Source organism: Artemia sp. Qi Xiang Cuo, chromosome 19, assembly GCF_049724085.1.
Source record: "Artemia sp. Qi Xiang Cuo chromosome 19, ASM4972408v1, whole genome shotgun sequence".
Classification (NCBI taxonomy): domain Eukaryota; kingdom Metazoa; phylum Arthropoda; class Branchiopoda; order Anostraca; family Artemiidae; genus Artemia; species Artemia sp. Qi Xiang Cuo.
Genome location: NC_142812.1, coordinates 39,532,473 through 39,604,561, shown reverse-complemented (window position 1 = coordinate 39,604,561; position 72,089 = coordinate 39,532,473).

The following is a 72,089-nucleotide window of genomic DNA, read 5'->3' as shown; positions in this document are numbered from 1 at the left end:
ATTGTCTTTAATAATAGAACGAGTCACTCATTTTCTAATTTAAAAATATGAGGGGTAAATCCATAAGACAAAAGGAGCTAAAATTTAATTTAAAATTAGAATAGAACTTTAAATTTTTCATCTCTTTGAGAAAAAACCAGAACTGAAGTGGAACCTTTTTTATTTTCTTGGAAAAATTAGAAGAGAACTTTGAATTTTTTATGTCTTTGAGAAATTAAGAACTGAAGTGGAAGCTTTTTTCATTTTAATTGGTAAAATTAAGAATTTATATAACTTTTTTATATTATTTAAAAAAATTCATAAGATAACTTGAACATTTTGCACTTCTTAGAGAAAACTCAGAATTAAAGTGATGCACCTAATCTTCATGTCGAAGATTCAAAATCAATGTATAACTTTTTCTATCTTCTATGAAAAATTTGGAACAGAACTTTAAATTTTTCATCTCTTTGCAAAAAATCGGAACTGAATTTAAGAAAATTAGAATTAAAGTGAAACTTTTTATCTTCACTGGAAAATAATCAAAATCATAGTATAACTTTTCCTATCTTCTACAGAAAATTTTAGAACTGAAATTTAAATTTTTTATGTCTTTGAGAAATTTTGAACTGAAGTGGAAGGTTTTTTCATTTTCATGGGTAAAATTCAGAATTGAGCTAACTTTTTTCTCTTCTTTGAGAAAATTCAGAAGAGAACTTGAACATTTTGCACTTCTTTGAGAAAGCTCTGAATTAAAGTGGAGTTCCTTATCTTCATGTTGAATATTTACAATCAATGTATAACTTTTTCTATCTTTTATGCAAAATTTTGAACAGAACTTTAATTTTTCCTTTCTTTGAGAAAAATCAGAACTGAATTTAAGAAAAATTATAAATATCGTGAAACTTTTGATCTTCATGGAAAATAATCACAATCAGAGTATTACTTTTTCTTTCTTTCATCTAAAAATTTTGAACAGAACTTTAAATTTCTTTATTTCATTGTGGAACTTAAAACTGAATTGGAAGATTTTTATTTTCTCTGGTGAAATTAGAATTGAAGTGTGATCTTTAGTAAAATTCAGAATAGAACTTGAACTTTTCTTCACTTCGTCGAGAAAATTGTAAATTGAACTAGAACTTTTTATCTTCCGGGAAAATATTCACAAGTATAGTATTACTTTCTCTATCTTCCACCGAAAAATTTAGAATTAAACTTTAAATTTCTTTATGTCTTTATGAAATAAAGAACTTAAGTGGAAGATTTTTATTTTCTCTGGATAAATTAGAATTGAATTGTGTTCTTTGGTAAAATTCCGAAGAGAACTAGAACTTTTTTATCTTCTGTGAAAAATTTGGAACAGTATTTTAAATTTTTCATCTCTTCAAGAAAATATTCACAGGTATGGTATTACTTTTTCTATCTTCCACCGAAAAATTTAGAATTGAACTTTAAATTTCTTTGTGTCATTGTGAAATATAGAACTGAAGTGGAAGATTTTTATTTTCTCTGGTGAAATTAGAATTGAATTGTTTTCTCTGGTAAAATTCAGAAGAGAACTTGAATTTTTCTTCACTTCGTTGAGAAAATTTTAAATTGAACTAGAACTTTTTATCTTGCGGGAAAATATTCACAAGTATGGTATTACTTTTTCTTGTTTCCACCGAAAAATTTAGAATTGAAATTTAAATTTCTTTATATCTTTGTGAAATAAAGAACTTAAGCGGTAGATTTTGATTTTCTCTGGTGAAATTAAAATTTAATTGTGTTCTTTGGTAAAATTTAGAAGAGAAATTGAATTTTTCTTCACTTCGTTGAGAAAATTTACAATAGACCTAGAACTTTTTATCTTCCGAGAAAATAATCACAAGTATGGTATTACTTTTTCTATCTTCCACCGAAAAATTTAGAATTGAACTATAAATTTCTTTATGTCTTTGTGAAATAAAGAACTGAAGTGTAAGATTTTTGTTTTCTCTGGAGAAATTAGAATTGAATTATGTTCTTTGGTAAAATTCCGAAGAGAACTTGAACTTTTTTATCTTCTGTGAAAAATTTGGAACAGTATTTTAAATTTTTCATCTCTTCGAGAAAATATTCACAAGTATGGTATTACTTTTTCTATCTTCCACCGAAAAATTTAGAATTGAACTTTAAATTTCTTTATGTCTTTGTGAAACAAAGAACTTAAGTGGAAGATTTTTATTTTCTCTGGTGAAATTAGAATTGAATTGTGTTCTTTTGTAAAATTCAGAAGAGAACTTGAATTCTTCTTCACTTCATTGAGAAAATTTTAAATTGAACTAGAACTTTTTATCTTCCGGTAAAATATTCACAAGTATGGTATTACTTTTTCTATCTTCCATCGAAAAATTTTGAATTGAACTCTAAATTTCTTTATGTCTTTGTAAAATAAATAACTTAAGTGGAAGATTTTTGTTTTCTCTGGAGAAATTAAAATTGAATTGTGTTCTTTGGTAAAATTCAGTAGAGAACTTGAACTTTTCTTCACTTCGTTGAGAAAATTTTAAATTGAACTAGAACTTTTTATCTTCCGTGAAAATATTCACAAGTATGGTATTACTTTTTCTATCTTCCACCGAAAAATTTAGAACTGAACTTTAAATTTTTTATGTCTTTGAGAAATTATGAACTGAAGAGGAAGGTTTTTTCATTTTCATTGGTAAAATTCAGAATTGAGCTAACTTTTTTCTTTTCTTTAAGAAAATTCAGAAGAGAACTTGAACATTTTGCACTTCTTCGAGAAAGCTCTGAATTATAGTGGAGTTCCTTATCTTCATGTTGAATATTCACAATCAATGTATAACTTTTTCTATCTTCTATAAAAAATTTGGAACAGAACTTTAAATTTTTCATCTCTTTGAGAAAAATCAGAACTGAATTTAAGAAAAATTATAAATAAAGTGAAACTTTTGATCTTCATGGAAAATAATCACAATCATAGTATCACTTTTTCTATCTTTCATCTAAAAATTTAGAATAGAACTTTAAATTTCTTTATTTCATTGTGGAACTTAAAACTGAAGTGGAAGATTTTTATTTTCTCTGGAGAAATTAGAATTCAAGTGTGTTCTTTGGTAAAGTTCAGAAGAGAACTTGAACTTTTCTTCACTTCGTTGAGAAAATTTTAAATTGAACTAGAACTTTTTATCTTCCGTAAAAATATTCACAAGTATGGTATTACTTTTTCTATCTTACACCGAAAAATTTAGAATTGAACTTTAAATTTCTTTATGTCCTTGTGAAATAAAGAACTGAAGTGGAAGATTTTTATTTTCTCTGGTGAAATTAGAATTGAATTGTGGTCTTTAGTAAAATTCAGAAGAGAACTTGAACTTTTATTCACTTCGTTGAGAAAATTGTAAATTGAACTAGAACTTTTTATCTTCCGGGAAAATATTCACAAGTATGGTATTACTCTTTCTATCTTCCACCGAAAAATTTAGAATTGAACTTTAAATGTCTCTATGTCTTTGTGAAATAAAGAACTTAAGTGGAAGATTTTTATTTTCTCTGGAGAAATTAGAATTGAATTGTGTTCTTTGATAAAATTCCGGAGAGAAATTGAACTTTTTTATATTCTGTGAAAAATTTGGAACAATATTTTAAATTTTTTCATCTCTTCGAGAGAATATTCACAAGTATGGTATTACTTTTTCTATCTTCTACCGAAAAATTTAGAATTGAACTTTAAATTTCTTTATGTTTTTGTGAAATATAGAACTGAAGTGGAAGATTTTTATTTTCTCTGGTGAAATTAGAATTGAATTGTGTTCTCTGCTAAAATTCAGAAGATAACTTGAATTTTTCTTCACTTCGTTGAGAAAATTTTAAATTGAACTAGAACTTTTTATCTTCCGGGAAAATATTCACAAGTATGGTATTACTTTTTCTTGTTTCCACCGAAAAATTTAGAATTGAACTTTAAATTTCTTTATGTCTTTGTGACATAAATAACTTAAGTGGAAGATTTTGATTTTCTCTGGTGAAATTAGAATTGAATTGTGTTCTTTGGTAAAATTCAGAAGAGAACTTGAATTTTTTTTCACTTCGTTGAGAAAATTTTGAATTGAACTAGAACTTTTTATCTTCCGAGAAAATATTCACAAGTATGGTATTACTTTTTCTATCTTACACCGAAAAATTTAGAATTGAACTTTAAATTTCTTTATGTCCTTGTGAAATAAAGAACTGAAGTGGAAGATTTTTATTTTCTCTGGTGAAATTAGAATTGAATTGTGTTCTTTAGTAAAATTCAGAAGAGAACTTAAACTTTTCTTCACTTCGTTGAGAAAATTGTAAATTGAACTAGAACTTTTTATCTTCCGGGAAAATATTCAAAAGTATGGTATTACTTTTTCTATCTTCCACCGAAAAATTTAGAATTTAACTTTAAATTTCTTTATGTCTTTGTGAAATAAAGAACTTAAGTGGAAGATTTTTATTTCCTCTGGAGAAAATAGAATTGAAATGTGTTCTTTGGTAAAATTCCGAAGAGAACTTGAACTTTTTTATCTTCTGTGAAAAATTTGGAACAGTATTTTAAATTTTTCATCTCTTCGAGAAAATATTCACAGGTATGGTCTTACTTTTTCTATCTTCCACCGAAAAATTTTGAATTGAACTTTAAATTTCTTTATGTCATTGTGAAATATAGAACTGAAGTGGAAGATTTTTATTGTCTCTGGTGAAATTAGAATTGAATTGTGTTCTCTGGTAAAATTCAGAAGAGAACTTGAATTTTTCTTCACTTTGTTGAGAAAATTTTAAATTGAACTAGAACTTTTTATCTTCCGGGAAAATATTCACAAGTATGGTACTACTATTTCTAGATTCCATCGAAAAATTTAGAATTGAACTTTAAATTTCTTTATGACTTTGTGAAATAAAGAACTTAAGTGGAAGATTTTGATTTTCTCTGGTGAAATTAGAATTGAATTGTGTTCTTTGGTAAAATTCAGAAGAGAACTTGAATTTTTTTTCACTTCGTTGAGAAAATTTTGAATTGAACTAGAACTTTTTATCTTCCGGGAAAATATTCACAAGTATGGTATTACTTTTTCTATCTTCCACCGACAAATTTAGAATTGAACTCTAAATTTCTTTATGTCTTTGTGAAATAAAGAACTGAAGCGTAAGATTTTTGTTTTCTCTGGAGAAATTAGAATTGAATTATGTTCTTTGGTAAAATTCCCAAGAGAACTTGAACTTTTTTATCTTCTGTGAAAAATTTGGAACAGTATTTTAAATTTTTCATCTCTTCGAGAGAATATTCACAAGTATGGTATTACTTTTTCTATCTTCCACCGAAAAATTTAGAATTGAACTTTAAATTTCTTTATGTCTTTGTTAAATAAAGAACTTAATTGGAAGATTTTTATTTTCTCTTGTTAAATTATAATTGAATTGTTTTATTTGTTAAAATTCAGAAGATAACTTGAATTCTTCTTCACTTCGTTGAGAAAATTTTAAATTGAACTAGAACTTTTTATCTTCCGGGAAAATATTCACAAGTATGGTATTACTTTTTCTATCTTCCAACGAAAAAATTAGAATTGAACTCTAAATTTCTTTATGTCTTTGTGAAATAAAGAACTTAAGTGGAAGATTTTGGTTTTCTCAAGAGAAATTAGAATTGAAGTGTGTTCTTTGGTAAAATTCAGTAGAGAACTTGAACTTTTCTTCACTTCGTTGAGAAAATTTTAAATTGAACTAGAACTTTTTATCTTCCTGGAAAATATTCACAAGTATGGTATTACTTTTTCTATCTTCCACCGAAAAATTTAGAATTGAACTTTAAATTTCTTTATGTCTTTGTGAAATAAAGAACTGAAGTGGAAGATTTTTATTTTCTCCGGTGAAATTAGAATTGAATTGTGTTCTTTGGTAAAATTCAGAAGAGAACTTGAATTTTCCTTCACTTCGTTGAGAAAATTTTTAATTGAACTAGAACTTTTTATCTTCCGGGAAAATATTCACAAGTATGGTATTACTTTTTCTATCTTCCACTGAAAAATTTCGAATTGAACTTTAAATTTCTTTATGTCTGTGTAAAATAAAGAACTTAAGTGGAAGATTTTTATTTTCTCTGGATAAATTAGAATTGAATTGTGTTCTTTGGTAAAATTCAGTGGGGAACTTGAACTTTTCTTCACTTCGTTGAGAAAATTTAAAATTGAACTATAACTTTTTATCTTCCATGAAAATATTCACAAGTATGGTATTACTTTTTCTATCTTCCACTTAAAAATTTCGAATTGAACTCTAAATTTCTTTATGTCTTTGTGAAATACTGAACTGAAGTGGATTATTTTTGTTTTATCTGGAGAAATTAGAATTGAATTTTGTTCTTTTGTAAAATTCAGAAGAGAACTTGAACTTTCTTATCTTCTGTGAAAAATTTGGAATAGTATTTTAAATTTTTCATCTCTTTGAGACAGATTTGAACTAAAGTGGAAAATTTTTATATTATTTGGAAAAATAGAAATTATCAATGACTAATTTCTTTTTCATTGAGAAAATTCAGAAGAGAACTTGAACTTTCCTTGACTTTGTTGAGAAAATTTTAAATTGAACTTTAAATTTTTTCATCTCTTTGAGAAAAGTCGGAACTGAATTTAAGAAAATTTAGAATTTAAGTGAAACTTTCTATCTTCATAGAAAATAAAAACAATCATAGTATAACTTTTCCTATCTTCTATGGAAAAATTAGAACTGAACTTTAAATTTTTTATGTCTTGGTGAACTTAAGACTGACGTCGAAGCTTCACCTACGAAATACTAAGAAACCTTAGCTCAGAAAAGCCTGAAATAGCCAACTACTCATCCCAAACTAGAAGTTTCAGACAATAAACACCTATGAGGGAGTAAGAATCCTAGCTCTGATAAGTCCAAAAAGCAAACTACACCTCCCAAATCATAATTTTCTGAAAGCACACACCTATGAAATGCTAAGAAATCTAGCTCAGAAAAGTCAAAAATAGCAAATTACACACCTCAAATCATAAGTTTCAGACAACACACACCTAAGAAATACTAGGAAACCTTATCTCAGAAAAGACTGAAATAGCAAATTACACACCTCAAATCATAAGTTTCAGACAACACACACCTATGAAATACTAGGAAACCTTAGCTCAGTAAAGCCTGAAATAGCAAACTACACATCTCAAACTATAGGTTTCAGACAACAAACATCTATGAGGGACTATGAATCCTAGCTCTGAAAAGTCCAAAAGGCAAGCTAAAAATCCCAAATCATAGGTTTCAGTCAACACACTCCAACGAAAGACTAAGAACCTTATATCACAAATCATAGGTTTCAGTCAACACAAACCAACAAGGGACTAAGAAATCTAACTGAGAAAAGCCCGAAATAGTAATTTACATATCCCAAATCATAAGTTTAAGACAATATTCACCTAAGAAATACTATGAAACCTTAGCTCAGAAAGGCTTGAAATAGCAAATTAGACACCTCAAGTCATAAGTTTCAGACAACACACACCTATGAATTACTAAGAAACCTTAGCTCAGAAAAGCCTGAAATAGCAAACTACTCATCCCAAACTATAGGTTTCAGACAACAAACACCTATGAGGGACTAAGAATCCTAGCTCTGAAAAGTCCAAAAAGCAAAACTACAAATCCCAAATCATAGGTTTCAGACAACACACACCAACGAAAGACTGAGAAATCTAGCTAAGAAAAGCCCGAAATAGCAATTTACATATCCCAAATCATAAGTTTCAGTTAACACACACCCACGAAAGGCTAAGAAATCCAGCTCTGAAAAGTCCAAAAGCAAACTACTCATCCCAAACTATAGGTTTCAGACAACAAACACCTATGAAAGGCTAAGAAATCTAGCTCAGAAAAGTCAAAAATAGTAATTTACATATCCCAAATCATAAGTTTCTTACAACACACACCTGTGAAAGGCTAAGAAACCTAGCTCAGAAAAGTCAAAAATAGCAAACTACTCATCCCAAACTATAGGTTTCAGACAACAAACACCTATGAGGGACTAAGAATCCTAGCTCTGAAAAGTCTAAAAAGCAAGCTACAAATCCCAAATCATAATTTTCTGACAGCACACACCTATGAAAGGCTAAGAAACCTAGCTCAGAAAAGTCAAATATAGCAAATTAACCATCCCAAATCATAGGTTTCAGACAACACATACCTATGAAAGGCTAAGAAATCCAGCTCAGAAAAGTGAAAAATAGCAACCCACCCATCCCAAATCATTGGTTTCAGACAACACACATCAACAAAAGGCTAAGAAATCTAGCTTAGAAAAGCCCGAAATAGTAATTTACATATCCCAAATCATAAGTTTCAGACAACATTCACCTACGAAATACTATGAAACCTTAGCTCAGAAAAGCCTGAAATAGCAAATTACACACCTCAAATCATAAGTTTCAGACAACACACGCCTACGAAATACTAGGAAACCTTAGCTCAGAAAAGCCTGAAATAGCAAACTACTCATCCCAAACTATAGGTTTCAGACAACAAACACCTATGAGGGACTATGAATCCTAGCTCTGAAAAGTCCAAAAAGCAAACTACAAATCCCAAATCATAGGTTTCAGACAACACACACCAACGAAAGACTAAGAACCTTATATCCCAAATAATAGGTTTCAGTCAACACACACCAACAAAAGACTAAGAAATCTAACTTAGAAAAGCCCGAAATAGTAATTTACATATCCCAAATCATAAGTTTCAGACAACATTCACCTACGAAATACTATGAAACCATAGCTCAGAAAGGCCTGAAATAGCAAATTAGACACCTCAAGTCATAAGTTTCAGACAACACACACCTATGAAATACTAAGAAACCTTAGCTCAGAAAAGCCTGAAATAGCAAACTACTCATCCCAAACTATAAGTTTCAGACAACAAACACCTAAGAGGGACTAAGAATCCTAGCTCTGAAAAGTACAAAAAGCAAAACTACAAATACCAAATCATAGGTTTCAGACAACACACACCAACGAAAGACTAAGAAATCTAGCTGAGAAAAGAACGAAATAGTAATTTAAATATCCCAAATCATAAGTTTCAGTCAACACACACCCACGAAAGGCTAAGAAATCCAGCTCTGAAAAGTCCAAAAGCAAACTACTCATCCCAAACTATAGGTTTCAGACACAAACACCTATGAAAGGCTAAGAAATCTAGCTCAGAAAAGTCAAAAATAGTAATTTACATATCCCAAATCATAAGTTTCTGACAACACACACCTATGAAAGGCTAAGAAACCTAGCTCAGAAAAGTCAAAAAAAGCAAACTAATCATCACAAACTATAGGTTTCAGACAACAAACACCTATGAGGGACTAAGAAATCTAGCTCAGAAAAGCCCGAAATAGTAATTTACATATCCCAAATCATAATTTTCTGACAACATTCACCTACGATATACTAGGAAAGCCTAGCTCATAGAAGTCCGAAATAGCAAACTACTCATCCCAAACTAGAAGTTTCAGACAACAAACACCTATGAGAGACTAAGAATTCTAGCTCTGAAAAGTCCAAATAGCAAACTACACATCCCAAATCATAATTTTCTGACAACACACACTTATGAAAGGCTAAGAAATCCAGCTCAGAAGAGTCAAAATAGGAAACCACCCATCCCAAATCATAGGTTTCAGACAACACATACCTATGAAAGACTAAGAAATCCAACTCAGAAAAGTCAAAGATAGCAACCCATACACCCGAAATCATAGGTTTTAGACAACATACATCAATGAAAGACGGGGCCCGTGGAGGGCCTTTGGGGGTCTGGGGGCCGAGTGGGAGCCCGGGGAACCTTTGGGGACCAGGGGGTTCCTTCGGGATTGGGGTATGGGGATCGGAGTCCTTTTGATCGGGGTAGGGCGATCGGGGCCCTTTGGGGTTGGGGTAGAGGACCTCACGACACTGTTCAAATAGAACTTGTTTACTATAACGACCACACTCAAAACCTCTTCTAAAACCCTTTCTAAAATCATCTTTTAAAATGTCTCTAACTGTTTCGCCGAAATAATTCCCTAAAATGTCTAAGACCGTTTCACCCAAATAATCCCCTAAAAGTAATCTCAGCGTGTTCCTTTTGTTTTTGGCATCTCTGTGCTTTCACATTTCAAATTTCTAGGAAACCCCTTCCTACGTTAATCCCTTCATCTCATAAATGTTCCTAGCTACACTATTAAAGTTTCGTTAGAATATCAATTTATCTCTCCGACTTAAAGCTCAGTGAAGCCGTATTTAAAAATAGAATTTCTATCTCTTTAGCCTCCCGCATAATTCCAAGATAACAAGTGATCTCATTTCTAACTCCTGACAGTAAAGATCAATGAAGCCCTATTTAAAAATAGAATATTAATTTTTCTCTCTGACCTAAAGAAAGTTTATCCCTCAGACCTAACAATAAAGAAAGCCATAATGTTTCTTAAGTCCCCCTTCGTGAATGAATATATTCCCCTAACGATTGTGTAAATCAAGTTCTCAGGTTAGGTTAGCCTAAAGATCAAAGAAGCCATGTTTGTTTCTTAATTCCCCTTTGTGAATCAATAATTCCCCCGCCGATTAGGTAAATCAATTTCTCAGGTTAGGTTCGTCTAAAGACATAAAACAGACATAAATTGCTGTTGACATCCATAAATGTGAGAAAGTTCCTGTTTTTCATTCTCATTGACAACGAACAGACATAAAACGGACATGAATTGCTGTTGACATCCATGAAAAATATCAAATAAATTGACCAGCACACATAATCGTCCAAGAAAACATCCATCAATGTGAGAAAATTCATGTTTTTTCAAGAAAGAAAAATTCTGTTTTTCCATTCTCACTGACAACGAACAGACATAAAAACATGCATAAATTATTTAAAAAAGTTAAGCTGCCAAGGCTTCAAGTTCATCAATAACATTCATTGTTGTTTCAATTGTGTCACAATACTTTCTGATAATTTAATCACAATGCAAGCCCGTTATATACGAAATCTCAATGGGCGAATTGTTATGTAACGGGGAAAACCATATGTAACCAGCTCTCCGATTGGCTGAGAAGGAGGATATATATGACTCGCTGATTGGCTGAGAAGGATGCATGTACTTCCGGTTTCCTATTCCAGGACACCTTGACATTCATCCCTAGCATGCACTTGTCCAAAACAACAATAATAAATAAATTCCTCAGGCCTCAAGATTAAAGAAACCATACTGTTTCTTAATTTCCCCTTCATGAATCAATAATTCCCTCGCCGAGTATGTAAATAAAGTTCTCAGGTTAAGGTAGCCTAAAGGTCAAGTAAACCATGTTTGTTTCTTCATTCCCCCTTCGTGAATCAATATTTTTCTCCGCCGATTATGTAAATCAAGTTCTCAGGTTAGGTTAGCCTAAAGATCAAAGAAGCCATGATTGTTTCTTAATTCCCCTTTCGTGAACCAGTAATTCCCCCATCGATTATGTAAACCAATTTCTCAGGTTAGGTTAGCCAAACAATCTCATAACATTCTCGTCGAGCATGTACATTCTCACTGACAAAAACCATAAAACAGACATGAATTGCTGTTAACATCCATCAAAGTGAGAAAATTCCTGTTTTTTCTATCTCACTGACAACGAACCATAAAACGGACATGAATTGCTGTTGACATCCATAAATGTGAGAAAGTTCCTGTTTTTTCATTTTCACTGACAAAAACCATAAAACAGACATGAATTGCTGTTGACATCCATGAAAAACATCAAATAAATTGACCAACACACATAACCATCCAAGAAAACAACCATAAAAGTGAGAAAATTCATGTTTTTTTAAGTTAGAAAATTCCTGTTTTTTCATTCTCACTGAGGAAACCATAAACCTCGTGGTGGGCGTGAGACTGGCACCCCCCTTTCTACTTATGAAGTTTATACAAGCATCTCTTTCATAAAAACCAATACATGCCTTTATGGCATAACTTAGAACGCCTTCCCCCAGGCCCTGGGGGGTTGTATTGACAGCGGTTTTTCATATCCGACATTTGAAATATTTTAAACTAAATTTTTATCGCAAAATTTTCATTTGATGGGTTTGGAAAAAGAAGGCGTTTGGGGGGCTAGTGGCGCTCGGATCTCTTTTGACTATTAAAAAGTGAGCTCGAACTTTCAATTTCTAATCTAATGAGCCCTCTCTGAAATTTATACGAGCATCCCTTTTATAAGAACCATATGCTCCAGGGCATAACTTAAAATGCCTGCCCCCTGGCCCTGAGGGGTTGCGACGACACCTGAGTTTTTATTATCGGACTTTTGAGCAATTTTTAACTTAATGGCTATGTCAAAATTTTTATTGGATGCATTTGGAGAAAAAAGAGCGTGGGAGGGGGCTAGTTGCCCTCCAATCTCTTTTTAGTCCTAAAAAGTGAACTAGAACTTTCAATTTCTAATCAAATGAGCCCTCTATGAAGTTTATACGGGCATCCCTTTCAAAAGAACCATACATGCTCTTAGGGCATAACTTCGAACGCCTTCCCCCGGGCCATGGGGGTTGTGACGACACCTGAGTTTTTGCTATCTGACTTTTGAGCCATTTTTAACTGAATGGCTATCTCAAAATTTTTATTGGATGCATTTTGAGAATAAGGGGCGTGGGGGGGGGGGGCTAGATGCCCACCAATGTCTTTTGACTCTTAAAAAATGAACTAGAACTTTCAGTTTCTAATCAAATGAGTCCTCTTTGAAGTTAATACGTGTATCCCTTCCATAAGACCCATATATGCTCCCAGGGCATAATTTACAACGCCTGCCCCCGGACCCTGGGAGGTTTTGTCGACACTGGGATTTTTATTATATGATCTTTGAACTATTTTTAACAAAATAGCTATCTCAAAATTTTAATCGGATGCATTTGGGAAAAAATGGTTTGGGGGGGGGAGAGGAGCTTCCGATACCTTCCGATAACTTTTGACGCTTAAAAAATGAACTAGAACCTTCAATTTCCAATCAAATGTGCCCTTTCTGAAGTTTATACGAGCATTCCTTCCATAAGAACCATATATGCCCCCAGGGAATAACTTATAACCCTTGCTCTGAAGACTGTGAGGGCAGCGTCTTGCTCAAAGATATAATTTCCTGAACTTTTAACTACGTTGAATAAAATGGCTATCTCAAAATTTTGATCGGATATATTTGGGGAAAGAGTGGGTGTGGAAGGGGTGTTAGTTGCCTTCCAATCATTTTCGACTATTAAAAAGGGAACTAGCTATTTAAATTTCCAATCGAATGAGCCCTTTCTGAAGTTTCTACGACAGTGCTTTCAATTAAAACTTCAAATGCCCACAGGGCCTAACTTACAACCCTTGCCCTGCGGGCTGGGGGGGAGGGGTTGTTATCCTCACAGACCTAATTTCCTGAATTTTCAGCTACGTTGAACAAAATAGCTATCTAAACATTTTGATTGGATGTGTTTGGGGAAAAGGTGGGCGTAAGAGGGGGTTTATTTGCCCTCCAATCACTTTTGACTATTAAAAAGGGCACTACCCCTTTTAATTTCCAATCGAATGAGTCCTTTTTGAAGTTTCTACGACAACACTCTATAAAAATCTTATATGCCCCCAGGGCAAAACTTACAACACCTGCCCTGAGGGTTGTGGAGGAGTGTCCTCCTCAAAAACATAATTTCTATCTGGAAATCAACTACGCTTAACAAAATAGCTATCTCAAAATTTTGATTGGATGTGTTTGGGGAACTGGTGGGCATGGAAGGGGTATTAGTTGCCTCCCAATCACTTTTGACCCTTAAAAAGGGTACTAGAACTCTCGATTTTCAATCGAATAAGCCCCCTTTGAAGTTTCTACGACGGACCCTTCCATATGAAGTGTCTCTAGGGAAAAAATAATAATAAAACATTGGAGTCGTATGGCCTTTACTATAGCGTTGCCTCTGATATACCCAAAGAGACCGAAAACTATGTTCTTCCTACCACTTCCAATACGAAAGCAAGCAAATTATAATTTTAGTAATTATTTGGCCCATTTACGGATTTTTTTTCTCAAGATGTAAGAGACTGTTTTTTTGACTTGGTGGCAGCCCTAAATATTGAATATGAACAACGAACAGCTAGGAGCTAATAAAAACATTATTGATAACAACCAAAAGCTCATAAAGAGAGACATGACAACATAACTTATTGCACTTAGTATGGTTAGTATTTTTTCTGACCTCTCAAAGGTTCTTTAACCTTTGAAATTTCCATGCGTTGAATTGTCAGCACTGGTAACAGTAAGTTGGCAGTTCGTTTCACAGTTGAATATTTTCTATTACTTCAACGCGGATGTCTGCATCCTCTGCGAATTCTTATCTTCTAATATCGAGCTCTACTGAAAACCCACCATACTGGCTAATTTACTTCACTAAGGTCACTAACATGGGCAGGGGCGTCTCTTGGGAGGAGGGGAGGGGGCAAGGGGAGGAGGCAGTTGCCCCCCAATATTATAGAGAAAAATTATTATATATCCCATGCCCCTTGACTATACGGATAATGACCCCTCTTCCCACCAATGAAAAGGCCGGAGATTCGCCCCTGAACACGGGAAAATGTTGGTTGGTGGATATCTTTTCGAAAAATTAAACTGTGCATAGGGTATTTACTCAATTTAAACGTTCAAAAAGCACTTTTTGTAAATTTGCCCTTTTGGAATCTAGCTATGTGAAGATCAATTAAATCTCTAAGTTTGATAATAAAAACAAATACCAACATATGATTGCTTTGCTTTAGTAATTATGTCTTAGAAAATTAATTTTCTTACGGGTAGTGGATTTTTCTACATTTACAAAGCATAATATTTATAGCATATTTTTAAATTGATAAATTGGGGAAGAAGAGGCAATAATTATTACTAAAAACTATATTTTACCTCAAAATATGCACTTTATTTCAATATTAATAAAATCCCAACACTCAATGAAAAAAAAAAACATCTGGAAGCTGATATTTGATTTGCTCCTGTTTTGGATCTGGTTTCTAAAAATCAGCACTTGGGTTCAAAATAAATGAAAGCTTTTTGTTTACGCTCAGGTAATAATGTACTGTTTGTTTTCTTTTTTGAATGAGAACTCAGAGAAATCCCTTTTTTTATATAAATTTTCTGTTTAGACTTTCGAGGATTTAGCTATAAATTAAACTTACCAGCTGAAAAAAGGTAAAATTCTCGGAAGTCTTCACTGAAATCCAGCTGTATACCACATAGCCACATATATTATAACCAAAGTATAATCAGCTACGGAACAAGTACTGAAAAACCTATCCTCTCCACACAAAAAAGTGACCCTTTGTATACTTATGCGAACCTGGCTACCAAAGTATAATCACCTACGTAGTTACACAATTCAAATTCATCCCGGTCACTCGTCTCCTGAATCACGCTCTAGCATAATTATTAGCCGGAGCAAAGTACTTTGGCTCGGAGCGATTAAGTAGTACAACATTTTGTGTCTAGAGGCGCTGAGGTACGCGGGGTCACTTTTGGAGAGTTTTGTCAGTACTTGTTCCGTAGGTGATTATACTTTGATTATAACACATACCATATCCACCTAGCAACGTCGCTTGATCATCTCCGCGTGGAGGGATTTTTTTTGAAGCGTTTACTGTTTCTGAAACCGTTTGCTCAGGGTTGCCACCGTCAGTAGGATTTTACTAGATCTAGTAAAAAGGAAAAAATTCTAGTAAATTTAGAGGATCTAGTAAATTTCCCGAGATCTAGTAAAAGTCATGATTTGTAGTAAAAAAAACTTCTGTTATTTTCTTTGAATTCAGGGAAAAAGTTATGGTCCATTCATTACAAAATCTGATTTCGATTATGTTAGGTATTATGGCTACTATTGCTCTCATTTTTGTGATTTCGCGTCAACCCTAGCACTTAAAAATCTCTACTTTTCTCTCGGCTTCTTCTTGATACTCGCTTTGAAAGGCAACCTATTTAAAATCAGGACTGGTATGCCGGCTTAATTTGTTTTCAGAAAAATTTCCCGGACTCTCATAACAGCTGCTACCGTTGTTAGTTAGCTTTGTCCCCACCTAAAAAACGGAAACTGGGGTACAAATTTCAAAAGCCGTCACTTTAGTAGTATAGATATAACAGTTTCAGGAGGGCAGGTAGCCAGTGTAGCTACAACAGTTTCAGGAGGGCAGGTAGCCAGTGTAGCTACAACAGTTTCAGGAGGGCAGGTAGCCAGTGTAGATATAACAGTTTCAGGAGGGCAGGTAGCCAATGTAGCTATAACAGTTTCAAGCGCACAGTCCCACCATATAGCTATAACAGTTTCAAGCGGACAGTACCCTGCCATACAAGCAGACAGTGTAATGACCGAAATTCAACTACCGTGAAAATTCGTGCTGATCTGTGTTCAAAGTGCGTGACGTTTCCTTTGTATGAAATTGTGAAATTCTTTTTGTAATTTAATTTGTTTAATTAATTCACATAAATTAATTTATTATTAATTAATTTACATAATTACATTAATTAATTTTTTTTTTTTAATAGTTTTTTTTTATTGATGTCGTTTTATTGTAATCTAATGATGATATTTGTCTTTTCCATTGATACGATTTTTTACATTCTAAGTATCTTCCCATTGATTTTTATGAAATTTGTGTTTGATGTAGGAATCGAACATGAGACCCGTGATTTCCTAAGGTAAAAGAACGACACGTTAATCGACTGAACCAACAAGCCATTGAACATATTATGATTTTAGAAATACATCCAATGAATTGTTTCTAGGACATTGCCCAACTGATGTTAAGCGTCACAATATCGTAACAGGTTCATTCCATTGAACTGGAACAAGTTCAAGCACATTCGTTTTATCAATTGTATTTTTGATAGGTGTTAAAAATGACCTGTTTCGGGGCATTTTTGTTATCATCATGAGAATATGCATACCACGATGATTTGAGATGCATACTAGAGAAACAATTTCTTCTGATACTTGGGCCCCAAGTCCTACCCCTATCCCTCAACCCTATCCCTCCCCCCGCCCGCCAACCCCTATCCCTCCACCCTCCCTCCAAACCCCCACCCCCAATTTTTTTTTTTTTAACTTTTTTTTAAACTTTTTTTTTTTACATCTCTTAGAATGTCATGAAACATACTTAAAACATAAGAAATTCACATTTAATATTTTCCAACTTCTAAATGGGAATGATATAGATATATATGTTGCGACTTTTACTATTAGAAAAATAATATTTGTAGTGACCATTTTTTTTTCTGTCAGTTTTTTTTAACTTTTGTTTTGGCAGTTTTTTTTTCTTTTTTTTCTGACAGTTTTTTTTTAATTTTTTTAAACTTTTTTTTTTAACTTTTTTTTAAAACTTTTTTTTTAACTTTTTTTAAACTTTTTTTAACTTTTTTTTTCACTTTTTCTAACTTTCATAAATTACATTTAGGGATTATTTGGGCGAAACTGTTTTAGGCATTTTAGGGATTATTTGGACGAAACCGTTTTAGGCATTTTAGGGAATTATTTGGGTGAAAAATTTTAGACGATGATTTTAGAAAATAAAAGCGGAAATCTTAAAATCAAAACAACTTAAGGTTAGAAAATAATTTCTTTGTTTTTTTGTTAAACAAGATGGGTTTAAACAAAATGAGACTTTTTAAAAACACAACAAATGACGTACATAAAATTATTCCTTTGTTTTTTTTTAAAAACAACTGGCTGAAATAAAAGCGGAACTTTTAAAATCACAACAACTGAAAGTCAATAAATAATTCCTTTATTTTTTTTTTGTGAAACACGATTGGCTGAAACAAAAGCGGAAGTTTTAAAATCACAACAACTGAAGGTCAGTAAATGATACCTTTGTTTTTTGTTAAACACGATTGGCTGAAACAAAAGCAGAAATTTTAAAATCACAACAACAGCCGGTTAGTAAATGATTCCTTTTGTTTTTTTTGTTAAACACGATTGGCTGAAACAAAAGCGGAACCTTTAAAATCACAACAACTGAAGGTCAGTACATAATTCCTTTGTTTTTTTTGTTAAACACGATTGGCTGAAATAAAAGCGGAATTCTTAAAATCAAAACACCTGAAGGTAAGTAAATATTTCATTTTTTTTTTTTTGTTAAACACGATTGGATGAAATAAAAACGGAAATTTTAAAATTCCAACAACTGAAAGTCATTAAATAATTCCTTTGTTTTTTTTTTTAAACACTATTGGTTTAAATAAAAGCGTAACTTTTAAAATAACAACAACTGAAGGTCAGTAAATAATTCCGTTTTTTTTTTGTTAAACACGATTGGCTGAAAAAAAAGCGGAACTTTTAAAATCACAACAACTGAAGGTCAGTAAATAATTTCTTTGTTTTTTTTGTTAAACACGATTGGCTGAAATAAAAGCGGACCTTTTAAAATCACAACAACTGAAAGTCAGTAAATAATTCCTTTGTTGTTTTTGTTAAACACGATTGGATGAAATAAAAGCGGAACCGTTAAAATCACAACAGCTGAAGGTCAGTAAATAATTCCTTTGTTTTTTTTGTTAAACACGATTGGCTGAAATAAAAGTGGAACTGCTAAAATCACAACAAGTGAAGGTCAGTAAATAATTCCTTTTTTTTTTTTTTTAAACACGATTTACTTAAATAAAAGTGGAAATTTTAAAATCACAATAAGTTAAGGTCAGTAAATTATTCCTTTGTTTTTTTTTTTGTTAAAAACTATTGAATGAAATAAAAGCGGAACTTTTAAAATCACAACAAATGAAGGTCATTAAATAATTCTTTTGTTTTTTCTGTTAAACACGATAGGCTGAAATAAAGGCGGAACTCTTAAAATCACAACTGAAGGTCAGTAAATAATTCCTTTTTTTTTTTTTTTAAACACTTTTGTATGAAATAAAAGCGGAACTCTTAAAATCACATCAACTTAAGTTCTTTAAATGATTCCTTTGTTTTTTTGTTAAACACGATTGGCTGAAACAAAAGCGGAACTTTTAAAATCACAACAACTGAAGTTCAGTAAATAATTCAATTATTTTTTATTTTTTGTTAAACAGGATGGCTTGAAACAAAAGCGGAACTCTTATAATCACAACTGAAGGTCAGTAAATAATTCCTTTGTTTTTTTTGTTAAACACGATTGGCTGAAATAAAAGCGGAACTTTTAAAATCACAACAACTGAAGGTTATTTTTTTGTTAAACACGATTGTCTGAAACAAAACAGTAAATTTTAAAATCACAGCAACTGAAGGTCAGTAAATAATTCTCTTGTTTTTTTTTGTTAAACACGATTGTCTGAAAAAAAAGCGGAACTTTTAAAATCACAACTGAAGTTTAGTAAATGATTCCTTTTGTTTGTTTTTTTTATAAACGATTGGCTGAAATAAAATTGGAATTCTTAAAATCACAACAACTGAAGGTCAGTAAATAATTCCTTTTGTTATTTTTTTGTTAAACACGATTGGCTGAAACAAAAGCGGAACTTTTAAAATCACAACTGAAGGTCAGTAAATAATTCCTTTGTTTTTTTGTTAAACACGATTGGCTAAAATAAAAGAGGAACTCTTGAAATCACAACAACTGACGGTTAGTAAATAATTCCTTTTGTTTGTTTTTTTGTTAAACACGATTGGCTGAAATAAAACTGGAACTTTTAAAATCACAACTGAAGGTTAGTAAATAATTTCCTTTTGTTTTGTTTTTTTTTGTTAAACACGATTGGTTGAAATAAAAGCGGAACTTTTAAAATCACAACAACTGAAGGTCAGTAAATAATTCCTTTTGTTTTTTTTTTTTAAAAATGATTTGCTGAAATAAAAGCGTAACTTTCAAAATAACAACTGTAGTTTATTAAATAATTCCTTTTGTTTTTTTTGTTATAAACGATTGGATTAAATAAAAGTGGAACTCATAAAATCACAACTGAATGTCAGTAAATAATTCCTTTTTTTTTTGTTAAACACGATTTGCTGAAACAAAAACAGAACTTTTAAAATCACAACAGCTGAAGGTCTGTAAATAATTCCTTTGTTTTTTTGTTAAACACGATTGGCTGAAATAAAAGCGTAACTCTTAAAATCACAACAACTGAAGGTCAGTAAATAATTTCTATGTTTTTTTTGTTAAACATGATTAGCTGAAACAAAAGCGGAACTTTTAAAATCACAACAACTGAAAGTCAGTAAATAATTTCTTTGTTTTTTTTTTTAAACACGATGTGTTTAAACAAAAGCGGAACCATTAAAATCACAACAACTTAAGGTCACTAAATAATTCCTTTGTTTTTTTGTTAAAAACGATTGGCTTAATTAAAAGCGGAACTATTAAAATCACAACAACTGACGGTCATTAAATAATTCCTTTTGTTTTTTTTTTAAAAACAATTGGCTGAAAAAAAAGCGGAACTTTTAAAATCACAAAAACTTAAGGTTAGTAAATAATTCCTTTTTTTTATTTTTTTAAACACGATTGGCTGAAATAAAAGCGGAACTTTTAAAATCACAACAACTGAAGGTCAGTAAATAATTTCTTTTTTTTTGTTAAACATGATTTGCTGAAACAAAAGTGGAACTTTTAAAATCACAACTGAAGGTTAGTAAATAATTCCTTTGTTTATTTTGTTAAACCCGATTGGCTGAAATAAAAGCAGAACTCTTAAAATCACAACAACTGAAGGTCAGTAAATAATTCCTTTTGTTTTTTTGTTTGTTAATAACGATTGGCTGAAACAAAAGCGGAACTTTTAAAATCACAACAACTGAAGTTCAGTAAACAATTCCTTTTTTTTTTTGTTAAAAACGTTTGGATTAAACAAAAGATTAACTGTTAAAATCAAAACTTAAGGTCATTTAATTATTCCTTTTTTTTTTCTTTTTATACACGATTGGCTTAAATAAAAGCGGAACTCTTAAAATCATAACAACTGAAGGTCAGTAAATAATTCCTTTTGTTTTTTTTGTTAAACATGATTGGCTGAAATAAAAGCGGAACTCTTAAAATCACAACAACTGAAGGTTAGTAAATAATTCCTTTGTTTTTTGTTAAACACAATTGGCTGAAACAAAAGCGGAATTCTTAAAATCACAAAAACTGAAGTTCAGTAAATAATTCCTTTTTTTTTGTTAAAAACAATTTGATGAAACAAAAGCGTAAATTTTAAAATAACAAATGAAAGTTATTAAATAATACATTTTTTTTTTTTTTCAAACACTATTTGCTTAAATAAAAGCGTACGTCTTAAAATAACAACAACTGAAAGTCATTAAATAATTCTTTTGTTTTTTTTGTTAAACACTATTGGCTTAAATAAAAGCGTAACTTTTAAAATAACAACTGAAGGTTATTAAATAATTCCATTTTTTCTTTTTTTTTATACACTACTTGCTTAAAAAAAAGCGTAAATTTAAAAATAAAATAAACTTAAGTTGATTAATTAAACCATTTTGTTTTATTTTTTTTAAAAACGATTAGCTTAAGAAAAATTAGACATTTCAAAATAACAACTTAAGTTCATTAAATAATTCCTTTTGTTTTTTTTCGTTAAACACGATTGGCTGAAACAAAAGCGGAACTTTTAAAATCACAACTGAAGGTCAGTAAATAATTCCTTTGCTTTTTTGTTAAACACGATTCGCTGAAACAAAAGCAGAACTTTTAAAATCACAACAACTGAAGGTCAGTAAATAATTCATGTTTTTTTTTTAAACACGATTGGCTGAAATAAAAGCGGAACTCCTCAAATCACAACAACTGAAGGTCAGTAAATAATTCCTTTGTTTTTTTTTTTTGTTAAACACGATTGGCTGAAATAAAAGCGGAACTCTTAAAATCACAACAACTGAAGTTCAGTAAATAATTCCTTTGTTTTTTTTGTTGAACACGATTGGCTGAAACAAAACCGGAACTTTTAAAATCACAACAACTGAAGGTCAGTAGATAATTCCTTTTGTTTTTTTTTGTTAAACACGATTGGCTGAAACAAAAGCAGAACTCTTATAATCACAACAACTGAAGGTCAGTAAATAATTTCTTTGTTTTTTTTTGATAAGAACTTTTGAATTAAGAAAAAGAGGAACTTTTAAATTAACAACTTCTGAAGGTTAGTAAATAATTCCTTTGTTTTTTTTTGTTAACAACTATTGGCTGAAATAAAAGCGGAACTCTTAAAATCACACCAACTTAAGTTCATTAAATAATTCCTTTTATTTTCTTTTTTTAAACACTATTGGTTTAAAAAAAAGCAGAACTCTTATAATAAAACCAACTTACAGTCATAAAACATGCCCTTTGTTTTTTTTGTTAAGCATTTTTTACTTAAACAAAATAGTAGCTTTTAAAATAACTACTGAATTTTCTTAAATAATTCCTTTGTTTTTTTTTTGCTATAAAAGTTTGGCTTAAACAAAAGTTGAGCTAATAAAATCACAACAACTAAAGTTCACTAAATAATTCCTTTTGTTTTTTTTTGTTAAACACGATTGGATGAAATAAAAGCGGAACTCCTAAAATCACAACAACTGAAGGTCAGTAAATAATTCCTTTGTTTTTTTTTTTTAAACACGATTGGCTGAAATAAAAGTGGAACTCTTAAAATCACAACAACTGAAGGTCAGTAAATAATTCATTTGTTTTTTTTGTTAAACACGATTGGCTGAAACAAAACCGGAACTTTTAAAATCACAACAACTGAAGGTCAGTAAATAATTCCTTTTTTTTGTTAAACACGTTTGTATTAAATAAAATCTGAAATATTAAAATCACAACAAGTGATGGTTATTTATTAATTCCTTTGTTTTTTTTTTGTTAAACATGATCGTCTGAAACAAAAGCGGAACTCTTAAAATCACAGCAACTGAAGTTCAGTCAATAATTCCTTTTTTTTTTTTTTTAGACACATTTGGCTTAAACAAAAGTGGAACTCTTAAAATCACAACAACTGAAGGTTAGTAAATAATTCCTTTTTTTTTTTTTTGTTAAACACGATTGGTTGAAATAAAAGCGGAACTCTTAAAATCACAACAATTGAAGGTCAGTAAATAATTCCTTTTGTTTTTTTTTTTTAAACACGATTGGCTGAAACAAAAGCGGAACTTTTAAAATCTCAACAACTGAAGGTCAGTAAATAATTCCTTTGTTTTTTTTTTGTTAGACACGATTGGCTTAAACAAAAGCGGAAATTTTGAAATCACAACTGAAGGTTAGTAAATAATTCCTTTGTTTTTTTTTATTAAACAAGATTGGCTGAAATAAAAGCGGAACTCTTAAAATCACAACAACTGAAGGTCAGTAAATAATTCCTTTTTTTTGTTAAACAGTCCACAGATTGGCTGAAACAAAAGCGGAACGTTTAAAATCACAACAACTGTAGGTCAGTAAATAATTCCTTTGTTTTTTTTTTGTTAAACAAGATTGGCTGAAACAAAAGCGGAACTTTTAAAATCACAACAACTGAAGGTCAGTAAATAATTCCTTTGTTTCTTTGTTAAACAAGATTGGCTTAAACAAAAGCGGAACTCTTAAAATCACAACTGAAGGTTAGTAAATAATTCCCTTTTGTTTTTTTTGTTAAACACAAAAAACAATAGATATTGATGACAATACTATAGTAACTTAACCACAAAATTCCACATTATTGCACAGAAATAACAAAACCATAGGTTAGGTTAGGCTAGCCTACGTACGCGCGCGTACGTAGGCTAGCCTAACCTAACCTATTGTTTTGGTATTTCTATGCAATAATGTGGAATTTTGTGGTTAAGTTACTATAGTATTGTCATCAATATCTATTGTTTTTTGTGTTTAACAAAAAAAACCAAAGGAATTATTTACTGACCTTCAGTTGTTGTGATTTTAAGAGTTCCGCTTTTGTTTCAGCCAATCATGTTTAACAAAGAAACAAAGCAATTGTTTACTGACCTTCAGTTGTTGTGATTTTAAAAGTTCAGCTTTTGTTTCAGCCATTCGTGTTTAAAAAAAAAATGGAATTATTTACTAACCTTCAGTTGTTGTGATTTTAAAAGTTCCGCTTTTTTTTCAGACGATCGTGTTTAACAAAAAAAAAGGAATTATTTACTGACCTTCAGTTGTTGTGATTTTAATAGTTCCGCTTTTATTTAAGCCAATCGTGTTTAATAAAAAAAAAACAAAGGAATTAATTAATAAACTTAAGTTTTTATTTCAATATTTACGCTTTTGTTTAAGACAAACGTGTCTAACAAAAAAAACAAAGGAATTATTTACTGACCTTCAGTTGTTGAGATTTTAAAAGTTCCGCTTTTGTTTCAGCCAATCGTGTTTTACAAAAAAAAAACAATAGGAATTATTTACTGACCTTCAGTTGTTGTGATTTTAATAGTTCCGCTGTTATTTCAGCCAATCGTGTTTAACAAAAAAAACAAAAGGAATTATTTACTAACCTTCAGTTGTTGTGATTTTAAGAGTTCCGCTTTTATTTCAGCCAATTGTGTTTAACAAAACAACAAAAGGAATTATTTACTGACCTTCAGTTGTTGTGATTTTAAGAGTTCCGCTTTTATTTCAGCCGATAATGTTTAACAAAAAAAACAAAGAAATTATTTACTGACCGTCAGTTGTTGTGATTTTAAGAGTTCCAATTTGTTTCAGCCAATCGGGTTTAACAAAAAAAAACAAAGGAATTATTTACTCAATTATTGACTGACCTTCAGTTGTTGTGATTTTAAAAGTTCCTCTTTTGTTTCAGCCAATCGTGTTTAACAAAAAAAAGGAATTATTTACTGACCTTCAGTTGTTGTAATTTTAAGAGTTCCGCTTTTATTTCAGCCAACTGTGTTTAATAAAAAAAAAACAAAGGAATTATTTACTGACCTTCAGTTGTTATTTTAAAAGTTCCGGTTTTGTTTCAGCCAATCGTGTCTAACAAAAAAAAACAAAGGAATTATTTACTGACCTTCAGTTGTTGAGATTTTAAAAGTTCCGCTTTTGTTTAAGCCAATCGTGTTTAACAAAAAAAAAAAAAATAAATTATTTACTGACCTTCAGTTGTTGTGATTTTAAGAGTTCCAATTTTGTTTCAGCCGATTGTGTTTAACAAAAAAAAACAAAAGGAATTATTTACTAACCTTCAGTTGTTGTGATTTTAAGAGTTCCACTTTTACTTCAGCCAATTGTGTTTAACAAAAAACAAAAGGAATTATTTACTAACCTTCAGTTGTTGTGATTTTAAGAGTTCCGCTTTTATTTCAGCCGATAATGTTTAACAAAAAAAACAAAGGAATTATTTAATGACCTTCAGTTGTTGTGATTTTAATAGTTCCGCTTTTGTTTCAGCCAATCGTGTTTAACAAAAAAAAACAAAGGAATCATTTACTGACCTTGAGTTGTTGTGATTTTAGAAGTTCCGCTTTTGTTTTAGCCACTCGTGTTTAAAAGAAAAACAAAGGAATTATTTACTGACCTTCAGTTGTTGTTATTTTAATAGTTCCGCTTTTATTTAAGCCCATCGTGTTTAACAGAAAAAAAAAAGGAATTATTTACTGACCTTCATTTTTTGTGATTTTAAGAGGTCCTCTTTTTTTCAGTCACTCTTGTTTAAAAAAAAACAAAGGAATTATTTAAAGAACTTCCGTTGTTTTTATTTTAAGATCTCTACATTTATTTAAACCAATAATTTTTAACAAAAAAAAACAAAGGAATTAATTAATAACCTTCAGTTGTGAATTTAATTGTTCCGCTTTTGTTTCAACCAATCGTGTTTAACAAAAAAAAACAAAAGGACTTATTTAATGAACTTATGTTGTTGTGATTTTAAAAGTTCCGCTTTTATTTAAGCCAATCGTGTTTAACAAAAAAAAAAGGGAATTATTTACTAACCTTCATTTTTGATTTTAAAATTTACGCTTTTATTTAATACAATAGTGTTTAACAAAAAAAAACAAAAGGAATTATTTACTAAACTTCAGTTGTTGTGATTATGAAATTTCCGCTTTTATTTCAGCTAATAGTGTTTAACAAAAAAAACAAATGAATTATTTACTGACCTTCAGTTGTGATTTTAAGATTTCCACTTTTGTTTAAGCAAATTGTCTTTAAGAAAAAAAAAAAAGGAATTATTTACTGAACTTCAGTTGTTGTGATTTTAAAAGTTCCGCTTTTGTTTCAGCCAATTGTGTTTAACAAAAAACAATGGAATTATTTACTGACCTTCAGTTGTTGTGATTTTAAGAGTTCCGCTTTTATTTCAGCCAAACGTTTTTAACAAAAAAAAACAAAAGGAATTATTTACTGACCTTCAGTTGTTGTGATTTTAAGAGTTCCGCTTATATTTAAGCCAATCGTGTTTAACAAAAAAAAAAAAAGGAATTATTTACTGACCTTCAGTTGTTGTGATTTTAAAAGTCCCGCTTTTGTCTCAGCCAATCGTGTTTAACAAAAAAACAAAAGGAATTACTTACTGACCTTCAGTTGTTGTGATTTTAAAAGTTCTGCTTTTTTTCCAGCCAATAGTGTTTAACAAAAAAAAAGCATTTATTTGCTGAATTTCAGTTCTTGTGATTTTAAGAGGTCCGCTTTTATTTAATCCAAACGTGTTTAATAAAAAAAACAAAGGAATTATTTAATAAACTTCAGTTTTTATTTTAAAATTTCCGGTTTTGTTTAAGCCAATCGTGTCTAACAAAAAAAAAAAGGAATCATTTACTGACTTTCAGTTGTTGTTATTTTAAGATTTACGCTTTTGTTTCAGCCACACGTGTTTAACAAAAAAAAACAAAAGAAAGCATTTAATCAACTTAAGTTGTTGTTATTTTAAGTGTTCCACTGTTGTTTAAGCCCATCGTGTTTAAAAAAAAACAAAGGAATTATTTACTGACCTTCATTTGTTGTGTTTTTAAAAGTTCCGCTTTTGTTTTAGCCAAACATTTTTAACAAAAAAACAAAGGAATTATTTACTGACCTTGAGTTGTTGTGATTTTAAAAGTTCCGCTTTTATTTCAGCCATTCGTGTTTAACAAAAAAACCAAAGGAATTATTTACTGACCTTCAGTTGTTGTGATTTTAAAAGTTCCGCTTTTATTTCAGCCAATCGTGTTTAAAAAAAAACAAAGGAATTATTTACTGACCTTGAGTTGTTTTGATTTTAAAATTTCTGCTTTTATTTCAGCCAATCGTGTTTAACAAAAAAACAAAGGAATTATTTACTAACCTTCAGTTGTGATTTTAAAAGTTCCGCTTTTGTTTCAGCCAATCATGTTTAACAAAAAAAAACAAAAGGAATTATTTACTTACCTTCAGTTGTTATTTTAAAAGTTCTGCTTTTATTTCAACCAATCGTGTTTAACAAAAAAAAAAGGGAATTATTTACTAACCTTCATTTGTGATTTTAAAAGTTCCGCTTTTATTTCAGCCAATCGTGTTTAACAAAAAAAAACAAAAGAAAGTATTTAATTACCTTCAGTTGTTGTGATTTTAAAAGTTACACTTTTATTTCAGCCAATCGTGTTTAACAAAAAAACAAAGAAATTATTTACTGACCTTCAGTTGTGATTTTAAAAGTTCCGCTTTTGTTTCAGCCAATCGTGTTTAACAAAAAAAAAAAAGAAATATTTACTGACCTTCAGTTGTTGTGATTTTAAAAGTTCCGCTTTTGTTTCAGCCAATTGTGTTTAAAAAAAAACAATGGAATTATTTACTGACCTTAATTTGTTGGGATTTTAAGAGTTCCGCTTTTATTTCAGCCAATCGTGTTTAACAAAAAAAAACAAAAGGAATTATTTAATGACCTTCAGTTGTTGTGATTTTAAAAGTTCCACTTTTGTTTCATCCAATCGTGTTTAACAAAAAAACAAAAGGAATTATTTACTGACCTTCAGTTGTTGTGATTTTAAGAGTTCCGCTTTTATTTCAGTCAATCATGTTTAACAAAAAAAACAAAGGGAATTATTTAACAACCTTCAGTTTTTGTGATTTTAAAAGTTCCGCTTTTGTTTAATCAAATAGTGTTTAACAAAAAAACAAAGGAAATATTTAATGACCTTAAGTTGTTGTGATTTTAAGAGTTCCGCTTTTATTTCAGCCATTCGTGTTTAACAGAAAAAACAAAGGAATTATTTACTGACCTTCAGTTGTTGTGATTTTAAGAGTTCCGCTTTTATTTCAGCCAATCGTGTTTAAAAAAACAAAGGAATTATTTACTGACCTTCAGTTGTTGTGATTTTAAAAGTTCTGCTTTTGTTTCAGCCAATCGTGTTTAACAAAAAAAAACAAAGGAATTATTTACTAACCTTCAGTTGTGATTTTAAAAGTTCCGCTTTTTTTTCAGCCAATCGTGTTTAACAAAAAAAAAAAAAAGGAATTATTTACTAACCTTCAGTTGTGATTTTAAAAGTTATGCTTTTATTTAAACCAATCGTGTTTAACAAAAAAAAGGGAATTATTTACTAACCTTCAGTTGTGATTTTAAAAGTTCCGCTTCTATTTCAGCCAATCGTGTTTAACAAAAAAACAAAAGTAATTATTTACTGACCTTCAGTTGTTGTGATTTTAAAATTTCCGCTTTTATTTAAGCCAATCGTGTTTAACAAAAAAAACAAAGAAATTATTTACTGACCTTCAGTTGTGATTTTAAAATTTCCGCTTTTATTTCAGCCAATCATCTTTAACAAAAAAAAACAAAAGGAATTATTTAATTAACGTCAGTTTTTTTGATTTTAAGAGTTACGCTTTTGTTTCAGACAATTGTGTTTAAAAAAAAAAAATGGAATTATTTTATGACCTTCAGTTGTTGTGATTTTAAGAGTTCCGCTTTTATTTCAGCCAATCGTGTTTAACAAAAAAAACAAAAGGAATTATTTACTGACCTTCAGTTGTTGTGATTTTAATAGTTCCGCTTATATTTAAGCCAATCGTGTTTAAAAAAAAAAAAAAAAGGAATTATTTACTGACCTTCAGTTGCTGTGATTTTAAGAGTTACGCTTTTGTTTAAGTCAATCGTTTTTAACAAAAAAAAACAAAAGGAATTATTTAATGACCTTCAATTGTTTTGATTTTAATATTTACGCTTTTTTTACGGACAATTGTTTTTAACAAAAAAAAAGGAATTATTTAATGAACTTCAGTTGTTGTAATTTTAAGAGTTCCGCTTTTATTTCAGCCAATCGTGTTTAATAAAAAAAAACAAAGGAATTATTTACTAACCTTCAGTTGTTATTTTAAAAGTTCCGGTTTTGTTTCAGCCAATCGTGTCTAACAAAAAAAAAAAGGAATTATTTACTGACATTCAGGTGTTGTGATTTTAAGAGTTCCGCTTTTGTTTCAGCCAATCGTGTTTAACAAAAAAAAACAAAAGGAATTATTTAATGACCTTCAGTTGTTGTGATTTTAAGAGTTCCGCTTTTATTTCAGCCAATCGTGTTTAAAAAAAAAAAAAAAAAGGAATTATTTACTAACCTTCAGTTGTTGTAATTTTAAGAGTTCCACTTTTATTTCAGCCAATTGTGTTTAACAAAAAAACAAAAGGAATTATTTACTGACCTTCAGTTGTTTTGATTTTAAGAGTTCCGCTTTTATTTCAGCCAATCATGTTTAACAAAAAAAACAAAGAAATTATTTACTGACCTTCAGTTGTTGTGATTTTAAAAGTTCCACTTTTGTTTCAGCCAAACGGGTTTAACAAAAAAAAACAATGGAATTATTTACTGACCATCAGTTGTTGTGATTTTTAAAGTTCCGCTTTTGTTTAAGCCAAACGTGTTTAACAAAAAAACAAAGGAATTATTTACTGACCTTCAGTTGTTGTGATTTTAAGAGTTCCGCTTTTATTTCAGCCAATCGTGTTTAACAGAAAAAACAAAGGAATTATTTACTGACCTTCAGTTGTTGTGATTTTAAGAGTTCCGCTTTTATTTCAGCCAATCGTGTTTAAAAAAACAGGAATTATTTACTGACCTTCAGTTGTTGTGATTTTAAAAGTTCTGCTTTTGTTTCAACCAATCGTGTTTAACAAAAAAAAAATGGAATTATTTACTGACCTTCAGTTGTGATTTTAAAAGTTCAGCTATTGTTTCAGCCAAACGTGTTTAACAAAAAAAAACAAAAGGAATTATTTAATAACCTTCAGTTGTGATTTTAAAAGTTATGCTTTTATTTAAACCAATCGTTTTTAACTGAAAAAAAAGGGAATTATTTACTAACCTTCAGTTGTGATTTTAAAAGTTACGCTTCTATTTAAGCCAATAGTGTTTAACAAAAAAAAAACAAAAGGAAATATTTAATGACCTTAAGTTGTTTTGATTTTAAAAGTTACAATTTTATTTAATCCAATCGTGTTTAACAAAAAAAAACAAAGAAATTATTTACTGACCTTCAGTTGTGATTTTAAAAGTTCCGCTTTTGTTTCAGCAAATTGTGTTTAACAAAAAAAAAAGGAATTATTTAATGACCTTCAGTTGTTGTGATTTTAAAAGTTCCGCTTTTGTTTCAGCCAATTGTGTTTAACAAAAAACAATGGAATTATTTACTGACCTTAATTTGTTGTGATTTTAATAGTTACGCTTTTATTTAAGCCAAACGTTTTTAACAAAAAAAAAACAAAAGGAATTATTTAATGACCTTCAGTTGTTGTTATTTTAAGAGGTCCACTTTTTTTTAATCCCCTCGTGTTTAAAAAAAAAAAAAAAAGGAATTATTTAATGACCTTCAGTTGTTGTGATTTTAAGAGTTCCGCTTTTATTTCAACCAATCGTGTTTAACAAAAAAAAAAGGGAATTATTTACTAACCTTCAGTTGTGATTTTAAAAGTTCCGCTTCTGTTTCAGCCAATCGTTTTTAACAAAAAAAACAAAGGAAGTATTTACTAACATTCAGTTGTGATTTTAAGAGTTCCGCTTTTACTTCAGCCAATCGTGTTTAACAAAAAAAACAAAAGGAATTATTTAATTAACTTCAGTTTTTGTGATTATAAGAGTTTCGCTTTTGTTTCAGCCAATTGTGTTTAACAAAAAAAAAAGGAATTATTTAATGACCTTCAGTTGTTGTGATTTTAAAAGTTCCGCTTTTATTTCAGCCAATCTTGTTTAACAAAAAAACAAAGGAATTATTTACTAACCTTCAGTTGTGATTTTAAAAGTTCCGCTTTTGTTTCAGCCAATCGTGTTTAACAAAAAAAAACAAAAGGAATTATTTACTAACCTTGAGTTGTTGTGATTTTAAGAGTTCCGCTTTTACTTCAGCCAATTTTGTTTAAAAAAAAAAAAAAAAAGGAATTATTTACTGACCTTCAGTTTTTGTGATTTTAAGAGTTCAACTTTTATTTCAGCCAATTGTGTTTAACAAAAAAAAAAAGGAATTATTTACTGACCTTCAGTTGTTGTGATTTTAAGAGTTCCGCATTTATTTCAGCCGATCGTGTTTAACAAAAAAAAACAAAGGAATTATTTACTAACCTTCAGTTGTGATTTTAAAAGTTCCACTTTTGTTTAAGCCGATATTGTTTAGCAAAAAAAAAGAAATTATTTACTGACCTTCAGTTGTTGTGATTTTAAGAGTTCCGCTTTTGTTTCAGCCAATCGTGTTAAACAAAAAATAACCAAATGAATTATTTAATAAACTTAAGTTGTTGTTATTTGAAGAGTTCCGCTTTCACTTAATCAAATAGTTTTTAAAAAAAAAAACCAAAAGGAATTATTTACTGACCTTCAGTTGTTGTGATTTTAATATTTCCGCATTTATTTCAGCCGATCGTTTTTAACAAAAAAACAAAGGAATTATTTAATGACCTTAAGTTGTTGTGATTTTAATAGTTCCGCTTTTGTTTCAGCCAATCGTGTTTAACAAAAAAAACAAAGGAATTATTTACGGACCTTCAGTTGTTGTGATTTTAAAAGTTCCGCTTCTGTTTCAGCTAATCATGTTTAACAAAAAAAACATAGAAATTATTTACTGACTTTCAGTTGCTGTGATTTTAATAGTTACGCTTTTATTTAAGCCCATAATGTTTAACAAAAAAAACAAAGGAATAATTTAATGAACTTCAGTTGTTGTGGTTATAAGATTAAAGCTTTTACTTCTACCCATCGTATTTTAAAAAAAAAAAATGAATTATTTAATGAACGTCAGTTGATTTGATTTTAAAAGTTCTTCTTTTGTTTCAGCAAATCGTTTTTAACAAAAAAAAGGAATTATTTACTGACATTCGGTTGTGATTTTAAAATTTCCTCTTTTATTTAAGCCAAACGTGTTTAACAAAAAAAAAAAAAATTGATTATTTACTAACCTTCAATTGTTATTTTAAAAGGTCCACTTTTGTTTAACCCAAACATGTTTAACAAAAAAAAACAAAAGGAATTATTTACTGACCTTCAGTTGTTGTGATTTTAAAAGTTCCGCTTTTATTTCAACCAATCGTGTTTAACAAAAAAAAGGGAATTATTTACTAACCCTCAGTTGTGATTTTAAAAGTTCCGCTTTTGTTTCAGACAATCGTGTATAACAAAAAAAAAAACAAAAGGAATTATTTACTAACCTTCAGTTGTTATTATTTTAAGAGTTCCACTTTTATTCTGTCCACTCGTGTTTAACAAAAAAAACAAATAAATTATTTAATGACCTTGAGTAGTTATTTTGTAATTTCCGCTTCTGTTTATTCCCATCTCTTTTAACAAAAAAACAAAAGTAATCATTGAATAACCTTCAGTTTTTGTGATTTTAGGAGTTCCGCTTTTCTTTCATACAATCTTTTATAACAAAAAAAGGAATCATTTACTAACCTTAAGTTGTGATTTTAAGAGTTCAGCTTTTGTTTAAGCCAATCCTGTTTAACAAAAAAAAAAAGGGAATTATTTACTGACCTTCAGTTGTTGTGATTTTAAAAGTTACGGTTTTTTTTCAGCCAATAGTGTTTAACAAAAAATAACCTTCAGTTGTTTTTATTTTAAGAGTTCCGCTTTTATTTCAGCCAATCGTGTTTAACAAAAAAAACAAAGGAATTATTTACTGACCTTCAGTTGTGATTTTAAGAGTTCCGCTTTTGTTTCAACCCATCCTGTTTAACAAAAAAAAATAATGGAATTATTTACTGACCTTCAGTTGTTGTGATTTTAAAAGTTCCGCTTTTGTTTCAGTCAATCGTGTTTAACAAAACAACAAAGGAATCATTTACTGACCTTCAGTTGTTGTGATTTTAAGAATTCCGCTTTTATTTCAGCCAATCGTGTTTAATAAAAAAAAAAAAGGAATTATTTACTAACCTTCAGTGGTGATTTTAAAAGTTCCGCTTTTATTTCAGCCTATCGTGTTTAACAAAAAAAACAAAGGAATTATTTATGACCTTAAGTTGTTGTGATTTTAAAAGTTCCGCTTTTGTTTCAGTCAATCGTGTTTAACAAAAAAAAAAAAAAGGAATCATTTAATTACCTTCACTTGTTGTGATTTTAAAAGTTCCACTTTTATTTCAGTCAATCTTGTTTAACAAAAAAAAACAAAGGAATTATTTACTGACCTTCACTTGTTGTGATTTTAACGGTTCCGCTTTTATTTCAGCCAATCGTGTTTAACAAAAACAACAAAGGAATTATTTACTGACTTTCAGTTGTTGTGATTTTAAAAATTCCGCTTTTATTTCAGCTAATCATGTTTAACAAAAAAAAAAGAAATTATTTACTGACCTTCAGTTGTTGTGATTTTAAAAGTTCCACTTTTGTTTCAGCCAATCGTGTTTAACAAAAAAAAACAACGGAATTATTTACTGACCTTCAGTTGTTGTGACTTTAAAAGTTCTGCTTTTATTTTAACCAATCATGTTTAAAAAAAAAAACAAAGTAATTATTTACTGACCTTCAGTTTTTGTGATTTTAAAATTTCCGCTTTTTTTTCATCCAATAGTGTTTAACAAAAAAAAACAAACAAAGGAATTATTTACTGACCTTCAGTTGTTGTGATTTTAAAAGTTCCGCTTTTTTTTCAGCCAATCGTGTTTAACAAAAAAAACAAAGGAATTATTTACTGACCTTCATTTGTTATTTTAAAAGTTCAGCTTTTTTTTAAGCCAATAATTTTTAACAAAAAAAAAAAAAAGGAATTATTTAATTACCTTAAGTTGTTTTTATTTTAAGAGTTATGATTTTTTTTAAGCCAATCTTTTTTAACAAAAAAAAACAAAACTAATTATTTACTGACCATCAGTTTTTGTGATTTTATGAGTTACACTTTTTTTTAATCCAATCGTGTTTAACAAAAAAAACAAAAGAATTATTTACTTACCTTCAGTTGTGATTTTAAAAGTTCCGCTTTTGTTTCAGCCAATCGTGTCTAACAAAAAAAAAACAAAGGAATTATTTACTGACCATCAGTTGTTGTGATTTTAAAAGTTCCTCTTTTTTTTCAGCTAATCGTTTTTAACAAAAAAAAACATAGTAATTATTTTCAGAACGTTAGTTGTTGTGATTTTCAGTGCTTTGCTTTTTTTTCAGCCACTCGTTTTTAACAAAAAAAACAAAGGAATTATTTAATAACCTTCAGTTGTGCTTTTAAGATCTATTCTTTTGTTTATGTCAATTGTTCTTAACAAAAAAAACAAAGGAAATATTTAATGACCTTCAGTTGTTGTGATTTTAAGAGTTCCGCTTTTTTTTAAGCCCAACGTTTTTAGAAAAAAAAAAAAAAATGAAATATTTAATTACATTAATTTTTTGTTATTTTAATATTTACGATTTTATTTCAGCCAATAGTGTTTAACAAAAAAAAACAAAAGGAATTATTTACTAACCTTCAGTTGTTGTGATTTTAAGATTTCCACTTTTATTTCAGCCAATTGTGTTTAACAAAAAAAAAAAGGAATTATTTACTGACCTTCAGTTGTTGTGATTTTAAGAGTTCCGCATTTATTTCAGCCGATCGTTTTTAAAAAAAAAAAAAAAAGGAATTATTTACTGACCTTAAGTTGTTGTGATTTTAAGAGTTCCGCTTTTTTTTCAGCCAATCGTGTTTAACAAAAAAAAACAAAGGAATTATTTACGGACCTTCAGTTGTTGTGATTTTAAAAGTTCCGCTTTTGTTTCAGCTAATCATGTTTAACAAAAAAACATAGAAATTATTTACTGACCTTCAGTTGTTGTGATTTTAAGAGTTACGATTTTATTTCTGCCAATAGTATTTAACAAAAAAAAAAAATGGATTATTTACTGACCTTCAGTTGTTTTTATTTTAAGAGTTACTCTTTTATTTAAACCAATCGAGTTTGAAAAAAAAAAAAGGAATTATTTACTGACCTTCAGTTGTTGTGATTTTAAAAGTTCTGCTTTTATTTCAGCAAATCGTGTTTAACAGAAAAAAAGGAATTATTTACTGACATTCGGTTGTGATTTTAAGAGTTCCACTTTTATTTCAGCCAATCTTGTTTAACAAAAAAAAAAAAAGGAATTATTTACTGACCTTCAGTTGTTGTGATTTTAAAAGTTCCGCTTTTATTTCAGCCAATCATGTTTAACAATAAAAAACGAAAGGAATTATTTCCTGACCTTCAGTTATTGTGATTTTAAAAGTTCCGCTTTTATTTCAGTCTATCGTGTTTAACAAAAAAACAAAGGAATTATTTACTGACCTTCAGTTGTTGTGATTTTTAAAAGTTCCGCTTTTATTTCAGCCAATCATGTTTAACCATAAAAACAAAGCAATTATTTACTCACCTTCTGTTTTTATTTTCAGAGTTCTGCCTTTATTTTAGCCAATCTTGTTTAACAAAAAAAAACAAAGAAATTATTTACTGACCTTCAGTTTATGTGGTTTTATGATTTCCTGATTTATTTCAGTCAATCATGTTTAACAAAAAAAACAAAAGAATCATTTGCTGATCTTCAGTTGTGATTTTAAGAGTTCCACTTTTATTTCAGCCAATCGTGTATAACAAAAAACACAAAAGGAGTTATTTACTGACCTTCAGTTGTTGTGATTTTAAAAGTTCCGCTTTTATTTCAGCCAGTCGTGTTTAACAAAAAACAAATGGATTATTTACTAACCTTCAGGCGTTATGATTTTAAGAGTTCCGCTTTTATTTCAGTCAATCGTGTATAACAATAAAAACAAAAGGAATTATTTACTAACCTTCAGTTGTGATTTTAAGAAGTTCCGCTTTTATTTCAACCCATCGTGTTTAACAAAAAAAAACAAAGGAATTATTTACTTACCTTCAGTTATTGCGATTTTAAAAGTTCCGCTTTTATATCAGTCAATCGTGTTTTAACAAAAAAAAACAAAAGTAATTATTTAATAACGTTAATTTGTGATTTTAAGATGTCCGCTTTTATTTCAGTTAATCGTGTTTAACAAAAAAAAGAATTCATTGAATAACCATAAGTTGTTGTGATTTTAAGATTTCCGCTTTTATTTAAGACAGAACTTTTTAACAAAAAACAAAGAAATTATTTCCTGAACTTCAGTTGTGCTTTTAAAAGTTCCGCTTTTGTTTCAGCCAATCGTTTTTAACAAAAAAACAAACAAAAGGAATTATTTACTGACCTTCAGTTGTTGTGATTTTAAAAGTTCCGCTTTTTTTTCAGCCAATCGTGTTTAACAAAAAAAACAAAGGAATTATTTACTGACCTTCAGTAGTGATTTTAAATGTTATGCTTTTGTTTCAGCCAATCGTGTTTAAAAAAAAAACAAAAAGGAATTATTTAATTACGTTCAGTTGTTGTGATTTTAAGAGTTCCGCTTTTATTTCAGCCAATCGTTTATAACAAAAAAATGAATCATTTACTAACCTTCAGTTGTGATTTTAAGAGTTCCGCTTTTGTTTAAGCCAAACGTGTTTAACAAAAAAAAAAAGGGAATTATTTAATGACCTTCAGTTGTTGTGATTTTAAAAGTTCCGGTTTTGTTTCAGCCAATTGTTTTTAACAAAAAAAAAACCTTCAGTTGTTGTGATTTTAATAGTTCCCCTTTTATTTCCGCCAATCGTGTTTAACAAAAAAAAACAAAGGAATTATTTACTGACCTTCAGTTTTGATTTTAAGAGTTCCGCTTTTTTTTCAACCCATCCTGTTTATCAAAAAAAAAACAAAAGGAATTATTTACTGACCTTCAGTTGTTGTGATTTTAAAATTTCCGCTTTTGTTTCAGCCATTCGTGTTTAACAAAAAAACAAAGGAATTTACTGACCTTCAGTTGTTGTGATTTTAAAAGTTCCGCTTTTATTTCAGCCAATAGTGTTTAACAAAAAAACAAAGGAATTATTTACTGATCTAGAGTTGTGATTTTAAGAGTTCCGCTTTTGTTTCAACCCATCCTGTTTATCAAAAAAAAAATAATGGAATTATTTACTGACCTTCAGTTGTTGTGATTTTAAAAGTTCCACTTTTGTTTCAGTCAATCGTGTTTAACAAAAAAACAAAGCAATCATTTACTGACCTTCAGTTTTTCGATTTTAAGAGTTCCGCTTTTATTTCAGCCAATCGTGTTTAACAAAAAAACAAAGGAATTATTTACTGACCTTCAGTTGTGATTTTAAGAGTTCCGCTTTTATTTCAGTCAATCGTGTTTAACAAAAAAAAAACAAAGGAATCATTTACTGACCTTCACTTGTTGTGATTTTAAAAGTTCCGCTTTTGTTTCAGTCAATCGTGTTTAACAAAAAAACAAAGGAATCATTTACTGACCTTCAGTTTTTGTGATTTTAAGAGTTCCGCTTTTATTTCAGCCAATCGTGTTTAAAAAAAAAACAAAGCAATTATTTAATGACCTTCAGTTGTGATTTTCATATTTCCGCTTTTATTTTATCCTATAGTGTTTAAAAGAAAAAAAAAAGTAAATATTTAATGAACGTAATTTTTTTTGTTTTTAAAATTTACTGTTTTGTTTAAGTCAATATTGTTTAACAAAAAAAAAACAAAGGAAAAATTTACTGACCATCACTTGTTGTGACTTTAAAATTTCTGCTTTTTTTTAAGTCAATAGTGTTTAACAAAAAAACAAAGGAATCATTTACTGACCTTCAGTTTTTGTGATTTTAAGAGTTCCGCTTTTATTTCAGCCAATCGTGTTTAACAAAAAAAAAACAAAGGAATTATTTACTGACCTTCAGTTGTGATTTTAAGAGTTCCGCTTTTATTTCAGCCAATCGTGTATAACAAAAAAAACAAAAGGACTTATTTACTAACCTTCAGTTGTGAATTTAAAAGTTCCGCTTTTATTTCAGCCAATCGTGTTTAACAAAAAAAACAACGGATTTATTTACTGACCTTCAGTTTTTTCGATTTTAAAAGTTCGGCTTTTTTTTCAGTCAATAGTGTTTAAAAAAAAAAAAAAAATGGAATTATTTAATAAACTTCAGTTGTGATTTTAAAAGTTCCGCTTTTATTTCAGCCAATCGTGTTTAACAAAAAAAAGGATTTATTTACTGACCTTCAGTTATTGCGATTTTAAAAGTTCCGCTTTTATTTCAGCCAATCGTGTTTAACAAAAAAAAACAAATGGAATTATTTACTAACCTTCAGTTGTGATTTTAAAAGTTCCGCTTTTATTTCAACCAATCGTGTTTAAAAACAAATGGAATTATTTACTGACCTTCAGTTGTGATTTTAAAGGTTCCGCTTTTATTTCAGCCAATCGTGTTTAACAAAAAAACAAAGGAAATATTTACTTACCTTCATTTGCTGCTATTTTAAAAGTTCCGCTTTTGTTTCATCCAATTTTTTTTAACAAAAAAATAACCTTCAGTTATTGCGATTTTAAAAGTTCCGCTTTTATTTACAACAATCATGTTTAACAAAAAAAACAAAGGTATTATTTACTGACCTTCAGTTGTTGTGATTTTAAAAGTTCCGCTTTTGTTTCAGCCAATCGTGTTTATACAAAAAAAAAAAAAAAGTAATTATTTACTGATTTTCATTTGTTTTGATTTTAATAGTTCCGCTTTTATTTCAGCCAATCGTGTTTAACAAAAAAAAAAAAGGAATTATTTAATGACCTTCAGATGTTTTGATTTTAAAAGTTCCGCTTTTTTTTCAGCTAATTGTGTTTAACAAAAACATAAAATATTTACTGACCTTCAGTTGTTGTGATTTTAAGAGTTCCGCTTTTATTTCAGCCAATCGTGTTTAACAAAAAAAAACAAAGGAATTATTTACTGACCTTCAGTTATTGCGATTTTAAAAGTTCCGCTTTTATTTCAGCCAATCGTGTTTAACAAAAAAAAACAAAAGGAATTATTTACTAACCTTCAGTTGTGATTTTAAAAGTTCCGCTTTTATTTCAGCCAATCGATTTTAACAAAAAAAAGGATTTATTTACTGACCTTCAGTTGTTGTGATTTTAAAAGTTCCGCTTTTATTTAAACCAATCGTGTTTAAAAAAAAGGGAATTATTTAATAACCCTAATTTGTGATTTTAACAGTTACACTTTTGTTTAATCAAAAAGTTTTTAACAAAAAAACAAACAAAAGTACTTATTTACTAACGTTAAGTTGTTTTGATTTTAGAAGTTCCGATTTTATTTCAGCCAATCGTGTTTAACAAAAAAACCACGGAATTATTTAATGACCTTCAGTTGTTATTTTAAAAGTTCCACTTTTATTTCAGCAAATCGCGTTTAACAAAAAAAACAAAAGTAATTATTTATTGACGGCCAATTTTTGTGATTTTAGGAGTTCCGCTTTTATTTCGGACAGTTGTTCTTAACAAAAAAACAAGAGAAGCATATAATAACCTTCAGTTGTGATTTTGAAAGGTATGCTTTTGTTTCAGCCAATCGTGTTTAACAAAAAAACAAACAAAAGGAATTATTTACTGACGTTCAGTTGTTGTGATTTTAGGAGTTCCGCTTTTATTTCAGCCAATCGTTTATAACAAAAAAAGGAATCATTTACTAACCTTCAGTTGTGATTTTAAAAGTTCCGCTTTTGTTTCAGCCAATCGTGTTTAACAAAAAAAACAAGGGAATTATTTAATGACCTTCAGTTGTTGTGATTTTAAAAGTTCAGGTTTTGTTTCAGCAAAACGTGTTTAACAAAAAAATAACCTTCAGTTGTTGTGATTTTAAGAGTTCCGCTTTTATTTCCGCCAATCGTTTTTAACAAAAAAAAACAAAGGAATTATTTACTGACCTTCAGTTGTGATTTTAAGAGTTCCGCTTTTTTTTCAACCCATACTGTTTATCAGAAAAACAAAAAAAAGGAATTATTTACTGACATTCAGTTGTTGTGATTTTAAGAGTTACGCTTTTATTTCAGCCAATCGTGTTTAACAAAAAAAAAAAGGAATTATTTAATGAACTTCAGTTGTTGTGATTTTAAAATTTGCGGTTTTGTTTAAGCCAATTGTGTTTAAAAAAAAAAAAACCTTCAGTTGTTGTGATTTTAAGAGTTCCGCTTTTATTTCAGCAAATCGTGTTTAAGAAAAAAAACAAAGGAATTATTTACTGACCTTCACTTGTTGTGCTTTTACGGTTCCGCTTTTATTTCAGCCAATCGTGTTTAACAAAAACAACAAAGGAATTATTTACTGACTTTCAGTTGTTGTGATTTTAAAATTTCCGGTTTTGTTTCAGCCAATCGTGTTTAACAAAAAAACAAAGGAATTATTTACTGACCTTCAGTTGTGATTTTAAGAGTTCCGCTTTTGTTTCAACCCATCCTGTTTAACAAAATAAAAACAATAGAATTATTTACTGACCTTCAGTTGTTGTGATTTTAAAAGTTCCGCTTTTATTTCAGCCAATCGTGTTTAACAAAAAAAACAAATGTATTATTTCCTTACCTTCAGTTGTGATTTTAAGAGTTCCGCTTTTATTTCAGCCTATCGTGTTTAACAGAAAAAACAAAAGAATTATTTACTGACCTTCAGTTGTTGTGGTTTTAAAAGTTCCGCTTTTATTTCAGTCAATCGTTTTTAACAAAAAAAACAAAGGAATCATTTAATGACCTTCACTTTTTGTTATTTTAATTGTTCCACTTTTATTTAAGTCAATCTTTTTTAACAAAAAAAAAAAAACGAAATATTTAATGAACATAACTTTTTTTGATTTTAAATGTTCCGCTTTTATTTAATCCCAAAGTTTTTAAAAAAAAAAAAAAATGAAGTATTTAATGACCTTCAGTTGTTATGATTTTAAAAGTTCCGGTTTTTTTTCAGCCAATCGTGTTTAACAAAAAAACAAAGGAATCATTTACTGACCTTCAGTTTTTGTGATTTTAAGAGCTCCACTTTTATTTCAGCCATTCGTGTTTAACAAAAAAACAAAGGAATAATTTACTGACCTTCAGCTGTGATTTTAAGAGTTCCGCTTTTGTTTCAGCCTATCGTGTTTAACAGAAAAAACAAAAGAATCATTTACTGACCTTCAGTTGTTGTGATTTTAAAAGTTCCGCTTTTATTTCAGTCAATCGTGTTTAACAAAAAAAACAAAGGAACTATTTACTGACCTTCACTTATTGTGATTTTAAAAGTTCCGCTTTTATTTCAGTCAATCGTGTTTAACAAAAAAACAAAGGAATCATTTAATGACCTTCAGTTTTTGTGATTTTAAAAGTTTCACTTTTATTTCAGCCAATCGTGTTTAACAAAAAAACAAAGGAGTTATTTAATGACCTTCAGTTGTGATCTTAAGAGTTACACTTTTATTTCAGCCAATCGTGTTTAACAAAAAAAAAAAAAGGAATTATTTACTAACCTTCAGTTGTGATTTTAAAGAGTTCCGCTTTTATTTCAGCTAATCGTGTTTAACAAAAAAAACAACGGAATTATTTACTGACATTCAGTTATTGCGATTTTATGAGTTCCGCTTTTATTTCAACCATTCGTGTTTAACAAAAAAAACAAAAGGAATTATTTACTAACCTTCAGTTGTGATTTTAAAAGTTCCGCTTTTATTTCAGCCAATCGTGTTTAACAAAAAAAAGGATTTATTTACTAACCGTCAGTTGTTGTGATTTTAAAAGTTCCGCTTTTATTTCAACCAATCGTGTTAAAAAAGATAGGGAATTATTTAATAACCTTCAGTTGTGATTTTAAAAGTTACGCTTTTGTTTAATCCAAAAGTGTTTAACAAAAAAACAAACAAAAGGAATTATTTACTGACGTTCAGTTGTTGCGATTTTAAGAGTTCCGCTTTTATTTCAGCCAATCGTTTATAACAAAAAAAGGAATCATTTACTAACCTTCAGTTGTGATTTTAAAAGTTCCGCTTTTGTTTCAGCCAATCGTGTTTAAAAAAAAAACAAAGGAAATATTTACTGACCTTAAGTTGGTGTTATTTTAAAAGTTCCGGTTTTTTTTCATCCAATAGTGTTTAAAAAAAAAAAAACCTTCAGTTGTTGTGATTTTAAGAGTTCCGCTTTTATTTCAGCCAATCGTGTTTAACAAAAAAAACAAAGGAATTATTTACTGACCTTCAGTTGTGATTTTAAGAGTTCCGCTTTTGTTTCAACCCATCCTGTTTATCAGAAAAACAAACAAAAGGAATTATTTACTGACCTTCAGTTTTTGTGATTTTAAGAGTTCCGCTTTTATTTCAGCCAATCGTGTTTAACAAAAAAAAAAAAAAGGAATTATTTACTAACCTTAAGTTGTGATTTTAAAAGTTCCGCTTTTATTTCACCCAATCGTGTTTAACAAAAAAAATGATTTATTTACTGACCTTCAGTTGTTGTGATTTTAAAAGTTCCGCTTTTATTTCAACCAATCGTGTTAAAACAGAGGAATTATTTACTAACCCTCAGTTGTGATTTTCAAATTTTCTATTTTATTTATGACAAACGATTTTAACAAAAAAACAAACAAAAGGAATTAGTTACTGACCGTCAATTTTTGTTATTTTAAAAGTTCCACTTTGATTTAAACCAATTGTGTTTAACAAAAAAACAAAGGAATTATTTACAAACCTTCAGTTGTGATTTTAAATGTTCTGCTTTTGTTTCAGCCAATCGTGTTTAACAAAAAAAACAAAAGGAATTATTTACTGACCTTCAGTTGTTGTGATTTTAAGAGTTCCGCTTTTATTTCAGCCAATCGTGTTTAACAAAAAAACAAAGGAATTATTTACTGACCTTCAGTTGTGATTTTGAATGTTCTGCTTTTGTTTAAGCCAATCGTGTTTAACAAAAAAAACAAAAAGAATTATTTACTGACGTTCAGTTGTTGTGATTTTAAGAGTTCCGCTTTTATTTCAGCCAATCGTTTATAACAAAAAAAGGAATCATTTACTAACCTTCAGTTGTGATTTTAAAAGTTCCGCTTTTGTTTCAGCCAATCGTGTTTAACAAAAAAAAAAAGGGAATTATTTAATTACCTTCAGTTGTTGCTATTTTAAAAGTTCAGGTTTTTTTTAAGACAATTTTGTTTAAAAAAAAAAAAACCTTCAGTTGTTGTGATTTTAATAGTTCCCCTTTTATTTACGCCAATCGTGTTTAACAAAAAAAACAAAGGAATTATTTACTGACCTTCAGTTGTGATTTTAAGAGTTCCGCTTTTGTTTCAAACCATCCTGTTTATCAAAAAAACAAACAAAAGGAATTATTTACTGACCTTCAGTTGTTGTGATTTTAAGAGTTCCGCTTTTATTTCAGCCAATCGTGTTTAACAAAAAAAAAAAGTAATTATTTAATGACTTTCAGTTGTGATTTTAAGAGTTCCGCTTTTGTTTTAACCCATCCTGTTTATCAAAAAAAAAAAAATAATGGAATTATTCACTGACCTTCAGTTGTTGTGATTTTAAAAGTTCCGCTTTTATTTCAGCCAATCGTGTTTAACAAAAAAACAAATGAATTATTTCCTGACATTCAGTTTTGATTTTAATATTTCCGCTTTTATTTCAGCCTATCGTGTTTAACATAAAAAACAAAAGAATTATTTACTGACCTTCAGTTGTTGTGGTTTTAAAAGTTCCGCTTTTATTTCAGTCAATCGTGTTTAACAAAAAAAAACAAAGGAATCATTTACTGACCTTCAATTATTGTGATTTTAAGAGTTCCGCTTTTGTTTAAGTCAATCGTGTTTAAAAAAAAACAAAGGAATCATTTAATGACCTTCAGTTGTTGTGATTTGAACGGTTCCGCTTTTATTTCAGCCAATCTTGTTTAACAAAAACAACAAAGGAATTATTTACTGACTTTCAGTTGTTATGATTTTAAAAGTTCCGGTTTTGTTTCAGCCAATCGTTTTTAAAAAAAAAAAACATCGGAATTATTTACTGACCTTCAGTTGTTGTTATTTTAATAGTTCCGCTTTTATTTAAGCCAATCGTGTTTAACAAAAAAAAACAAAGGAATTATTTAATGAACTTCAGTTATTGTGATTTTAAAGGTTCTACTTTTTTTTCATCCCATCGTGTTTAACAAAAAAAAACAAAAGGAATTATTTACTGACCTTCAGTTGTTGTGGTTTTAAGGATTACACTTTTTTTTCAGCCAATCATTTTTAAAAAAAAAAAAATGAACTCTTTAATGACTTTTCAGTTGTTGTGATTTTATGAGTTCCGCTTTTATTTCAGCCAATCTTTTTTAACAAAAAAAAACAAAAGGAATTATTTACTGACCTTCAGTTGTTGTGATTTTAAGAGTTCCGCTTTTATTTCAGCCAATCGTTTTTAACAAAAAAAAAACAAAAGAATTATTTAATAACCATCAATTGTGATTTTAAAAGTTCCGCTTTTGTTTCAGCCAAACATGTTTAACAAATAAAAAAAAACGAAATATTTACTGACATTCAGTTGTTGTGTTTTTAAAAGTTCCGCTTTTGTTTGAGCCAATCGTGTTTAAAAAAAAAAAAAAAGGAATTATTTACTGACGTTCAGTTGTTGTGATTTTAAGAGTTCCGCTTTTATTTCAGCCAATCGTTTATAACAAAAAAAAAGGAATCATTTACTAACCTTCAGTTGTGATTTTAAAAGTTCCGCTTTTGTTTCAGCCAATCGTGTTTAACAAAAAAAACAAGGGAATTATTTACTGACCTTCAGTTGTTGTGATTTTAAAAGTTCCTTTTTTTTTTAAGCCAATCGTTTTTAACAAAAAATAAACTTCAGTTATTGCGATTTTAAAAGTTCCCCTTTTTTTTACACACATAGTGTTTAAGAAAAAAAACAAAGGAATTATTTAATGACCTTAACATTTTTTGCTTTTAAGGTTAAGCTTTTATTTAAGCAACAAGTTTTAAAAAAAAAAAAAAATTGAATTATTTAACGACTTTAATTTGTTATGAATTTAAAAGGTCCGCTTTTATTTATTCACATCGTTTTTAACAAAAAAAACAAAGGAATTATTTAATGAAATTCAGTTGTGATTTTAATAGTTCCGATTTTTTTTCAACCCATCCTGTTTATAAAAAAAAAAAAATGGAATTATCTACTGACCTTCAGTTGTTGTGATTTTAAAAGTTCGGCTTTTGTTTCAGTCAATCGTGTTTAACAAAAAAACAAAGCAATCATTTACTGACCTTCAGTTTTTGTGATTTTAAGAGTTCCGCTTTTATTTCAGCCAATCGTGTTTAACAAAAAAACAAAGGAATTATTTACTCACCTTCAGTTGTGATTTTAAGAGTTCCGCTTTTATTTCAGCCTATCGTGTTTAACAGAAAAAAAAAAAGAATTATTTACTGACCTTCAGTTGTTGTGGTTTTAAAAGTTCAGCTTTTATTTCAGTCAATAGTGTTTAAAAAAAAAAAAAAAAGGAATAATTTACTGACCTTCAATTTTTTTGATTTTAAAAGTTACGCTTTTATTTCAGTCAATCGTGTTTAAAAAAAAAAAAACGAATTATTTACTGACCTTCACTTGTTGTGTTTTGAACGGTTCCGCTTTTATTTCAGCCAATCGTGTTTAACAAAAACAACAAAGGAATTATTTACTGACCTTCAGTTGTTGTGATTTTAAAAGTTACGCTTTTTTTTCAGCCAATCGTGTTTAACAAAAAAAAAACAACGGAATTATTTACTGAACTTAAGTTGTTGTGATTTTAAGAGTTCCGCTTTTATTTCAGCCAATCGTGTTTAACAAAAAAAAAAAAGGAATTATTTACTGAACGTAAGTTATTGTGATTTTAAAGGTTCCGCTTTTTTTTCAGCCAATCGTTTTTAATAAAAAAACAAAATAATTATTTACTGACCTTCATTTGTTTTTATTACAAAAGTTCTGCTTTTGTTTCAGAAACTCGCTTTTAACAAAAAAAAAAAGGAAGTATTTACCTAGCTTCAGCTGTTGTGATTATAAGAATTCCAATTTTATTTATGTCCAAATTGTTTAACAAAACAAAACAAAGAAAATATTTACCGACCTTCCAGTGCTGTGATTTTAAAAGTTTTTCTTTTGTTTCAGCCAGTCTTTTTTAACAAAAAAACAAAGGAATTAATTACTAACCTTGAGTTGTTGTGATTTTAAGAGTTCCGTTATTTCAGCCAATCGTGTTTAACAAAAAAACAAAAGGAATTATTTAGTGACCTTCAGTTGTTGTGATTTTAAGAGTTCCGCTTTTGTTTCAGCCAATCGTGTTTAACAAAAAAACAAAGGAATTATTTACTGACCTTCAATTGTGATTTTAAAAGTTCCGCTTTTGTTTCAGACAATCATGTTTAACAAAAAAAAATAAAGGAATTATTTAATGACATTCAGTTGTTGTGATTTTAAAAGTTCTACTTTTGTTTAAGCCAATCGTGTTTAACAAAAAAACAAAAGGAATTATTTACTGACCTTCAGTTGTTGTTTTTTTAAGAGTTCCGCTTTTATTTCAGCCAATCGTGTTTAACAAAAAAAAAAAAAGGAATTATTTAATGACCTTCAGTTGTGATTTTAAAAGTTACGCTTTTGTTTCATCCAATCGTGTTTAAAAAAAAAAACAAAGAAATTATTTACTGACCTTCAGTTGTTGTGATTTTAAAAGTTTCGCTTTTGTTTCAGCCAATCGTGTTTAACATAAAAAAACCAAAAGAATCATTTAATGACTTTCAGTTGTTGTGATTTTAAGATTTCTGCTGTTATTTACGCCAATCGTGTTTAACAAAAAATAACAAAAGGAATTATTTACTGACCTTCAGTTGTTGTGATTTGAAGAATTCCACTTTCATTTCAGCCAATTGTGTTTAACAAAAAAAAACCAAAAGTAATTATTTAATGACCTTATTTTGTTGTTATTTTAATAGTTACTAATTTATTTCAGCCGATCGTTTTTAACAAAAAAAAAACAAAGGAATTATTTAATGACCTTCAGTTGTTGTTATTTTAAGAGCTCCGATTTTGTTTAAGCCAATCGTTTTTAACAAAAAAAAAACAAATGAATTATTTAATGAACTTCAGTTGTTTTTATTTTAAAATTTACGCTTTTTTTTAATCTAATAATTTTTAACAAAAAAAACAAATATATTATTTAATGACTTTCAGTTGTTGTGATTTTAAGAGTTACGATTTTATTTCAGCCAATCATTTTTAACAAAAAAGATAAAGGATTTATTTAATGACCTTCAGTTGTTGTGATTTTAAAGGTTCTGCTTTTATTTAAGCCAATCGTGTTTAACAAAAAAACAAAGGAATTATTTACTGACCTTCAGTTGTTGTGATTTTAAAAGTTCTGCTTTGGTTTCAGCAAATCGTGTTTAACAAAAAAAAGGAATTTTTTACTGACCTTCAGTTGTGATTTTAAAAGTTCCGCTATTATTTCAGCCAATCATGTTTAACAAAAAAAAACAAAATGAATTATTTACTAACCTTCAGTTGTGATTTTAAAAGTTCCGCTTTTATTTCAGCCAATCGTGTTTAACAAAAAAAACAAAAGGAATTATTTACTTAACTTCAGTTGTTGTGATTTTAAAAGTTACGCTTTTTTTTCAACCAATCGTGTTTAACAAAAAAAGGGAATTATTTACTAACCTTCAGTTGTGATTTTAAAAGTTCCGCTTTTGTTTCAGCCAATCGTGTTTAAAAAAAAAACAAACAAAAGGAATTATTTACTAACCTTCAGTTGTTGTGATTTTAATAGTTCCGCTTTTATTTTAGCCAATCGTGTTTAACAAAAAAAAAAAGAAATTATTTACTGACCTTAAGTTGTGATTTTAAATGTTCTGCTTTTGTTTCATCCAATCGTGTTTAACAAAAAAAAAAAAGGAATTATTTACTGACCTTCAGTTGTTGTGATTTTAATAGTTCCGCTTTTTTTTCAGCCAATCGTTTATAAAAAAAAAATGAATCATTTACTAACCTTCAGTTGCGATTTTAAAAGTTCCGCTTTTGTTTCAGCCAATCGTGTTTAACAAAAAAAAAAAGGGAATTATTTACTGACCTTCAGTTGTTGTGATTTTAAAAGTTCCGGTTTTGTTTCAGCCAATCGTGTTTAACAAAAAAATAACCTTCAGTTATTGCGATTTTAAAAGTTCCGCTTTTATTTCAGCCAATCGTGTTTAACAAAAAAAAACAAAAGGAATTATTTACTAACCTTCAGTTGTGATTTTAAAAGTTCCGCTTTTATTTCAGCCAATCGTGTTTAAAAAAAAAAAGGAATTATTTAATGACCTTCAGTTGTTGTGATTTTAAGAGTTAAGCTTTTATTTAAACCAATCGTGTTAAAAAAGATAGGGAATTATTTAATAACCTTCAGTTGTGATTTTAAAAGTTCCGCTTTTTTTTAAGCAAATAGTGTTTAACAAAAAAACAAACAAAATTAATTATTTACTGACCTTAAGTTGTTGTTATTTTAAGAGTTCCGCTTTTATTTCAGCCAATCGTTTTTAACAAAAAAAACAAAGGAATTATTTACTGACCTTCAGTAGTGATTTTGAATGTTCTGCTTTTGTTTCAGCCAATCGTGTTTAAAAAAAAAACAAAAGGAATTATTTACTGACGTTCAGTTGTTGCGATTTTAAGAGTTCCACTTTTTTTTCAGCCTATCTTTTATAACAAAAAAAAAGTACTCAGTTACTGAACTTCTGTTACGAATTTAAGTTTTCCACTTTTGCTTACGAAAATAGTTTTTAACAAAAAAAACAAGGGACTTAATTACTTACCGTACGGGGTTTCTTTTATAAAATTTCAGCTTTTTTTTAAGCACAACTTTTTTAACAAAAAAAATAAAATTAATTTGTTTCTTTTTTAAAAGTTACGCTTTTATTTAAGCAAATCGTGTTTAAAAAAAAAAAAAAAGGAATTATTTAATGACCTTCAGTTGTGATTTTAAGAGTTCCGCTTTTGTTTCAACCAATCGTGGTTAACAAAAAAAAAAAAGGAATTATTTACTGACTTTCAGTTGTTGTGATTTTAAAAGTTCCGGTTTTGTTTCAGCCAATTGTGTTTAACAAAAAAAAGCAAAGGAATTATTTACTGACCTTCAGTTGTGATTTTAAGAGTTCCGCTTTTGTTTCAACCCATCCTGTTTATCAAAAAAAAAATAATGGAATTATTTACTGACCTTCAGTTGTTGTGATTTTAAAAGTTACACTTTTTTTTAAGTAAATAGTGTTTAACAAAAAAACAAAGCAATCATTTACTGACCTTCAGTTTTTGTGATTTTAAGAGTTCCGCTTTTATTTCAGCCAATCATGTTTAACAAAAAAACAAAGGAATTATTTACTGACCTTCAGTTGTGATTTTCATAGTTCCGCTTTTATTTCAGCCTATCGTGTTTAAAATAAAAAACAAAAGAATTATTTAATGACCTTCAGTTGTTGTGGTTTTAAAAGTTCCGCTTTTATTTCATTCAATCGTGTTTAACAAAAAAAAACAACAAAGGAATCATTTACTGACCTTCACTTATTGTGATTTTAAAAGTTCCGCTTTTATTTCAGTCAATCGTGTTTAAAAAAAAAAAAAACGAATTATTTAATGACCATCAGTTGTTGTTATTTTAAATGTTCCGCTTTTATTTCAGCCCAAAGTGTTTAAAAAAAAAAAAAAATGAATTATTTAATTACCTTCAGTTGTTATGATTTTAAAAGTTCCGGTTTTGTTTCAGCCAATCGTGTTTAACAAAAAAAAAACAACGGAATTATTTACTGACCTTCAGTTGTTGTGATTTTAAGAGTTCCGCTTTTATTTCAGCCAATCGTGTTTAACAAAAAAAACAAAGGAATTATTTACTGAACTTCAGTTATTGTGATTTTAAAGGTTCCGCTTTTGTTTCAGCCAATAGTGTTTAACAAAAAAAAAAAAAAGGAATTATTTACTGACCTTCAGTTGTTGTTGTTTTAAAAGTTCCGCTTTTTTTTCATCCACTTGTTTTTAACAAAAAACAAATTAATTATTTACTGTCTTTTCATTTGTTTTGATTTTATTAGTTCCGATTTTATTTAAGCCAAACGTTTTTAACAAAAAAAAAACAAAAGGAATTATTTAAAGACCGTTAGTTGTTTTGATTTTAAGATTTACGATTTTATTTAAGACAATAATGTTTAACAAAAAAAAAACAAAGGAATTATTTACTAACCTTCAGTTGTGATTTTAAAAGTTCCGCTTTTGTTTCAGCCAATCATGTTTAACAAATAAAAACAAATGAATTATTTACTGACATTCAGTTGTTGTGATTTTAAGAGTTCAGCTTTTGTTTAAGCCAATCGTGTTTAACAAAAAAACAAAAGGAATTATTTACTGACGTTCAGTTGTTGTGATTTTAAGAGTTCCGCTTTTATTTCAGCCAATCGTTTATAACAAAAAAAGGAATCATTTACTAACCTTCAGTTGTGATTTTAAAAGTTCCGCTTTTGTTTCAGCCAATCGTGTTTAACAAAAAAAACAAGGGAATTATTTAATGACCTTCAGTTGGTGTGATTTTAAAAGTTCCGGTTTTTTTTCAGCCAATCGTTTTTAACAAAAAATAACCTTCAGTTGTTGTGATTTTAAGAGGTCCGCTTTTATTTAAGCCAATAGTTTTTAAGAAAAAAAACAAAGGAATTATTTACTGACCTTAACTTTTTTTTCTTTTAAGGTTACGCTTTTTTTTAAGCAAATCGTGTTTAACAAAAAAAAAAAAGGAATTATTTACTGACATTCAGTTGTTGTGATTTTAAAAGTTCCTGTTTTTTTTAAGCCAATCGTGTTTAACAAAAAAAACAAAGGAATTATTTACTGACCTTCAGTTGTGATTTTAAGAGTTCCGCTTTTGTTTCAACCCATCCTGTTTATCAAAAAAAAAATAATTGAATTATTTACTGACCTTCAGTTGTTGTGATTTTAAAAGTTCCGCTTTTTTTTTCAGTCAAAAGTGTTTAAAAAAAAAAAAAATGAATCATTTACTGACCTTCAGTTTTTTTGATTTTAAGAGTTCCGCTTTTATTTAATCCAATCGTGTTTAACAAAAAAACAAAGAAATTATTTACTGACCTTCAGTTGTGATTTTAATAGTTCTGCTTTTATTTCAGCCAATCGTGTATAACAGAAAAAACAAAAGAATTATTTACTGACCTTCAGTTGTTGTGATTTTAAAAGTTCCGCTTTTATTTCAGTCAATCGTGTTTAACAAAAAAAAACAAAGGAATCATTTACTGACCTTCACTTATTGTGATTTTAAAAGTTCCGCTTTTATTTAAGTAAAAAGTGTTTAAAAAAAAAAAAAAAGAATTATTTAATGACCTTCACTTGTTGTGTTTTAAACGGTTCCGCTTTTATTTCAGCCAATCGTGTTTAACAAAAACAACAAAGGAATTATTTACTGACCTTCAGTTGTTGTGATTTTAAAAGTTCCGTTTTTATTTCAGCCAATCGTGTTTAACAAAAAAAAAAAAAGGAAATATTTAATGACCATCAGTTGTTGTGATTTTAAGAGTTCCGCTTTTATTTCAGCCAATCGTGTTTAACAAAAAAAACAAAGGAAATATTTACTGACCTTCAGTTATTGTGATTTTAAAGGTTCTGCTTTTGTTTCAGCCAATCGTGTTTAACAAAAAAAATAATGGAATTATTTACTGACCTTCAGTTTTTGTGATTTTAAAAGTTCCGGTTTTGTTTCAGCCAATCGTTTTTAACAAAAAAATTACCTTCAGTTGTTGTGATTTTAAGAGTTTCGCTTTTATTTTAACCAATCGTTTTTAAAAAAAAAAACAAAGGAATTATTTACTGACCTTCAGTTTTGATTTTAAAAGTTCTGCTTTTATTTCAGTCCATCCTGTATATCAAAAACACCAAATGAATTATTTACTGACTTTCAGTTGTTGTGATTTTAAAAGTTCCGGTTTTGTTTCAGCCAATCGTGTTTAACAAAAAAAAAGCAAAGGAATTATTTACTGACCTTCAGTTGTGATTTTAAGAGTTCCGCTTTTGTTTAAACCCATCCTGTTTATCAAAAAAAAAATAATGGAATTATTTACTGACCGTCAGTTGTTGTGATTTTAAAAGTTACGCTTTTGTTTAAGTAAATAGTGTTTAACAAAAAACAAAGCAATCATTTAATGACCTTCAGTTGTTTTGATTTTAAGAGTTTCGCTTTTATGTCAGACAATCATGTTTAACAAAAAAACAAAGCAATTATTTACTCACCTTCAGTTTTTATTTTCAGAGTTATGCCTTTTTTTTATCCAATAGTTTTTAAAAAAAAAAACAAAAGAATTATTTAATGACATTCAGTTGTTGTGATTTTAAAAGTTACGCATTTATTTCAGTAAATAGTGTTTAAAAAAAAAAAACAAAGGAAACATTTACTGACCTTAACGTATTGTGATTTTAAAATTTCTGCTTTTTTTTCAGCCAATAGTGTTTAAAAAAAAGTAATTATTTACTGACCATAAGTTTTTGTGATTTTAGAAGTTCCGCTTTTATTTCATCCAATCGGGTTTAACAAAAAAAACAAAATGAATTATTCAATGACCTTCAGTTTTTGTGATTTTAAAAGTTCTGCTTTTATTTCAACCAAACGTTTTTAACAAAAAAAAACAAAGGAATTATTTACTAACCTTCAATTGTGATTTTAAAAGTTCCGCTTTTTTTTCAGCCAATCGTGTTTAACAAATAAAAAAAAAGGAATTATTTACTGACCTTCAGTTGTTGTGATTTTAAGAGTTCTGCTTTTTTTTAAGCCAATCGTGTTTAACAAAAAAACAAAAGGGATTATTTACTTACCTTCAGTTGTTGTGATTTTAAAAGTTCCGGTTTTATTTAATCCAATCGTTTATAAAAAAAAAAGGAATCATTTACTAACCTTCAGTTGTGATTTTAAGAGTTACGCTTTTGTTTAAGCCAATCGTGTTTAACAAAAAAAAAAAGGGAATTATTTAATGACCTTCAGTTGTTGTGATTTTAAAAGTTCCTGTTTTTTTTCAGCCAATCGTGTTTAACAAAAAATAACCTTCAGTTGTTGTGATTTTAAGAGTTCCGCTTTTATTTAAGCCAATCGTGTTTAATAAAAAAAAAAAAGGAATTATTTAATGACCTTCACTTGTTGTGCTTTTACGGTTCCGCTTTTATTTCAGCCAATCGTGTTTAACAAAAAAAAAAAAGGAATTATTTAATGACTTTCAGTTGTTGTGATTTTAAAAGTTCCGCTTTTGTTTCATCCAATCGTGTTTAACAAAAAAAAACAAAGGAATTATTTACTGACCTTCCGTTGTGATTTTAAGAGTTCCGCTTTTGTTTCAACCCATCCTGTTTATCAAAAAAAAATTATGGAATTATCTACTGACCTTCAGTTGCTGTGATTTTAAAAGTTCCGCTTTTGTTTCAGCCAATCGTGTTTAACAAAAAAAAAAAGGAATAATTTACTGACATTCAGTTGTTTTGATTTTAATAGTTCCGCTTTTATTTAAGCCAATAATGTTTAAAAAAAAAAAAAAGCAATTATTTACTCACCTTACGGTGTGATTTTCAGAGTTCCGCTTTTATTTTATCCAATCGTGTTTAACAAAAAAAACCAAAGAATTATTTACTGACCTTCAGTTGTTGTGATTTTAAAAGTTCCGCTTTTATTTCAGTCAATCGTGTTTAACAAAAAAAAACAAAGGAATCATTTACTGACCTTCACTTATTGTGATTTTAAAAGTTCCGCTTTTATTTCAGTCAATCGTGTTTAAAAAAAACAAAGGAATTATTTACTGACCTTCACTTGTTGTGTTTTCAACGGTTCCGCTTTTATTTCAGCCAATCGTGTTTAACAAAAACAACAAATGAATTATTTACTGACCTTCAGTTGTTGTGATTTTAAAAGTTCCGCTTTTGTTTCAGCCAATCGTTTTTAACAAAAAAAAACAAAGGAATTATTTACTGACCTTCAGTTGTTGTGTTTTTAAGAGTTCCGCTTTTATTTCAGCCAATCGTGTTTAAAAAAAAAAAAAAAGGAATTATTTAATTAACTTCAGTTATTGTGATTTTAAAGGTTCCGCTTTTGTTTCAGCCAATCGTGTTTAACAAAAAAAAAAAAAAGGAATTATTTACTGACCTTCAGTTGTTGTGATTTTAAAAGTTCCGCTTTTGTTTCAGCCAATTGTGTTTAACAAAAAACAAAGGAATTATTTACTGACCTTCAGTTGTTGTGATTTTAAAAGTTCCGCTTTTGTTTAATCCAATCGTGTTTAACAAAAAAAAACAAAAGGGATTATTTAATGAACTTAATTTTTTTTTATTTTAAGAGTTAAGATTTTATTTAAAACAAAAGTGTTTAACAAAAAAAAACAAAGGAATTATTTACTAACCTTCAGTTGTGATTTTAAAAGTTCTGCTTTTGTTTCAGCCAATCATGTTTAACAAATAAAAACAAAGGAATTATTTACTGACCTTCAGTTGTTGTGATTTTAAAAGTTCCGCTTTTGTTTCAGCCAATCGTGTTTAACAAAAAAACAAAGTAATTATTTACTGACCTTTAGTTGTTGTTGTTTTAAGAGTTCCGCTTTTATTTCAGCCGATCGTGTTTAACAAAAAAAAACAAAGGAATTAATTACTAAACTTCAGTTGTGATTTTAAAAGTTCCGCTTTTGTTTCATCCAATCGTGTTTAACAAAAAAAACAAAGAAAATATTTAATGACCTTAAGTTGTTGTGATTTTAAAAGTTCCGCTTTTGTTTCAGCCAATCGTGTTTAACAAAAAAAAAAAAGGGATTATTTACTGACCTTAAGTTGTTGTGATTTTAAGAGTTACGGTTTTATTTCAGCCAATCGTGTTTAACAAAAAATAACAAAAGGAATTATTTACTAACCTTCAGTTGTTGTGATTTTAAGAGTTCCACTTTTACTTCAGCCAATTGTTTTTAAAAAAAAAAACAAAAAGGAATTATTTACTGACCTTCATTTGTTGTGATTTTAATAGTTCCGCATTTATTTAAGCCTATCGTGTTTAACAAAAAAAAAAAAAAAGTAATTATTTAAGGACCTTCATTTGTTGTGATTTTAAGAGTTCCGCTTTTGTTTCAGCCAATCGTGTTTAACAAAAAAAAACAAAGGAATTATTTACGGACCTTCAGTTGTTGTGATTTTAAAAGTTCCGCTTTTGTTTCAGCTAATAATGTTTAAAAAAAAAAACATATAAATTATTTAATGACCTTAAGTTTTTTTGATTTTAAAAGTTACGATTTTATTTAAGCCAATCATGTTTAACAAAAAAAAACAAAGTATTTATTTAATGACCTTCAGTTTTTGTGATTTTAAAAGTTAAACTTTTATTTAAGCCAATCGTGTTTAACAAAAAAACAAAGGAATTATTTACTGACCTTCAGTTTTTGTGATTTTAAAAGTTCCGCTTTTGTTTCAGCAAATCGTGTTTAACAAAAAAACAAAGGAATTATTTACTGACCTTCAGTTGTTGTGATTTTAAGAGTTCCGCTTTTATTTCAGCCAATCGTGTTTAACAAAAAAAACAAAGGAATTATTTACTGTCCTTCAGTTGTGATTTTAATAGTTCCGCTTTTATTTCAGCCAATCGTGTTTAACAGAAAAAACAAAGGAATTATTTACTGACCTTCAGTTGTTGTGGTTTTAAAAGTGCCGCTGTTATTTCAGTCAATCATGTTTAACAAAAAAAAACAAAGGAATCATTTACTGACCTTCACTTGTTGTGATTTTAAATGTTCCGCTTTTATTTCAGTCAATCGCGTTTAACAAAAAAACAAAGGAATTATTTACTGACCTTCACTTGTTGTGATTTTAACGGTTCCGCTTTTATTTAAGCCAATCGTGTTTAACAAAAACAACAAAGGAATTATTTACTGACTTTCAGTTGTTGTGATTTTAAAAGTTCCGCTTTTATTTCAGCTAATCATGTTTAACAAAAAAAACAAAAAAATTATTTACTGACCTTCAGTTATTGTGATTTTAAAAGTTCCGCTTTTGTTTCAGCCAATCGTGTTTAACAAAGAAAAACAACGGAATTATTTACTGACCTTCAGTTGTTGTGATTTTAAGAGTTCCACTTTTATTTCAACCTATCGTTTTTAAATAAACAAAAAAAATGAAGCGTTTAATAAATTAAAGTTGTTGTGATCTTAAAAGTTCCGGTTTTGCTTCAGACAAAAGTGTTTAACAAAAAAAAAACAAATGAATAATTTAATGAACTTCAGGTTTTGTTTTTTAAAGATGAAAGCTTTTATTTAAACCCAAAGTTTTAAAAAAAAAAAATAAAGTAATTATTTACTGACCTTCAGTTATTGTGATTTTAAAGGTTCCGCTTTTGTTTCAGCCAATCGTGTTTAACAAAAAAACAAAAGGAATCGTTTACTAACCTTCAGTTGTTGTGATTTTAAAAGTTCTGCTTTTGTTTCAGCCAATCGTGTTTAACAAAAAACAAAGGTATCATTTACTGGCCTTCAGTTGTTGTGATTTTAAGAGTTCCGCTTTTATTTCAGCCAATCGTTTTTAACAAAAAAAAAAAAAGAAATAATTTATTTACCTTCTGTTGTTGTGATTTTAAAAGGTATGCTTTTGTTTAAGCCAATCGTGTTTAACAAAAAAACAGAAGGAATTATTTACTGACCTTCAGTTGTTGTGATTTTAAAAGTTCCGCTTTTGTTTTCTAAAATCTTCTTCTAAACTGTTTCGCCCAAATAATTCCCTAAAATGCCTAAAACGGTTTCGCCCAAATAATCCCTAAAATGCCTAAAACGGTTTCGCCCAAATAATCCCTAAACGTAATTTATGAAAGTTAAAAAAGTTAAAAAAAAGTTAAAAAAAAGTTAAAAAAAAAGTTTAAAAAAAAGTTTAAAAAAAAGTTTAAAAAAAATTAAAAAAAAAACTGTCAGCAAAAAAAAAAACTGTCAGAAAAAAAAAGTTAAAAAAAAACTTAGAAAAAAAAAATGGTCACTACAAACATTATTTTACTAATAGTAAAAGTCGTAACATATATATCCATATCATTCCCATTTTGAAGTTGGAAAATATTAAATGTGAATTTCTTATGTTTTAAGTATGTTTCATGACATTCTAAGAGATGTAAAAAAAAAGTTTAAAAAAAAAAAATATTTGGGGGGGGGGTTGGAGGGAGAGTGGAGGGTTAGGGGTTGGAGGGAGGGTGGAGGGATAGGGTTGAGGTATAGGGGTAGGACTTGGGGCATAAGTATCAGAAGAAATTGTTTGTCTAGTATGCATCTCAAATCATCGTGGTATGCATATTCTTATGATGATGCCATAAAAATGCCCTGAAACAGGTCACTTTTAACACCTATCAAAAATACAATTGATAAATCGAATGTGCTTGAACTTGTTCCAGTTCAATGGAATGAACCTGTTACGATATTGTGACGCTTAACATCAGTTGGGCAATGTCCCAGAAACAATTCATTGGATGTATTTCTAAAATCATATCATGTTCAATGGCTTGTTGGTTCAGTCGATTAACGTGTCGTTCTTTTGCCTTAGGAAATCACGGGTCTCACGTTCGATTCCTACATCAAACACAAATTTCATATAAATCAATGGGAAGATACTTAGAATTTAAAAAATTGTATCAATGGAAAAGAAAAATATCATCATTAGAGTACAATAAAATGACATCAATAAAAAAACTATCAAAATTAAAAAAAAAATTAATTAATGTAATTATGTAAATTGATTAATAATAAATTAATTTATGTAAATTAATTAAACAAATTAAATTACAGAAAGAATTTCACAATTTCAAACAAAGGAAACATCACACACTTTGAACAGAGATCAGCACGAATTTTCACGGTAGTTGAATCGGTCATTACACTTTCTGCTTGTATGGCAGGATACTGTCCGCTTGAAACTGTTATAGCTATATGGTGGGACTGTGCGCTTGATACTGTTATAGCTACATTGGCTACCTGCCCTCCTGAAACTGTTATATCTACACTGGCTACCTGCCCTCCTGAAACTGTTGTAGCTACACTGGCTACCTGCCCTCCTGAAACTGTTGTAGCTACACTGGCTACCTGCCCTCCTGAAACTGTTATATCTATACTACTCACTTTCAAACACGCCTCAGATTCTAAACACTCCATCGCCTGAATTGCTTAGTGAATATAAGTTGTAGCTGTTTTTCTTCGTTGATTGTTTTTTAATTTTTCAATATATCTGAATTTTATGACCTGAAAACTATTGATAAATTTAAAGCCGGGCTTTACTAGCAGGATTTCCAGAATCTAAGATTCCAGACTATTGTTTGACGTCTTGGATACACCGCATCTGGAATATGAAGCATATCCAGTAGTAGGCTACATCCAAATAATAAAAAAAAGTATTTTTTAGCTTATAGGTTTCCGGAATTTTCAATCATACTATGAAAACGAAAGAAAAGAGGAAAAGAGAAAAAAAAAGAAAAAAGGAAAAAAGATTGTGGAAATCCTGTTGATTATCCTCCCATAGAAAAAATCGGTGCTTGATGGTGCGCAAAAAAATTTGTTGAGCATTTAGTAAAAACAGATGCGAGTTAGTAAATTTTTCCTCTCAGATTTAGTAAATTCTTTCAGGCCAGGGTGGCAACCCTGCGTTTGCTTGTATAGCTCTGAAAGCTTTTAGTTGAGCGTCAATATCTATAATATCTAGCCTTATGGGCTAGCCAAATTATTAAAACCGTATATCTCAAATAGACTCAATTTCTTTTAGTATATTTTTGACATTTTTCAAAAAAATACAAACATAATTGCAAAGGAAATGGTTTTATCTTACTATTCTAGTTTCTAAAAATAAAAAAGATAACTGAATGAAATTTCTTCGTGAGTAAAGACAATATGTCATAGCACATATGACAGAATAAATAAAATATAGGTCGTTATCTTTTTTAGTCTTTTTTTTCTTTGGTAATGTACACGCTATGTATTCGCTTCGTTCACGGGTAATAAACAAATAGCAAAATCATGTTACTGGTCTACAATAAATATTTCTGCAATCTAGATAAGGCCGTACTTAGTTTTTTGGTTTGTTTTGAAGACGCTGATGATAAAATTGTTATAAAGGAGAGACATATTTGGACATAATCTTTGTTAAAAATAGTTCAATTGGTAAAACGATTAACTCTAAATTAATTAACAGCAAACTTGCCCCCAAAAATATTTATATTATTCAATGGTAAAAGTTTTCATAATCTTTGATAATTAATCTTTGTTTGTGGGATTTTTTCTTCTGAAATTAGAGAGTAAAAATTTTTATAGTAACTCGCCATGTCAATAATGAGAAGGTGTCTACAAGGCTCTCAAAATTGTACAGGAGAGGGGAAATGATGTTCTTAGGCCTTATGGAGAACAATTTTTGTTTGGAGATGTAAACAAGAAAAACTTTGTAATTACAGTGTCTAGCTGAAAAAAGAGATATTTTTTGTATATAATAGACACAATTCTGCGATATAGTCCTTGAGGTAGAGAAAGGAAAGGTTTTTTTCTTCTCGTCACAGTCTGTATCCCTTGCCTTTCATAATTAAACATTCCCCGGCAAATATAATGAATAGGTATCTTCCTGATTACCCTTGTCCTGTAGGGCCATCACCCTAAGTCCACAAGAGAAGTTTCTCAAATTTAACAAATCATTTGAAAAAATTGCTGTCGTTTTCTCACCATGATATTTACCCATTAGTAAATAAAAAGTGTTTGCTAACATTTAAACTGCCCTAATTAATGTCTAAGAAGCCAAACTCAGTTTACTAGGTGATAACATTCCTAATTTCTAAAATTATCTTCCACTTTCGAACTTTCCTTGAAAAAACACCATAAATAGTCTCTAAGACTTTCGCCTAGCTGGAATGCAGACAGAAACTTTTCATTTTACGAAGCTTTGTAGTAATCTAATGGCTAACCTACTGAGGGCAAATACAAATTATTTGTTATTGACAGAACGTACATTTATGTCAGAAAAAAGACATGAGAAATAACTGATTTTCATACAGGAAAAATCTGAAATAAACCTCAATATCTTCAGTTAAAGCTATGTCTTGGAAATGGAGAATTTTCAAACTTTCCTGTTTCCTTCTTAATTTTTCCCTCTTATTTAAGTGAAGGCGCCAATAAGGTTATTGTTGATACATAAAATTTACAGGATACAATTAGAAATACTATAGAAAGACGCTGAAAAAAAGACGCTTTGTTCAAATAGCACATTTCATGTGTTAGTGGGAAGGTTGCAAGAAATGTTGGGATGATGAGAAAACTGAATCTCTTTATTCCAAAAGATATTATGAGATTTGTTTATTTTTCTTTTGTTCACTCATACCTTCTATATGGTTGTCTTGTGTGGTCAAGCACATTTTTCACCTTCTTCCCCTTAGAAGTTTGCAAAATAATGCCCTACGTGTTTTAACTGGGGATAATGGTAATATGTCTGTTTGATATAGATATAATCAAGTAAATATATTACCCATCGCTGGTTTATTCCGTTTTTATGTTTTATTATACACGCGCGTTATTACCTTAGTGTTTTTGGGAAATATTTACAAGTGGTTTTAATTTCCCTAATTACTCGACTAGAGCATCGTCACTAATTCGGCGACCTCAGCTTATTACAAAGCCATCCGTTTTTCCCGCACGACATGTTGGCCCTCGAGTGTGGGAACCATTACCTCAGGCCATTTCGACAATTGATGAGCTAAACGAATTTCGCAGTAAAGTAAAAGGACACTGTCTATATATGAACTTTAATCCCTGCTTAGCGAATTTCTCTCTCGAGTGATTGTGATTTTTTTTTCTTTTTTTTCTTTTTTTTTAGGAGGGTGACGAGGAGATTGAATAGAAGAATGCTTTTTAGTTTGGGTCTTCCGTATCCAGTTGGATCGGGAAAATTTATTAAAAATCAATTTATTTTGTTTATTTTTGTTTATTTATTTTATTATTATTTATCGTTTTGTCATTTTTTCCGGGGGGGGAGGAAGGTAAAGATGGTTGGTAGTAATTGTGCATGTAGGGTTTTGTTAAGGGTGATTTCTACCCATAAAAGTTTAATAAACTTCGAGTTTTGTTGTTAATATGTTTTATTTTATTTTAATAAAACCCTTTTTCTCTAAAAAAAAGAAGAAACAGATCTGCCCCCTTCCCAATCTGTAGGCGTGAACAGTGATCAGGAATAAATAAAAATTAGAATGGAATCTTCTTTAATTATGTAATATAGATTTTCCTATCATTACCAAAATTTCATTGGAAATTATAATTATATACAAATAGTCGCTATAACGGTTAGATGTTGGGTTTGATCTTATAATACTTCTGAGATAGTAGCAGAAAATCGTTTGCTAAGCTCTTCTAAAAAATAAGATCGGCAGGGCAATGTGTGTTCAATAACACTTTCATCCTCCATTATCTAGATTAGATAATGGAGGATGATTAGAGATTAGATTAGAGAATCATTATCTAGATTAGAGAATCTAGTCTAATCTAGACTAGATTAGAATCCGGATATTCTACATGAGAACTGCTTAGCAAACGAATTTGGCAATTATCTCAGGATTATGAAATGCCAGACACATCCTTATGTGCTAAAACGGTTAAACACTCTATAGTACAATGCTTGTCCCTTGAATGGGCTGCCAAAGGCCTCATCAATTCCTCGTTCTTTGCGATAAAATTTGACATTTTGTCCAAATTCTTTAAAAACACCAACTGAAACACAAGGGCCGTTGAATTTGAATAAGAAGTTTTTGAAGTACTAAAAGACTTAGCTTAACGAAAGAGGAATTAATGAGGGGATGACCCCCTTCATATACGGAATAAATTCATCCGGAATAAGAGGGTCATATCATCCCCAAAGACATAGTTAGTGATCCTTTCAACTATACTAAACAAAATGACTATCTCAAATTTTGATCATAGAACTTTGGGATAAAGGCATGGGAAAGGGACTTGTTGCCCTCCAATTTGTGGTCATTTAAAAGGGGGACTATAACTTTTAATTTCCGTTAAAATGAGCCCTTTCTAAACATAATATCCTAGGACTATTGGTTCGATAAAATCACCCCTGGGAAGAACAGAGATTAAACAAACAAAAAATAAATAAACACGCATCCATGATCTTTCTTCTGGCAAAAAACGCAAAATTCTACATATTTAAAGGTGGGAACTTGAAAACTCTGCACTAGGGTTCTCTGATACACTGAATCTGATGGTGCAATTCTCAATAAGATTCCTTGACTTTTTGATCATTCTTCCCCCCCCTTCGAAAATCAGGCAAATTTTCTCAGCCTCGTAACTTTTGATGGGCAACATTAAACTTAATTAATTTTAAATATTTGGAATCGGCATGATTCCAAATGGAACTTTACTAATAACAATTCTGATGGAATCAGAATTATCATCAAAATTCTGTTTTTTAGAATTTTGGTTATTATTGGACCGAGTCTCTCCTTATTTACAGTCCGTTACCGTGAACTGTTTGATTCAGACCAAAATAGGAACTAAACCACTTCAATGAAAAGTTCCATTTTGTCAACTGAATCTCTATCCATTTAAATGGATTTAAAAGCAAAAAATATTTTGCCGTGGAGAGATAAGTGAGTAGGTATTATAAACTTTTTAAGTAAAATTTACATTTTTATTTTTGTGTGTATCCAAATATACACACAGTTTTTTGGAAATCAAACAACTAAACAAAACTATCCAGTAAACTAGTTAGTCTTACTAATGAAGACATGGAAAATTTTTAAAGCTCCCAATTATAGCTAAATGCTACTGCTAATGCTACATGCTAATGCTACTGTTTCTGCTCATACTACTACTATTGCTGCTTGAATTAAATTCAAGCAGTTATTATTACTACTTCAACTACTACTACTGTCACTAAAGCTAAGGCTACTACTCAGTGATGCCAGGTCCTTGACTTTAGATAGCGCACGAACGGAAGCAAAAATGCAAAGGGAAGCAAACATCGGCGCTTTTTCGCTATATATTTTTTGGGTGGAGTTCGAAATTCAGGGTAAATTAGATCTTGCAGGGATGAGTGCAAAAAAAAAAAAAAAAAAAAAAACCGGAAATTCAGAAACATTGTTACCAGATAGTGTGAATTTTTCTCATCAGAATACTAGAGCTCAAAATTGGTAGGATTCAGTCTTCATTGAAAGACAGTGAATCATTTTTCGACTGATTAGGCTACATGCGCTTTCGTGGTCGAAATTTTCTGTTCTCAGTCTCTAGCTTGACAAGAAAAATATTTTCCTCGGTTCTCTGGTATGTCAGAGAATTAAATAAAAAAGGGAATTAAAGAAGATCTAACAAAAAAAATACTTGCCAAATCTAAGGTGGTATTTTATATTACTTTCTGGCTAATATGCTGAATTATTCCTTATCAACAATAGAAATTTTGATTAAAGAACTAAAAAAAAGAAATAGGTACTCAGTATACTGGTCTTGCAATATAGATAAGTTATACAAAAACGTGGAAGTTAAAGGCACATTTCATAAAAATAACTAACAGATAGGATTTTCTAATGTAGAACTAAAGAGAAGCATGATCCTTGAAGATCACATCTATCCAAAATGTCATTTAAGTAAGTGACATCAAATTTTACTTATTTATACAGTGTTTTCAGGACATTGCAATTCCAAGCTTCAAAAATATATTAAGTCTCAAACTTCGTTATAAGAACAAAATGTTTCGTAAATTTCAAAATATAAATTAGAACAACCAAGTCAAAGATATGAAATTAGACTGACCGTTATTGTTGCAACTATGTATAAAGTTGCAGACTAACCATAATGTTCTGAGATTTTGTCATGAAAAAGAAGCCAAAGACATACATATAAGACAAAATTGTACTTGGCAAGGTTCTTCAACATTTCCGATTGTTATTTTATTTGTGTTTTTCTTTTAATGAACTTAGAATTGGTTTTTTACATTTTTAAATCATATACTGTATTTATCTTCGACTAGTATTCAAGATCATTTTCAAAGTTAAACAGCAAATCCTCCTTCTATCGCCCAGAATTTCCTCAAGAGTTTCATCTTCATTTTCATTTCATTGGATGGTTTTTTGATGTCATACTTGTCAATGGTAAATCTATTCAGCATAGCGGGTGTAGGATCAAGTCCCTGCAGCACTTTCCCTGTCAATTTAGCCTAAGTCGGATGGTCACAGTAGAGTTAAGCATTTTAAGGTGCATCCTGTTTCGAATTTTGTACTTGACAAGATTCATAACAGAAATCACTCTCTCGACGAATGGGTAGCTGATGGGTAAGCTTAAGACAGAAAGAGCTGCTTGAGCTATGTCGAACAAAGGTATGCGTTCCCACTCTTTTATGTATTTTTTTTATTATTAAAATTTGACCACTTTCCCATTTTGTTTTTCACGCGGTTAATTTAAAATTTAGGTCATCATGGGGACTAGACTGTGATATGAAAATTCCTAAGGGGCTCTGAAAATTCCATCTGTCTTTATAGACGGATTCCTGAATTCTGTCAGTAGAAATTGTCAGTAAACACTAGACTCTAAGATGTTGAGTTTTGTCGTTGTTAGTGTGAAGGCAAAATGAGCCCACTTTGCGCCAAATTTTTTTGACATGCGCAAAATCGGCGGAATGCGCCAATTTGAAAAACTCCATGCGCGATCAACTCAAAAAAGTGCCCAAATGCGCGCCACCTGGCAACTATGCTACTATGAAATTCCAGTCAGGGTTGCCACACGGTGAAAAAGAATCACTAGATTCTTAAGAAGAAATCACTAGATCAGCTCATAAATCACTAGATTATTGACTAGAAATCACTAGAATTATAATACTCTGTATCAGTGTAATTAATAATTGTTTTGTTTCTTTACCATGTTCTATACAGGTGCACATATAGCAAGGGGGTAAAATTACCCCCCTAGGTCTGGAAAAATAACTTTAGATTGATGTTTTGTTGTTTCTCAAGCAAAAAATACCCTTGGAGCTATGAAAAATGTCTTTTCGCATCTTTATGCAGAGAATAGAACAAAATCCTTGCTTCCTCCATGTATTTTCCCAAATTGGAACCCTTGGCTTATAATCCGATCACTGAAAATTTGTTATCGGTGATGTAATTGAAATATTTACTTTTTCTTTTTTTCTTTTTCTTGTTGATTCAAAACCCTAATTTTTTCTCCAAAAACAAGCTAAACCTAAGGTATAGTTTTGGAACCTTTCCACTATATTAAGCCATATGGCTATATTAAACTTTTGGTCGAGCAAGTTTAGGGAAAAATGGACGTGAGAGGAGGGCTAGTAGCCCTCTGATCTTTTTGGTCAAATAAATGGGGCACTAGAAATTTAAGTTTCCCCTTAAATGAGCCTTCTTCCGATGTTCTCGGATTGTTGGTTCTACATGATCACCCTTGGGAAAAAAATGACACACATCCTTGATTTTTCTTCTGAAAAAAACAAACAAAAAAATAAAAAGTTTTTGCAGACAGGAGCTTGAAACCTGTATAGTAATGGTTCTCTGTTACGCTGTTTCTCATGGTGTGATTTTATTTAAAATTATTTTACTTTCAGGGGTGTTTCCTCCCTCTTAAGAATATCAGGCAAATTTTTGCAGGTTCGTAGCTTTTTATGGGTAGCACTAAGCTTAATGTATCTTATATATTTGGAATCAGCATAATAATCCGATGATATATCGATTGATATAAAAATTTAGTTTTTTAGAGTTTCGGTTACTATTGGGAAGTGTCCCTCCATTCTTATAGTTCGTTGCCTCCAACTATTTGATATGTTAGCACATGAATCCAAAAACTCAAAGAATAGGACGTTATCTGCGCTTATTAGGTGTTACAGTTACAAATAAGAGAATTTGAAGAATTACTTCTAATTAGACATTAGAAGTAAAAATAAAACCATTAAACAACTCTCGGACTAGATACCCCCCCCTTTTACTCCCAACCGCGTTCAATCATCAAACTACAATTGATTTAACCTATCTAGTTATGTTACAAATCTTATTACAAAAAGCACTGAATCCTATTTTCTTTTTCAATAATTTCTTTTTTCATTCAAAAAATTATCTTTAATGTATACCTATCTTTTTATTTTTCATGACTCTATTTCTGTTCTATATGTAGATGTAGAGGGTGTGTTCATATCCACTATCCACTCCACTTTCAAAGTTTTTAACAAATGAAAATAATTTTTGGAACTGATAGATTATAGAGAGTAACAAATCATACGTTTGATGACAAAAATTCGACCTGAGCAAATGTTGTGAAATCATGGTTGCAGAGGCAGCTGCAACCTAGTAAAGAGCGAACCACAGTCCATAGTAAACAAAAGTTGAAAAATGTGTTTAAAAAAACTGTCTAGTGAGAAAAAATTTACATCTGACACTGAATCAGGAATGGTATCTATTGATTCGGTTAATATTAGAAGTCAAAGTTTATTGCGAAAAGAAATTTATGGTGATTTCGAAAAAGAGCCTGAAACCCCTTGAAAAAGGCGTCAAATCGAAATAAAAAGTGCACCACTGGAATCAGCATGGTCCAAAACATTTTGTAGGATAATTACAGTTCCCCACCTTGAACACCAAGGAAAAGGTTTTTTTTTGCATGGGTAACACTGATCTGTCTCCCTTTCTTTCTAGGAGGGCTAGGGGGTGGCCAGAGCATCATAGAGAGATGTGTAGTAGCTCATTCAAAATGGAATTACATTTGTAAGTGCCCTTTTAAAGTGACCAAAAAGATTGGAGGGCAAATAGCCCCCCTCCCTAAAGGCCCCCTCAGTAGAAAGGGGGGTGCCAGTCCCACGCCCACCACGTGGTTTATGGTTTTCTCAGTGAGAATGAAAAAACAGGAATTTTCTCACTTAAAAAAACATTAATTTTCTCACTTTGATTGATGTTTTCTTGGATGGTTATGTGTGTTGGTCAATTTATTTGATGTTTTTTATGGATGTCAACAGCAATTCATGTCTGTTTTATGGTTTTTGTCAGTGAGAATGAAAAAACAGAGAATTTTCTCACATTTATGGATGTCAACAGCAATTCATGTCTGTTTTATGGTTCGTTGTCAGTGAGAATGAAAAAACAGGAACTTTCTCACATTTATGGATGTCAACAGCAATTTATGTCTGTTTTATGTCTTTAGGCGAACCTAACCTGAAAAATTGATTTACATAATCGGCGGGGGAATTATTGATTCACGAAGGGGAATTAAGAAACAAACATGGCTTCTTTGATCTTTAGGCTAACCTAACCTGAGAAATTGATTTACATAATCGCTAAGGGAATATATTGATTCACGAAGGGGGAATTAAGAAACATTATGGCTTTCTTTAATCTTAGGTCTGAGGGATAAACGTTCTTTAGGTCAGAGAGAAAAATTAATATTCTATTTTTAATAGGGCTTCATTAATCTTTACTGTCAGGAGTTAGAAATGACATCACTTGTTATCTTGGAATTATGCGGGAGGCTAAAGAGATAGAAATTATATTTTTAAATACGGCTTCACTGAGCTTTAATTTGGAGAGATAAATTGATATTCTAACTAAACCTTAATAGTGTAGCTATGAACATTTATGAGATGAAGAGATTAACGTAGGAAAGGGTTTCCTAGAAATTTGAAATGTGAAAGCACAGAGATGCCGAAAACAAAAGGAACACGCTGAGATTACTTTTGGGGGATTATTTGGGTGAAACGGTCTTAGACATTTTAGGGAATAATTTCGGCGAAACAGTTAGAGACATTTTAAAAGATGATTTTAGAAAGGGTTTTAGAAGAGGTTTTGAGTGTGGTCGTTATAGTAAACAAGTTCTGTTTGAACAGTGTCGTGAGGTCCTCTACCCCAACCCCAAAGGGCCCCGATCGCCCTACCCCGATCCAAAGGGCTCCGATCCCCATACCCCAATCCCAAAGGAACCCCCGGTCCCCAAAGGTTCCCCGGGCTCCCATCCGGCCCCCCAGACCCCCAAAGGCCCTCCCCGGGACCCGTCTTTCGTTGATGTATGTTGTCTGAAACCTATGATTTGGGGTGTATGGGTTGTTATTTTTGACTTTTCTGAGTTGGATTTCTTAGTCTTTCATAGGTATGTGTTGTCTGAAACCTATGATTTGGGATGGGTGGTTTGCTATTTTGACTTTTCTGAGCTGGATTTCTTAGCCTTTCATAGGTGTGTGTTGTCAAAAAATTATGATTTGGGATGTGTAGTTTGCCATTTGGACTTTTAAGAGCTAGAATTCTTAGTCTCTCATAGGTGTTTGTTGTCTGAAACTTCTAGTTTGGGATGAGTAGTTTGCTATTTCGGACATTTATGATCTAGACTTTCCTAGTATATCGTAGGTGAATGCTGTCTGAAAATTATGATTTGGGATATGTAAATTACTATTTAGGGCTTTTCTGAGCTAGATTTCTTAGTCCCTCATAGGTTTTTGTTGTCTCAAAACTATAGTTTGGGATGATTAGTTCGCTATTTTGGAATTTTCATAGCTATTTTTGTTAGCCTTTCATAGGTGTGTGTTGTCAGAAACTTATGATTTGGGATATTTAAATTACTATTTTTGACTTTTCTGAGCTAGATTTCTTAGACTTTCATAGGTGTTTGTTGTCTGAAACCTATAGTTTGGGATGAGAAGTTTGCTTTTGGACTTTTCAGAGCTGGATTTCTTAGGCTTTCGTGGGTGTGTGTTGACTGAAACTTATGATTTGGGATATGTAAATTAATATTTCTGGATTTTATAAGCTAGATTTCTTAGTCTTTCGTTGGTGTGTGTTGTCTGAAGCCTATGATTTGGGATTTGTGGTTTAGCTTTTTTGACTTTTCAGAGCTAGGATTCTTAGTCCCTCATAGGAGTTCGGTGTCTGAAACCTATAGTTCGGGATCAATAGTTTGCTATTTCAGGCTTTTCTGGGCTAAGGTTTCTTAGTATTTCATATGTGTGTGTTGTCTGAAACTTATGACTTGAGGTGTCTAATTTGCTATTTCAGGCCTTTCTGAGCTAAGGTTTCATTGTATTTAGTAGGTGAATGTTGTCTGAAACTTATGATTTGGGATATGTAAATTACAATTTCGGGCTTTTCTAAGTTAGATTTCTTAGTCTTTTGTTGGTGTGTGTTGACTGAAACCTATGATTTGGGATATAAGGTTCTTAGTCTTTCGTTGGTGTGTGTTGTCTGAAACCTATGATTTGGGATTTGTAGTTTGCTTTTTGGACTTTTCAGAGCTAGGATTCATAGTCCCTCATAGGTGTTTGTTGTCTGAAACCATTAGTTTGGGATGAGTAGTTTGCTATTTCAGGCTTTTCTGAGCTAAGGTTTCCTAGTATTTCGTAGGTGTGTGTTGTCCGAAACTTATGATTTGAGGTGTGTAATTTGCTATTTCAGGCTTTTCTGAGCTAAGTTTTCATAGTATTTCTTAGGTGAATGTTGTCTGAAACGTATGATTTGGGATATGTAAATTAATATTTCGGTCTTTTCTAATCTAGATTTCATAGTCTTTAGTTGATGTGTGTTGTCTGAAACAAATGATTTGTGATGGGTGGGTTGCTATTTTTGACTTTTCTGAGCTGGATTTCTTAGCCTTTCATAGGTATGTGTTGTCTGAAACCTATGATTTGGGATGGTTAATTTGCTATTTTTGACTTTTCTGAGCTAGGTTTCTTAGCCTTTCATAGGTGTGTGCTGTCAGAAAATTATGATTTTGGATTTGTAGTTTGCTTTTTAGACTTTTCAGAGCTAGGATTCTTAGTCCCTTATAGGTGTTTGTTGTCTGTAACCTATAGTTTGGGATGAATAGTTTGCTATTTCAAGCTTTTCTGAGCTAAGGTTTCTTAGTATTTCATAGGTGTGTGTTGTCTGAAACTTATGATTTGAGGTATGCAATTTGCTTTTTCCGACTTTTCATAACCAGATTTCTTAAGTCTTTCGTAGATATGTGGTGTCTGAAACCTATGATTTGGGATGTGTGGGTTGCTATTTTTTTACTTTTCTGAGCTTGATTTCTTAGCCTTTCATACGTGTGTGTTGTCTGAAACCTATGATTTGGGAATGAGTGGCTTGCTATTTTTGACTTTTCTGAGCTAGATTTCTCAGCCTTTCATAGGTGTATGCTTTGAGAAAATTATGATTTCGGAGGTGTAGTCTTCTTTTTGGACTTTTCAGAGCTAGGATTCTTAGTCCCTCATAGGTGTTTGTTGTCTGAAACTTCTAGTTTGGGATGAGTAGTTGGATATTTCAGGCTTTTCTGAGCTAAGGTTTCTTAGTATTTTGTAGGTATTTTGTAGCTTCCACGTCAGTTTTAAGTTCACCAAGACATAAAAAATTTGAATTTAAGTTCTAATTTTTTCATAGAAAATAAGAAAAGTTATACTATGATTGTGATTATTTTATATGAAGATAGAAAATTCCACTTTAATTCTAAATCTTCTTCGATTCACTTCCTAATTTTCTCAAACAGATTAACAACTATTAACTTAAATAGAAAATCTTCTTAACGAATTCAAGGAAACTTAAAGGTTTCTTCTGAATTTTCTCAATGAATAAAAATTTAGTAATTGATCATTTCTACTTTTACAAATAATATAAAAAAATTCCACTTTAGTTCAGATCTGTCTCGAAGAGATGAAAAATTTAAAATACTGTTCCAAATTTTTCACAGAAGATAAAAAGTTCAAGTTCTCTTCTGAATTTTACCAAAGAACACAATTGAATTCTAATTTCTCCAAAGAAAACAAAAATCTTCCACTTCAGTTCTTTATTTCACAAAGACATAAAGAAATTTAAAGTTCAATTCTAAATTTTTCGGTGGAAGATAGAAAAAGTAATACCATACTTGTGAATATTTTCAAGAAAAATAAACAGTTCTAGTTCAATTTAAAATTTTCTCAACGAAGTGAAGAAAAGTTCAAGTTCTCGTCTGAACTTTACCAAAGAACACCCTTCAATTCTAATTTCTCCAGAGAAAACAAAAATCTTTCACTTAAGTTCTCTATTTCAAAAATACATAAAGAAATTTAAAGTTCTATTCTAAATTTTTCGGTTGAAGATAGAAAAAGTAATACCATACTTGTGAATATTTTCATGGAAGATATAAAGTTCTAATTCAATTTAAAATTTTCTCAACGAAGTGAAGAAAAGTTCAAGTTATCTTCTGAAGTTTACCAAAGAACACACTTCAATTCTAATGTCTTCAAAGAAAACGAAAATCTTCCACTTCAGTTCATTATTTCACAAAGACATAAAGAAATTTAGAGTTAAAGTCTAATTTTTCGGTGGAAGATAGAAAAAGTAATGCCATACTTGTGAATATTTTCACGGAAAATAAAAATTCCTATTTCAATTTTAAATTTTCTCAACAAAGTCAAGGAAAGTTCAAGTTCTCTTCTGAATTTTCTCAATGAAAAAGAAATTAGTCATTGATCATCTCTATTTTTTCCAAATAATATAAAAATTTTCCACTTTAGTTCAGATCTGTCTCGAACAGATGAAAAATCTAAAATACTGTTCCAAATTTTCTCAACGAAGCGTAGAAAAGTTCAAGTTCTCTTTGGAATTTTACCAAAGAACACACTTCAATTCTAATTTCTCCAGAGAAAATAAAAATGTTCCATTTCAGTTCTTTATTTCACAAAGACATAAAGAAATTTAAAGTTCAATTCTAAATTTTTCGGTGGAAGATAGAAAAAGTAATACCATACTTGTGAATATTTTCATGGAAGATAAAAAGTTCCAGTTCAATTTAAAATTTTCTCAACGAAGTGAAGAAAAGTTCAAGTTCCTATTCTGAACTTTACCAAAGAACACACATCAATTCTAATTTCTCTAGAGAAATCAAAAATCTTCCACTTCAGTTCTTTATTTCACAAAGACAAAGAAATTTAAAGTTCAATTCTAATTTCTCCAGAGAAAACAAAAATCTTCCAATTCAGTTC